At 37.5% G+C, this 72089-nt stretch overlaps 1 long non-coding RNA gene across 1 annotated transcript; it reads left to right on the top strand.

Annotated features, from left to right (window-relative positions):
* The first annotated feature begins 25854 nt into the window (after window positions 1–25854).
* LOC308065099 lies at window positions 25855–61857 on the top strand. The gene is made up of 2 exons (XR_013928660.1): window positions 25855–57490; window positions 57941–61857. It is a non-coding gene; the product is annotated as an uncharacterized lncRNA (long non-coding RNA).
* The last annotated feature ends 10232 nt before the right edge of the window (window positions 61858–72089 follow it).

The following is a 72089-nucleotide window of genomic DNA, read 5'->3' as shown; positions in this document are numbered from 1 at the left end:
CGGGACAGGAAAACCACTTCCTACGCCGTTCTATTTCTGCTTCCAAAATTCTGTTTGGTGGTAGTTTCAGTGAACTCATTCTTCCTTTGTGTGCCATATGATCCACAGTTGTTTTCTAAATCACCAAAAGCCATTGACAGGCTGTGTGGTTTTGATTTAGGACAAAGATGTTCCTTTTAAAAAATCATTAACTCGAAATATAGCAGAAAAACAAAAATCTGTGTTTACCTTATTCTTCGCCTTCCAAAAATTTTATGAGAGCAAAAAGCACTTATATCTGTACTATTTATAGATGTAAAAGAAGATTAAACAGAATTGTGTTTATCTCAAATTAGATAGCCGGCATTGAACTGAAATGAGATGCAAAATATACATATATATTCACGTACACATAGTATCGTCTGAACCAAGTAGAAACATTTCAATACCTTTCACAGATAAACAGATCTGCAGGTATGTGAGGAGAACAAATATATATAGAAGTACATACAATTTTAAAATTAAAATTATTTATTTTCAAATGTTCTATAAAAAGAACAGACAACTACACATTTGTAGTTTGTATTAATTTTGAACTTTCCAAGTTTTGATTACTTTTTCAATATTTATCTATTTCCCCCCAGATGTTAGGTTACATTTTTCCAAGGACACAGGATGCTGTATTGCTAAAATACCCACAAATTTACAGGGCCAAACAAGGAGGAAGATTAAATGGTACAAGCACTTATTGCAAGAATAGTATTTTCCCCTGGGCCAAATGATATCGTCCAATAATATGAGGCATGCAAAAATACAGAACAACTTTTCAAACTGAACTCTGTTTTCTTCTGATGCAATAAAGCAATTTTGCAGTTGGCTCAAATGATGACTGGAATTTAGAAAACCTCAGGATGCTGTGTGTTTGCTGACTTGAAAGCCCATTCATAAATATCACAGTATGAATTCCTGGATAATGAAATGCCAGTAGTAGCTAATGGGGAGTTGACCATCCGTCGCTGCCTCTTTAGGCAATAACTTGGGGACAGGTAAAAAAGACCTCAATAAAGTTCATCAGGAAAACAAGAGGAAGGAGGAAATTCAGCAGCACATGGCCCTAGAGACCCTGCTGTGCTCTGGTCATCTGTTGGCAATGGTTTCTGCGGCATTAGCAGCAGCTTCTGGCCACATATACTTGGAGGAAAGTTTGGTTACCAGTATATTAATCATTGTACCTTACTATAGCTTGGACCCTCCTAGCCTAGAAAATTTTGATTATTGCTGCCTTTTCAATTAATGTAATAGGAAAATAGATTAGGAAAAGATATGGGAGGATAACCTACTCCATCCTGATGCCTCAAACACTGTCAACTATTTATCCTGACAGACATTTATTCAAATTTTTCTTAAAAACACCAGTGAAGTAAGCATTGCAACTCCCTCAGGGCTTTAATGTTCATGTGGTTCACACTGGCACAGGGAATAGTTAAAATCTTTCCTCTTTGCATCTAGTTTTTATGTTTCTGTGTATCTAGCCTATGTATTTGAAGACTTGCAGTAAATTTCTCCTCGTCTTCTCTGTTTTCTGAATTAAACTACTCTGCCTCCACCATGACCAGTTCCTTACAGACACTGACCTTTCCTGTTCCTCCTGACATTTTCACCAACTGGTCCTTAGATTCCTTAAAATGAAGACCCTTAGGGTGGATGGGATGTAAATAGCCAAAGAAGCAGAATCAGTAGGAGCAGAAAATTTGTGGCTTGCACATGACAGTCTCTGTACCCATTAATATGATGCTTGCCTTTTTCTCAACATCACAGCATTGGTGACTTGGGTTTGGCTGGTTATCTGGTACAACCACAAGGTGCTTTTCAACAGAACTGTTGCATAGTCTGTCATTCCTCAGTCTGTTCATGCAGTTGATTATTCCTGCATAAATGAAAAAGTTTACATTTGAGTGCATCTGTTTTGTTGGCGTTTTTTTCCCCAAACCGTTTCCTTAGTCTTTTCATTTTGAATTTTAATCCTGTCTTTCTGTGTAACTCACCCCATATGCAACTGTAATAAGCATGTTTCTATTTTATCATCCACAACATTGGCCAATATACCTTCAAAACATCCTTCCAGTCTGATAGTAAAACACTGATAAACAAAATTCTAATACCATTTTTATATCCACTCAATGAATCTGTAGTGCAGTTCATGTTTCCAAAGCCTGGTCACATGTAATCACTGAGGATAAATGAGTTGTTAAGGGAGTGAAAGTGCGGTGAGGATGTAGGTGATAGTGGTAGGTTTATCCATGCATTCCTATTTTAACTAAATCAAACTGGTATGATGATGAGGTTTGGTTCTAAACCAGAAGATTTTAGTAACCTCTCTCATTTTGCTGTAAAACTAGTGTGTGTTTCTAAGCCCTTTTTGGACTGATACACCAGGTTTTATTGGACTCTTCCTTCTCTCACATACTCTGGCAGAAGAAGGTTGTGTGGGAATTGCCGGTCTGAAATTGAGACGGTTCTTAGGTGAGGCCTCTCCTTTGATGATAGCTTCTACTTAGATGATAGCTCTTTCAAACCACTTAAAATATTACATGAACGTATTATTATCTGAATGCTTAAAGCACTGAGTTCAAAGTTTATGTCTTCACCTTTAAGAACAAAAAGTCAAAAACTATCTGCCAGATTTTTATTCAGAGCTACTAAAATGGAACTATTCCTGGTTTATGAGGTTTCAGACAGACAGATCTTTGATTCTGTGAAGTTGTGTGTGACTTCATGAGAGACCCTTTCATAACTCATTCAATCCAGCAGTTCTGCTCATCCTTGAACTTTTATTTTGGTAACTGAAGTGATCAGAAAATGTACAGGCCATGGGAACAGTTTAAAGCAGAGTCAGCTTAAATTAAGTGTGGAATATAACTACACACACAGACCGGTTGTTTTCCCCATAGATACACATATACAAAAAGATGTGATATAATTCTGCATTCCTCACCATATGATAGTCAGTTATTTTGAAGTAAGAAATGGATAGAAGGATAGACAATTTCCCTCCATACATGTGGAAAAGAATCCAGACTGTCCAGGAAGACATTATTTCTTGGTAAAATACTCTGTGTGGTTTGGTAACGTATTGAAAAGAACTTCAAAAAGCCAGATGGTTCTCCCTGTTATTTTAATGTTATTGTTTAATGAGTGGCCCAAGAAATGCATTTAAGTAAGCGAATAAAATCCAGTTGTTTCATCATTGTGTTATCTTAAGCAAAAACAAATAAATAAAAGCATACCAGTAATGAAAAGTTTTTGCTGTAAGAACTTGGTAGAGTAGTAGTGCCAAATTCTGCAGTGATGTAAACTGGATGGATGCAAAGCAGATGTAACTTCATCTGCTGATTGCAACTGAAAGCTTTTAAAATTTGCTTGGAACATATTTATGCCTTGAGATGCATGAAGAAATGAAATTCAGCTGAAGTTTAAGGAGTATTACCATTTCCCTCGACCAAATCTTTTTGTGTCACTGATCTCCTCAGACAAAGGTAGGGGTTTGGCGTCAGGTTTCCTTAAAGCTCAGTTCTCTTCTTCAGACATACAGTCCTCTATATGCAGTATAACAGCTATTTAGTGTCTTTACCGATCAGTAAATCACTCAGAATACCTCACAGTACTTATAACCTGGCAAAGGAGTGTTTACCTGCTCACTCACCTGTTATTAATGACTCACACCTGATAAATATCCTGTAGCTCAATTGCTGTCAGCTAACAAAAATTTTTTTGAGCCAAGTTGAAAACAAATCTAAACTAATTATAGTGCCTATTAATGACATGTCTATCTTGGGTGATGAACTTTAGTATTCTTGACAACATGAAATACGAATTCAGTATACATAGTTAAGCCTATTAAGAGGTTTAGACACTAAAGAGGGAGTTGGTGAGAAATTGAACACTGTAGTTGAAGGTTGTGATGCTCCAGCTCCACTAATTCTCTTCAACTCCAGGAAGACTGTGGTGAGTCACTTTTCGTTAGAGAAGTTTCCATGTATCTAGAAATTTTCTTCTGCACATGTTCCAAACTACTGCCATTGGGGGACAGAGCAGCTCCCTGCCTAGAGATACCTGAGACAGCTAATGCTGTCTCATTTATTTATATTTATATATATAAAGTGCCTATTACCACATTGATAAACATTCTTTGGAACCACCCTTGATGGCAGAGGTAAGATCAGGAGTCAGTCTGTTAGTACCTCAGCACTTCTGTTTCCAATCAATTAAAAAAAAAAAAAAAAGCCACAAGGCTGCTGCCAGCCTGCCTGGCTGGTATTTAATACTGGTTTAATGACATATGTAAACTAAAGCATCCCTTCACCCTCATCCCTCTCCACCTTCTTCTTAATCTGGTTTAATCAATGTTCTTAAACCATACTAATCCAAAACATTGAAATAAGTGCAAAACATGGCAACTATCTTCACTTTCACTCATCACTGGAACAGGTGGCATTGAGACTACGCTCTTACGAAACAGCATTTCCTCTGAAATAAGACTCCTCAGTTCTGTTCTCTGATCAGGTTCAAATCTTTGTCTTCCAGTAACATGATGGATCTTAATCACAGAGCAGGAAGGGCTGGTCTTCATCTCTGCCGTTGAAACTACCATCTAAGCTTTCTCATTTCACAGCACCAGAAAAAAGAGGTACAAGCACTCACATTCTCCAGCACTCACTCAGGGGAAAGTCCCAGTAGCAAAATACAGGATAACTGGGCAGTAGGGAATGTTGCTTTGCACCAACTCAGGGTGAGGAGGGACTAAAACTCTTAGTTTCTATTTCCTGAGTGAGTGCTGTAGCCACTGGGCAACAGTATGAAGAGAGTAACATCAACATCATCCCCTTCTGTGTCCAAAAAGACCTAGCCAATCTGTTCTCTAAATGGCAGGTGAAGATGCCTAACACAAGGAGAGGTTCCCAACTGTGAATTTGCTTCCTTGAGCAGACTCAGCTTTTGAGAAGGACAGTATTCCCGATGCCTGCCTTTTGCCTGTAATGATGTGCATTTGTTTCACTCATCAGTACTTTGTTACACATTCCATTCAAAACTCTCTCTTTCCATAGGCACTTATCATCAGCCTATAGATTTTTACTAATGAACAAGTGATAAACATTGGATGTAGTGAAAATCTGCACTGTAGTGCCAAAGTCCTGGAAAATGTATCCAAAACCCTGCAGGTGGATGTACTCCAATGAATCTCACACAAACGTAGAACTGTAGCATTGATTGATGTTGGTTTCTGATGCAGAGATGCAGTTTGGAGCATCCCTTTGCAGGATATAGTTCCTGCTCAGATAGGCACAAACAAAAGACACATAAGACTAAATATCCTAAATCACAGATAATCCATAATTACAGTCAATCTCCTTAAGTCCCAGGTCATGTAAATGAGCTTGCTCTTGTAACCATGTCAAGTTGCCTTGGAACTTGTAACTCTGTCTGGTTTTCACATACAGACCTGGTGCCCCTGTGAATGACCAGTGGTACCTAGTATTGTCAAGAAAAGTATCCTCCCATCTTTATCACTTGATAATGAGAAGTAAAGTTATTTTTAAATTTGTTTATAAAACAGCTCCGCTCTAAATTTTCTCAGGTTATGTTTATACACGTTTCTCACAGCTTTATTTTTTTTTCCAGTAAATTTTCTATAGAATATACATGTTTAATATTCTATTGTTATTTAATATGTCTCACGTGTATACGAGTACAAAAACTATATGCAATTAGTGTGCGCAATTAATTTTAATGTCTGCTGAGGGACATGCGTCAAGAAGATCCTCAAGGTGGCAGCGCTCTCTAAGTTTTTAAGCTCATACCCCACGCTCAAGCTACCAAAAAATAAAAGTACCTGAAAACAATGCATTGCTAAGGTGCACCTTCTTTTAAACTGTTTTCTACCCACTGGTGTACAAACGCCTTATTAACCAACATATTTGTCTTTCCTTTGGGCCTGAAAAATGTCAGCTTGAAATCATAGGTGTCTTCAGGCATCCTTAAACGCTAAAAAATAGGATGATCTAACTAAAATACTACTGGTGTTTGTTCTACCCAGACATGGGAAAAATAGATTTTCTGGACTTTTTATAATATCTGGGCACATGCACCTAAGCTTATCTTTCAAGTCCTCCTAAATATGGCTCTCGTTACTTAATCCTGTACTCTTGCAGTTGTGTTCATGGTTGCTGCTACTTCTCATACCTCAGACAAATGCTTTGGTTGGCAGTATGCAAAGGAAACACTATTGCATTCGACACAAAACCTCACCACAGTCTATGTTATTTTGTAAACTCATCTTATGCACTAGCTTTTTGCTAATCTAAATTGTTTGGTACAGTTAATACTGTTTAAATATAATCCTAGCTAATTCAGTTTTAGCTATAATGAACACAGGGACTGAAAGTGCGCTGTATTCTGCACTCTGTTGTATAGAACTAATCCTACAAATTGCTTTGAGTGTTGCAAGAGAGCATTTTCTCATAAATAGTTTTTATTACTACTAATATGACAACATTTATAAATAAGAAAAACTACCTACAGTATCTGCAGACACCAACAATTATTAAAACAGCTGGAAGTTTCTATTCTTTTATCAATTTATCCTTTGATACTCAAGCCATCCAAAGTTCTACCTAAATAGTTTTAAAGTTAATCTTACATATTACAAATTTAGAATTGATGCATATTCTAAAAATAATGTTATGATTTATACGCTGCTGGATGCCCTACTTTTACTAAAAAGAACCAAACTGCACATTTGTTACCTTTATGCTAATATCAAAGATCATTATTAAGCAAACTGGTTTGTTTAAAACACTGAACAGAAATAAAATTTAAAAGATATTAAGTTTTTCAGTACTACATGTGAATAGTCCAGTCTGAGAATTTGCTTGGTCCAATTGTTTTTAGGAAAACATCATCCGTATTTCTTATCTCCGTATGTTTTTAAGAAAATGAGGATTGAAATCCATGCATTGACTTTCAAATTTATCTTTTTATAAGATGATTCAATTTCAAAAGGGCTTGAAAGTAGCAGATAATATTTTCTACTAAAGGTTCAGGTGGAAAACCTGCAGTTTGGTGTGATAGCAGTCAATTTTTTACATTTTCCAGTCTTGATATTTGTGAGAGTTATCTTGGGCAAAGTAGCTACAAATGCAAATTCAGAACCAGACTCCTTCCCTACCTTAGAAGTTGTGAGTATTTTAACAAAGCACATCTCTAGAAACTATCTTAAAGATGGACAACAGCTGGAAGACACAGCTTGATTAAAGATGGGAAGCATAAAATCAGGCAAGAGATCTTATGTTTGAAGACATTACTAACATGATAGATAAGGAGAAATCAGTAGATGTTAATATACAGTTTGGTTTCTGAGACACATTTGGCAACCTCTCACATGATTAAAATAAAGGCCAGTTTAAGGGGAAAAAAAAAGAAAAAAATAAATGCTAAATAAAATAGTATTAAACCTACCTGCAAACAATATGAAAGACTCATTTGGACAACTTGCTTGGACAACAGCTTCGTTATTTATCTATGTTTTTTTCCCACTAAAGTTCTAAACACATGGTAATATGTAGAAAATTAAATGTTAAAACATGATGAACAACCTGTTATACCATCATATAAACCCAAAAATAAATGAGGGGATATAATCTGTGGCAATCCTTAGGTACAAACAACCTCTTAACAAATATCATTCCTTATTTTTCTACTCTACAGGTTTCTCCACTATATTTTTCCCTTTACAGAAAGAATGAATGACATGGGAGGCACCAAGCTCTCCATGTTCCAAGCTGTTAGCTCTGTTTCATAAGTTGAACCCTAATAGTCCTCAAATGCTGGAAAGGTAACAACCACAGAAACCCATACCTGGACATCAGAATACCAGAGTATTTGCTTTCTTTTGTAGAGTACATAGGCACGTTGTAACGTCTTAATACTGCACCATGCTTATACTTCATTCCTTCTTCTTGTATTGATGAATAAGAACAACTCTGAGGCAAGGAGGCGATCTGAAAAGGTACAAATGGTAGTTACCTCACCGCTCTAGCAGGTCATTTAGACACAGGTTCTGTTTTGCAAAGTCTATGTGACTTAGTTACCTAAATCTCCTATAGTCTGCAAACATTTTTGAAAACAGACTCATCACTTGTTTTCACCAAGAAAAAGATGTGAAGTGTTTCTCTTATACTTGTTACTCTCAGAATAACATGATATTCTATTGGAGAAGTTGCAGGTTTCTGCAAATTCTTACTATCCAATGGCCTTACTATGCAAAGTCATACTATCCTTGTTTTGTGCAAACAAGGGCAACAGCACTGCAGGCTTTTTGTTTTAGGCACCTCTACAATTGTTTATGCTAGAGAAAATTATTTTTTTTGCTAGTTCATTATGGGTGTGATTTTTAAATTTCTCTTTCTTGCTCCCAGATTACTGAAGGGTGCTCTGAAAATCTCACTAAATGCCTTCTGTATTTCCTATTACCTGAGGTCATATTTTTGCTTTAAGAAAAGGATGCATAATTTTTCCTGCACTAATGTAAGGCACAGGTAATGCTAATGCAGTTACAGATTTTCTTAACATTAGCTATTTCACTTTGAAGAGATGTGGAGCACAGTCTATTAGTTTTAGCACCACACAGTATTATTACAGCTTTTGGGGTGCAAGAGGGGCTTGTACCTGGGGGATAGAAGCAGTGGAAGACAGATAAAGAAATAAGACTACCAGGTAGCTACTGAAGTATTAACAAGTACAAACAGGTGAAGTTAGCATAAACAGAGTGTCAAATCCATTCTAACCTAGTGCTCCTTGCTGACTCTATGCACTGTGCCTGTAACCAGTCCCAAACTTTGATTTGGTATAAGCTGGTCTGCAGGAACCAAGAGTACAAGATCTCACACTGAAGGAAGAGAAAGAGTACTCATAAGTGCAGAACATCAGATCTAGGTGAGTCAAGGACCAAAGAGGAAGCAGACGTAGATTTGTGCCACCCTGGCTCTGAGCACTCAGAGAGGCCCAAAGCAGTTGCCTCAGAGCTGCTGTAACTTTTTGTTGACTATTTTAGCTGTCAAGGATGACCATGGCATAGATGTATCTCAGAAACACATCTTTGCTTGGAAATTCCCTTCACACAACACAGCCTGCCCACCCACTATTTTTAGCATACTCACGACTGATCAAAAAATATTTGGGAATGTATTAGTCTGTCTGGAAACACTAGTTCATTCAAACTATAAACCTAACAGTTTTTTGGAGAAAAAAAATTTAATCATATTTGTAAAACAGAATAACACACACTTGAACATAGGTTCCTCATATCTCAGACAAGTGACCTACTGCTGAACTAGTAGATTTTCTTTTATCATTTCATTCTGATAAAAAATCAAATCAAATTCCAATACCTAGAACTTTTAATGAACTATTTTTTTTCACATGGAAAATGGCAACACTTTTTAACCTCATGCAATTTGACTGAAAATTCCCAAATCCTACTGTGATGTGCATTAGAACGATACTGCAAGTGCTGCTCTTCCCACATGTGACTGAGGCTGCTTGTCTCGTTGCGCACTCTGCTCTCCTGTCTTGCCGAGATACTCTATAAATCTTCCCTGGGCATGGCTTCCATGCTTCTCCTCAAACATGGCACCCTATCAGAAGAGACAAAATAATCCATGTACAGCACAAATACGGGGCTTTCAGAATCCTGTAAATAATGTTCAGTGCATCAATGTACAATATTTTAAAAAATAAACAATCAATTTATCTAACAATAAGGATAACTTTTATTCAGGAAGATAACGGAGATTTGCCCAGGCTCTGCTGAAATTTCATCCTGCTTATTCCCTCAGCAGGATTTTCCTGTAACACTTCTTAAAGTAGAAATAATTATGGATTTCTCCTACTTGTTCTGCAGTGACATTTTTATTTTTCATTTCTCAATTTTGCCTCCTGTGCAGCAGGCGCTTCACCTTCAACTCTGGAGGATTGCCTAAAGGCTTTTTCATTTAACTGCTGCTACATGCCAGTGCACAAATTGCCTGGCAGGGATGATGTGGATTGATAAGGCCTATATCTTACAGCAGGAGATTTAGCAGCTATCCAGCTTTTTAGAGCACATACAGCCCGGCTCCACACTGAATATGGGTCCCGTTTTTGTACCATGATGTACTGCTTCAGAGCAGTGGAATTAGCTCAAGATGTTAATGACTAGAAATTAGTGATGGCAAAAATAAAGTGAAGTGGCACTGTCTGCTATTTCTGTTTCCAAGATCTGTACCCTCACATCTCCAAAATTGTAAGAAACACCCCAAAACTATTCAGATGCTGCTTAGTTTTTACAGAGAGTTTTGAAATACCTCTTTGGCACGTCAATCACAACACAGGGAGAATTCAAAGGTGTGAAATCAGTCAAAGTAGTGTCACAAATCCTACCTGGAATCTTGATGTCCTACATTTCCCCCAAAGCTTTCTGTGACTGTAGAAACTGTGCTACCATGAATGCCCAGAAAATATTTCAGTTGCATTCCCTGTAAAGCTGTTCCTAACTTGCAGACAAAACTTCTTTACTGCCCGATATGTACCCTGAAAGCTTTTTGTTCAGCTCAGACCATAGGCAGGTGTGTGCTGTATGGTGCTGTGCTTGACACCGTTTTGGCTATAGCATACCTTCCAGAAAGTATCCAGGCTTCAAGGGTAGGGGAGACCTTATAGCTTCACAGTTTACCCTCATAATTAAGAAAGCAATTGCTAAAAGCACTGCCACTCTGTCTGAACTTGCCTGATTTCAGCTTCACCCACTGCATGCATTTTGTTACATTCTTTTCCCTGGCCTAGAAAGGTTTAGCATTCATGGGTTTTTTCCTTTTTCCAAGAAAGTATTTTTGCATTGTCATCAAGTCACTCTTCAACTTTCTTTTTAGCATAGCTAATGGACTATGTTTTACAGCCAGTAGAAACTGTAGCTGCTCCTTCACCAGGGAATATAGGTCATCGCTCTTCTACATAAGTTTTCCATTATCCCTTAAAACTGGAATTCTATACCAGCTTTCTATAGCATGTCAAACATGACAGTGGCATGTGACACTTTTAATCAAATTCATCTCTGGCTTTGCTTTTTTAAAAGATGGCCTGACAGGGAAGGGGATCTGTGCTGGTCCCACCTCCAGGTAGCAGCCTTAAACACTCCACCTGCAACGTTTAACTCCTTTAGAAAGGGGAGGAGGCCTGGGTTCTGGTGGACGTTGTCCTATAACAGCTTGATTTAAAATAATAAACCCCAACAACAACAGAGAATAATTTAGGGACCAGTGTTTGGAAGCCCTTATTCAACAGAAGTATAATCACTATGCTACAGAGTAAAGGCATTTAATTACTTTCCTCCACCTCTGGCATTCATTTTAGAGTGCTAATATGCTCCAGTGGAGGAGAGTCTTTTCTCGTGCACTGAGAAGTAATGGCAACATCCTACAGAAAGGAGTTTTCGGAGCCGAATAACCTAAATGATACCTGCCTAGATCAAATCACCTACTTGCTAGTCAAGTGTCTCTGTTACATGTGTTAAAGACACTGGACACTGTTTAAGACATTATGTTCATTTTTGAATGGATAGAAATGTCTAATAAATAACAAAGAAACAGTTCTGGGAACTCAAGGGAAAAACAGGAGTTCAGTCATTCCTCTTATCCTCAGGCATTCCCCATTAGCCTAATAGAGGCAGTTGTCTGCATGGTGTGTCAGCTTTCCAAAAGTTTGTTTAATGATACCTAATTCTTCCCCACTGATAGACCGGGAGACTACTTCTTTGAGACTTTCTTTTCTTTGAGTCACCTTCCAATGGAAATGTATCTTTTGCATATCTTGAAATGATGTTTCATGCCTTCTTGTATCTTACTTTTAGTTCCTGAACAGATTATGAACAGGACTAAGTGAGCTGTGCAATTCAGTTTCAGAAAATGACAATTGTATGAAATTCCCTTTAATCAGTCAGAACCCCTCCCCCACCACCACCATTTTTCTGACCTCTGGGAGTAATACCAGTCACTACAAAGCTTATTCATTTTATGTTCTTTTCCATCTTGTGCTCAGTTTTTTCGCCACATGCTGAGTTAGACTCAGGACTGCATTTACCCTTTTATAATAGTTAGGCTGATGCTGTCATGGCTGCTTCTGATCATTTTCCAGTATGATTGACTAACATTGTGATCAGATGCAACAATTTATACTGGTTACCACATACTCTTCCCCTGGACTGTGATCCAGCAGTCCTTGATTGCAATCACTTTCAATGTTCATGTTTGTCTGTTTTTTCCTCTCTGTTGTGTGGAGTACTCATGCAAATCATTAGTATCTTTATTTCTTGCTCGAAACTCTTCCAAAAGTCCTACAGTCACCTTTATCCTGGCAGTTCCTAGTGAATGCATTCCTAGGGAATGCCCTTTGGTATCAGTGTATACTGTCACCTGTATTGATTGACAGACAACTTCATAACCCCTTCTAGTCTTGCAGTTGGTGTTCATATTTCCATTCCATTAGATAACCTGCTATCTGGTTACCCTGATTTGCACTGCTGATTTCTTGGCCCACTTGTTATGCTGATACAAATTTTTGTAAACAATTTAAAAAAAAATAAATTTACAATGTTAAAAATGTTTTAGGTCATCCCAAAGTTGTCTACAAAGTAAAGTCAAATTTGTTAAATAATTTAGTGAAAAGGAAGAATATAGATCAAGTCAAAATATGATTGCCAAAAGTGCAGGAAGGGAGACTTCATTCATCTCATTGATCTCTGCCCCAGTTGTAAGCACTGTAAGCATTTAATTTCCCTTTTTCCTGAAGGGAATAGAATTCACATGATGATGCCAAGCATCATCATGCTGTTTAGCATTTTGTACAAAGGCTCCAACAAGTGGGTTTCAGAATATCGTACAGCCTGTAGTGGTTATGGCACTCAGCTGGGTGGAGAAACAGCAGTCCAGATCTCCCTCACAAGCATGTGAATGACAGTGTCTGACCTCCCAGCTGTGTGCTCTAACTGGAGAGAATTGCAGGATGGATTCCTGTCACACAAGCTTGTGGGAGCTGTTCATTTCTCATTATAAAGCATTTCTAAACTCATATTAGAGTTCTGAACTGCTTCGGTTAGACGACTTCCAGGTCTTTTCCATTATGTATGTTTTGTTTGCTTGAAGTTGTCCCTTCCAAAGATAAAAAAGATAATAATTTATCCCTTATTTTAAAATATTTTACACAGAGGAAATGTTTCACAGGGTGGAATATGTAGTATTTTGCCCTCTTTCAGACTTGTACTGATTTTGTCTTATTAATGGGTAGATAATCTACATCAGAAATGCTGCTGAAAGTTTCTTGCCACCTGCAGTGAAGCTGTTTGAGTTTTTCTCTCTCCTTGGTCCATTGAATCTGTAATTATTAGACCCTTGTTCCCCACAAGCATCTAAAATATTTTTACAGGACTTACTGACTGTCTCTCAAAGTCTTTGAAGTGCTTTCCAGAGACTGAGTTGCTGATTGCCACCTTGGGCTTAGTCAGGACAATACAGAGTTCCTACTGCAAGAACAAAACCTTCATCAACCCCACGTTCATTTTTTTAGTAATACAGAGAGAGAACAGTTATAGGGAAGTCTGACAGTAGCTTACTCACATAATATACCCCTTACTAGATGTTGATTTACATATTTTCATTCCTTCTCATTTTTCTATGGAACTTGGTTGGGTTCATTGCAGCAGAGGAAAGCACAAGAAAAGAAAAATTGCTTTACCCTGGCAAGTACACGCTACCGACAGGTACACAGCAGCTGTTCAATCTTAGCATCAAGATTGTGGACACACAAATCGCAAGAAGGAATACTTATTTCAATGCTGGTCACAATGCTCTGACAACAATTTGTTATAAATCCTTTCACAGTCAGCCCAGATAAGATGAAGGCATTTTTGTTGGTGGTTTCAAAAGATCATTCATTTTTCCTCTGAAAAAGGAGGTAGAAAACTAAGCTATCTAGGTTATTAAAATCCTTATGCTTAAGCAATTATACAAAATTTAAAAAAAAAACCACCAAATTTTTCCTGTCACTAGAATATACAACAAGTCATGACAATTATAGCAATGTATGTAACCTTCATGTACAACTTCTACATTTCAATGTATTAGGCAAATACAAAGCGATTCAACAATATCACTGTGACAAATAGCTTGAAGACCAACAAAATTAGTGAAGCCTGTTTTCCTGTGCCTTTCAGTCTTGTCACTGGCTTTAGTATCTAAGCCATGCAAACACCAAGTTAAGCATTTCCCTGCCTGGGCTAGTTACAGGGGTTTTCCCCCACATGAGCTGTCCCAGCCTTCAATAACACTGGAATTCACCCACCAGCCCATCCCTCCATCTTCACTTCCACTCCAGTCCCCCAATCTAAAAGACCTGTTTCCATCAGAAACAAGGCCATATTTTGGTATTATTTACCCATGAGCATATTTAAAACTTAAACCTACACTTAGCAAAACCTTGGTGGTCGTGAACATTGTGATAGATTGCTTGTTAACTTGGGATCAAACCAGAATCAAACTGGCCATGGCAGTTGGGAGCTACAGCCAATATATCATAGGTCCTGTCAAGGCATTTTCTCAAAAAGCCTTCTGGTCTATATTCATAGAAAAATCTGTGAACTCTTAATTCGTCAACACTGTCCTACCCAGAGGTGTAATTTAGGGTCCTCAGCCAAGTTCCTCACTCAGTAGTGGGAGAAAATCTGCCCCCCAAAGAGAGACAAGGGCCAATAAAACTAGGAAGTAAGCTGCCTACAAATATATCCAGATAAAATTCTGAATAAAAAAGTGCATGAAGACACTGCCAAGGACTAAATCCTTGTCCTTCAAACACCTTCACGTGCTTTCCTTCAGACCTAATATATTGGGATTTGTAGGGAAAGTTGAGGCTTTCTGTCTTGAATCTTGTTTTGGAGTCAGGCACAAAAATCAGGTCACCCTTTCACAAAAAATCTTTCACAAACCCCAAGAAACGAATGAAAAAGAAGCTCTAAGGCATGAAGTACTCTTAGGGAAAGCCCACTAGTTTGGTGATTAGAGCACTCAGCTCAAGAACTGCTGATCTGTCTTCAAACACACACCCACTTGATTTGAATCAAGATCACTCATGTCTCAGGAGAGTGCCTTCACCACCAGATTATTGATTATATAGGTGTACACCCAAAAGATGCAGCCCAATGATGCAAATTTAATTATTACTTATAAATAAACAAACAATGCTCAGAGCTTGGAGCCTGTCTCATATATCAGCACACTAACTACCAGCTTTGAACATTAAGCTTTTATTTTTAGTTCTTTGATGAAGTCAGCATTTATTACAGGACATTTGCCTGGGATTACAGGACATTTGCCTGGGATATTACAGGCTTTTCCCTGGGATCTGCTTTTCAACATGTGGTGCTTAGTGTGTTCATACATGGGCCAAGAAAGAGGGCAAGCACTGCAGTAACATCAGTGTGTGGCAGTGAAAGCTAAGCGAATTGATGGTAATTACTGAGTGAGTAGGTGATGAAATAGCAGATTAAATTCAATGTCAGTGCATGCAGAATAACACACTAATGGAAAAATAACTGTAAGCATTCAGCCAAAGAACCAGACAATGGAATATAAATTAGATACTTTCACTCATGAAAGGGATCTTGGAGTCACTGTAGATAGTTTTCTGATTTTATCAATTCAGTACTCCTCAGTGGTCAAAAAGCAAGCAGAGTGCTAAGACTTATTGTTATGAAGAAGGAATAGACAACTGAGTAAAAAAAGTCTTTAACACTTCTTGGAGTTATAGTTGCAACATATCAAACAGGATACAGTTAAAACAGTACAGAGAAAGATGAAAGGGATTACAAGAAGATAAGAAATTAAATAGACGAGAACAGTTCAGTCTGGAAATGACTCAACTGAGCAGGCAATAGATATGAAAGAAGAATATAATATCCTGAATGCCAGAGAGAAGATGAGCGGGAAACAATTATTCGATGTTTCACATAGCTCAGGATGTGGAAGACACTAAATGAGACGATCAGATAACATGTACAAAGGAAACCAAAGGAAATTCTTTTTCCTAAGTAAAAATCACATGCAGAAAGTATAAATGAGATCAAAAAGATCAAGAAAATTTAAGAATAAAACTGTCAAGGGTTATTAAATGCCATGATCCTGATACCACTTGTGGCTCCAGATATCTTGCAGGTTGAGAACTAGGAGAGACCATCAGGGAAAAGTTGCTTTGTACTTCCACTGTTCCCTGGTGTGTCGTTTGCTTGTCACTGGCACAAAGCTGGGTGGACTTCTGCCCTTAACCATCATGTTCTTTCTTATGTTCTTATATATTGTGATAAATGCTTGGGTTTAAGCAACAGAGCAGCTTTCTGCAGGTAGAGAGCCAGTGAAGTATTTACAAGTCCAATGCCTGACTCGATCTCCTGTGATATGGGAAACATTTTTCAGACCCAGGTCTGCCAGGTAGAAGAGGGATTCGGGCATTGATATCTCCCAGCCAAGGCAGGTACATTTTGGGTATTGCAGTGTCTTCTACAGATTGCTTTATGCAGCAACAGGTCACAGACATTTCAGCTACGTAATGAAGGAAAATTTTAACAAGTTCTGTCTCACAGTTTGCTGGAAACAAAAAAAACCACGTTTGACTTAAACCATAATATTTTGCATTTTAAACTTTGTTGGAAAAATTGCAGTATATCTAAGTTATTTTATATGTCTGTTAAAAGCAAATAGAATGAGTAAAAATATAAAACCCAGCTGATATTTGTATGCATTCCAAATTAAAACTCAGTAACTTTTCAGATATTTTTTTCTTCGGACACAAGAAGAATCAATGTTTTCAAGTTAAAATAGAGAAGAAATTGTAGAAATAATAATCTTATTCACCTGATAAGCTTTGAAAGTTTATTTATGTTATATTTATGTTTATTTATGATTATAAACTCAAGGAAAAAAATATTGGTATTATGCTTCTGACCTCAATTAATTTGATTACTGTTATTTCCTAGTTGAGCTAGTGGTGTGTGGTTCTTTTGTGTCTCATCATTGCTGGGCTGAAATGCTCCAAATCATAAAGCTCATTTTTTTCACAAATATTTCATTCAACTAAGAATTCATCCCAGAAATATATTGGAATATTTGATATTTTTTTAAAGTTTCTTAATAAACAAATAGCTATTAGATGAAGAATAAAATTTAAAAATATATGTAGAAAAAAAAATGTGTTGGAAGTGATCAGTCACATAAGACTTGTAAGGAATTTAGCACTGAGGAAACAAATTGCAAAATTCTGCAACTATTGACATAAAATATTTTGGCAAATACTTAAGGAAAAAAATTGTTTCCAGAGAGCATGGCTGGTATGGAAATTATTTGCTAGCCAAATGTTGCTAAGCAAATAATTCAATCAGTCTCAATTCTTCAGTTAATGACATCCTTTGAAAATTTTGACAGTCAAATACTGTTTGTAAAGAGTATATTGAATTAAAAGTCAGAATGATATTTTTCCATAAGAGAAAATATTAGTAATAAATTGAGCACCCATCTAATTGTTTTTGTTTTACCCTAGACTTATTGTCCATAATTCTTACAATTTCCCTTCTATAGCTGTGAAAACAATCCATCCAAGTTGAAACATGATATGAAGTATGTGTCATGTTGTTTCACAATGTGGGTGAAAACTTCTTTCTAAAGCACACTGAAAAATGTGTGGGTTTTGTTGTTAATTTTGTTAGTGCCAATAATACTTTCCAGTAATGGACAAAAACCTATAAAAAAGAGTCTAATTTAATTATACTTAAATAACTAGGGTGCTTTTAAGAGTTAAACAAATACTCTTCTGTGACATTGCCTTTACCACAGTATTTCCTAAATTTAGAATGTATGTGTACCACAGGGCTGTATTTATACCAAGTCATGGTAAATGTTTGCTTTTTGATATGGTATGTTCACTATGTGTTTATAAAAATGAACGGAAGAGGAAACATTGAAAATGGATAAAAAATATAAGGAAAAACTGAAATATGAGAAGAAAATCAAGATTTACATAGAGAACAAAAAATGAAACATGACTCTTACTCACATTTTTTAGATGTTATGAGGTGCAAAAAGAGAGTAGTGCGATGTGAATAGCACCATGAACAAATTATACCAGGGTGCAAGGTAGCACAGAGGCTTGCTCTGCTAAACAAGGTAAGATCCTGCAGAAGGCATTCAGATTATCAGTGGATTTAGGTGAGGCAGGAGGTGCCAAGCAGAGAAACTAGAGCAACTTTAGCCTATTTTAAGCATGTACATTTAGCAGGTGTCAAAATATCTCTATTGAGTTCTGGAGTCCTGCATGTTAGAAGCAAGCTCTCAGCTGGTGGAAAATGTATCATGAAGTCAGCCAGCTGTAGCATAAGGACTAATTTAAACTTTAAGAACTGAAAAGAGAACAGTTTTTCATCCTCAAACCATACCCGTCAGAGTGTAACAGCCACCTTAACAGCTTGGAATTCTTCTATTCCATGATATGTTTTGGAACTAGCTCTCAGGGGGCCTGATCAAAAGCCAGAAATTGTATTCGGTAGAAGATTCTAGAAAAAAGAAAATATTTTTTCTAGAAATTTCTAGGAAAAAATAAAGAAAATATATTTTCTATGGAGAGAAAAAGCCAAATGTGTTTAATACTTACACAATCAAAATACTTTGTTCTGAAAATTTCATCTCACAGTTTCCAGCTCTTCTAGAACAAAGAGGACTTGGCTTTACAGGGTGGGAACCAAGATGCTCAGGTGACAGCTTTGTGACAGGGAGCCAGAAATCCCAGACGTCTCAGCTAATCCTTACTCAGGTAAACTGGATGGACTTCAGGCTCAGCTTGACAGGGATCCTGCTGCTGTTCTTTTGCAAATTTGTGAAAACCTTTTGCCTTTTCACAAATAGTTTCCATTTTGAGAAACTGTCACTTTCTAATGAAAACACTCCCTCTAAAAGTCCCATTCCATTCTAGAGATAAGGACAATAATATTTATTTTTTTTATTGACTCCTCCTGGAATAAATTACTGGGTGAAAACCTAATTATTTCTGGGGTTTTTTTAAAGAATTTTACTTGGGCTATGAATTGTGGGTCCCATTCCCATTCTTTTTAGTTAATAAAATCCTGCTCTTTCAGGAAAATATAGAGACAACATGTCTTAAGTTTGCCGTTACTGATTCTACTTCTTCACATAATTTCCTCAGATGATGGTATTTACCATGTTTAACCTGTCTGCATTTCTGCTTCTTCTGTAAAAAAGAAAAAAAAAAGAAAAAAAAGAAAGAAAAAGAAAGGAAAAAAAATAAAAAAAGAAAAAGAAAAAAAAGTGGGCAGTCTATGGCAAGGCAACTGTTTTAGTAAGTATAAGGCTTTATATTTCCTTTTGACGTTCTTTAGCTCTTTAAAACTCTTGATAGTCAAACTTCATCAGAGTCAAATTTTGGCTTATTCCTAGATTTTATCCATCCCACATCCTGAATAATTTTAGAATATTCGAAACACAGTCATGCTACTCATTCTGATTTATAGTACTGAAAACCAGACAATAACCATGAAAATATCATTTTACTGATTTTCCTTTAAATGAACTCCCTGTGTTGGCCATCCAGAGATCTAAAGCCATGATATGCTCAAGGAAAAGTAGGTGAACCCATCTGAAGTTAAGTGGGAAGTCTAAATTCTGAACTTTTTCCTGAAGGTTGTCACTCTTTTGGTAACAAAAAGGAGAGTCAGGCCCTACTTCATATGATGTAAGATTCTCTTTGTGTTATTTCCACATAACGGTAAGAAGAGAAAGAATTTAATTGTATTTGCTTCATAGGTTTTTAAAGTTGCTAGGATTTGGACGCACAGCAGAGGCTGTCGTTCTCCAGAGGGTTGTGCGAAAATTCTTCCGATGCTGAGAAACCAACATAATCTAGGACAAACAGCCTGTAGTCATACTCCCTTGTTTCCAGAAAAAATAATTATGAGAGACATTGAACTGGGTAATAAACAGTATCTGTGCAAGTCTAAACGTTACATCCGTATGGCAGGACCTGAGGAGTCTTTATTTCATGACTGTGTGGTACGACATGAAAACAAAGTACTCGGGCAGCAAAAATTGGTGGAGTCCCACTGAAGTCCTGGGAGCCACTCTCTGTCACACTAGTAGACCACGCTGCCTGCTCTTTCTTTGTCCTTTTCAAGAGGAAGATATTCAAATGGTGTTTCCCAAGGGCTGCAAGTGGGAAAGGAAAGCTGGCTGGTGGGCACGTGTCTGTGCCCAGACAGGACAGCAGCTGAGCTAGCAAGGGCGGGTGTTTGGCTTTATGTGGCCCTATTGCCATTGGCTTGAGTGATAGCCTGCCATCACCTTGGCTGGCCAAGGTAGCAGGTGCCACTGCACTGCTTTTGTTGCCTGTTGTGGCAGCAGTTATTTTTGTTGGCTGTGAGGACTGCAGCTGCTCAGCTTGCTGGAGCGGAGGTAGGGGCATAGCTTTGTAGCTTGTCTGGGATAGCTGACATGGCACACAAATCACTACTGTTAGTAATACAGCACTGCCTTTTGCCTTCATAGCACCATTACTAGATAAAAGGACCCAAAGACAAAAGTCAGGATAGATTTTTTGCATAGATTGATCACATCAAATACAAAACTAAGCTGAATGTTTAAATGCCCCTGGCTATCATTTTTGTTCATTTATTCCTCTGTTTACATGGACTAATGGGCTAATGTTCTCTCTTAGTTAGCAAATGGTGTAAATTATATAATATTTGATCTTGATTTATTTTCTCAATCTGGAGTCCTTCTTTTATACACAGATTATCCCAAGAGGCCATTTACAACCATGATTCTATGGGCTATAATCACAGCTCTAGGAATGCTAACATGAACTCTTCTCTGCTTTACACTGAATATTCACCAGCATCTGCTATGGGATTAATATAAAAAGATTTTGCCACACATGGCAGCCAATTAACAAACAATATGTTGGTATTGTTTGGAGCTATCCCTTCATCTTCCATGCAGAATCTGTTGTGGATATCTCCAGGGGTTTAAATCGCAGTTCTCAGCTTCTCAATTTACATTTGGCCTTTCATTGACTCTTTCTGTCTCAATAGTATACTTTTTTCTTTGTATACAAATATTATATGGATGTTAACCAGGATTTCCTCTTGTGTTCTTTGGCTGTTTAAGTCTACAAGGATGACCTTTTATTTCTTCCATCTGGATCTCTTTTCATTGAAATTGTTCTGTTGGTAAGGTAGGGTATAGAGGCATCAGCACTGTTTTCTTGGTTCTGAGTTGATATTTTTTCTTCTTCATTTATAGTAGAAATACTTTTATGTTTTATCTAAACATTTGTGTTTTGAAGCTCAGTAATACTGCTGCTTATTTATATTCCATTTCATTCATATGAAATACCATTATCTTCCACTTCTAAATTAGTTTGCCTGAAATGCAGTTTTTACTATGCCAGTTTTAATGTTTATTTTTAAATTCCCTTTTCTATGCTGCCTATAAAAGTAGATTGTTACACCGATGTATTTTTAAACATTGATGGTATGATTTTCCATTGACTCCTACGACAACATTAATTGTATCCTTTGTTCCAGTTTTCAAGATTTTTAACACAACAGTGGCTTGCTGCCACTCTCCTTCCTACACAAGTGGCCTTTTGACTTGTGCAAAACTACAAACATGCCAAGAGGTAGGCATATATTTGTGCACACCCAAGATATAAGTTCTCTCACTGGTTTCATTGGGAGTTAAAAGTGCCAAGAGCTAAGAGTATCAGACCATTATTAGAAAAAAAAAAAATCCAGCTAACTTGAGTCATTTAAGTATAATCTGCACTCACTGTAGTTGTGGGCAAGAACTGCAGGGTTGGGATTGTTTCCTTTGCCTTTACCCATTTAAAGTTTAGGCATTGGATATAATATAATGTTGTCACCTGTGCTCCTTTTACAGTTAGTAGAGGAAAAGAGGCATGTGGAGATGCCAGTTCACTGCACCATGATATAGGTGTCTGTAATAGGTGAGATTAATTGTTTTTCATGTTGTTCTACTGCTCCCTATGGTCTCTACGCTTGTCATACCTTCTGATTTACTCTAATCTACTTTTTTACCAGATATTTTTTAAAAAATGTTTCCTTCTTTTTCCCATACCAAAGTAAATTGGATTTATTATTTTTTTAAGAATTTAAACTCATCATGCTGTGACTAAAATAAAAATCTAAAGTGAGTATCGCATAGGCATATTTTAGCACAATAATAATTTTTTATGGATGATACAATTCTATACCCCTAATTAACATACAAATTAAACTTGGGTGAAAGTTTTCCAGCATAAATGAGTAATTGAATATAATAATTCATCTGGGTTCAATTTAGACATTTTAAAATTTGATATACAGAAAGAATTCAGACTTGAAATTCCAATATATGTCCAAAGCAAAAATTTGAGAGGCTTTGCTGGAAAGAATTTGAAAAAATTTATTACCTGAAAGGCTCTGCTGATGTGTGCTCTTTTCCCATTGAAAATGATAGGCAGGAGTAACAAGGGAGGAAGAAAATGTAAAATAAATGGAAGGAGTTAAAAACAAAAGCTAGCATAAGAAAAAAAGTAAGAGGTCACCAAAGGGAAAGACTCACAGAGCCTGTGATCTGGATCCAGTTATCAACCTCTAAAGAAAATAATGAGGTGTTATTATTTTTATTATATTGGAATGAATAAAATGAACATCTTTAACACTGTTTATTTATCTCAAAGCGAGGTCTAAGGGGAAATTCTCTGTGAAAACAGAGAACTGGAGTCATCCAAAAGCAAAATGTAAAAGCACTCATTGTATGCGTCTCTGTTTATATGGACATGGGCTTCGTTAGATCAGTCTCTACACTAAGGAGAATTTAGGAAGACGCATGAAATGGAAATCTAGTCTCTAAATATTAACCTCTGAAGGGTTCAGGGGAACTTTTATTTTGAAATAAACCAAAAGTAGAAGTAAAGCTATGTTGCCCTTGGACAGTTTTGTTCTCCTTTTAGCTATTCAGTTTTCCTCATAAACTTTTTTCCTTGCAAGTTTTGAAAATGAGGAATAACCAAAAAGTGGTTCCAACATGGCTTGATCATTTACTCAGGAGTCATCTGGAGCCTACTCAGATCCATCTCTGACCCGCGTCCGCTTGATTCAGGCTGAAGCTCCCTTGCTCTTGTACTGGGAGGCCACAACATTAAGCATTTCCGCTGAGTTAGGGCCAACATAAAGTGAAATTATACGTGTGTTTCATTCATTAAGACTATGTAAACCCATAATTTTCCTGTCTCATGAAACAACACAGAAAATACAGCTCAGCTGTAACTTGTAATGAAATATGACAGCAGATAATGAGTGAAATTGTACTCCGAGTCTCAGAGAAGGCTGTTAAGAATGGGTAAAAAAAAAGCCCTCATATAGTCTGTTCAAGACTCTTGAGAATAAACTACACATGGTTATCAGCACTGTCTCATAACAGTGAGGAATACGGAGAATAGCCTACCTGAGAAAGAAGCAGCTGAGTAGAAGCCGCTACCATTTTATTGTTAACTTCTTCAGGTTTAAGAACTGAGAAATATCAGGGAAGTTTATATGTATCTGTTGCCTATCATTTTTATTCCGCTCAGTAATACTGAGATTACTGTGATGGGATTTCCATTTGACTGTGTGCAGGGAGTTTAACTGTAACTTCAGTTATAATTCAACATGTCAGATCAATGATGTCAATGAATGCTGATTTGTCCCAGTAGCATTTGTTGCTATTACTGCAATAATGAAGACAGGTGGAATCACTTGATGATGTCTATGGGGAGAGCCTCTACCAGAGTTGAGCCAACTTAGAACAAGATGGTGCACTCAGTTACTTTTCTGCTAGTGTCACAGAAGTTTACAAAACACTCTGTAATTATTTACATCTTTTAAAAATACATTAAAATACTGAGCCAAAGACTGCCAATGTTGATAAGCCACCTTTACTTATGTTAGTAACAGAGATATTACACTGTTGTGACCTGTAAAAACATAAAGATGGAAGAAATTAAAAATTATAATTTGTTTTACCTTTGCCAATGTCTCTTAGCATTAATATTTTGTATCTGACTGCATATTGCTCAGTTGAAACATTTGATTGAAGACTCATTTCAGCAACCATCACCTTTTTTCTCAGTTAACTTTGAATCAGCCCAATATTTAATTTATTTTCATGTCCTTTGTTCAAAGGTTCAGTGAAGTTGCACAAAATAAAAAAAAATATGGAAATCTAACATACACTAATTTAATATATCAATTCATCATACACTGATAAACATTTTCTAATTTATATTGTTATCCCTCATTTTTAAAATGCCTTTCTGTCCTAACTCTTGTAAGCATTTGAAAAATAACTTCCAAGTAAGGACAACCTATTTAATAACCCAATTTTATTTTAATTTAATTTTAATTATTAAATTTTACTTTTGAATCTGTACACTTCAGCACATTTGAAAATAAATCAGACCTTTTATGTCATATCATACTGCAATATGTATAACATTTATGTTTCAAGATTTAAAGTCTGTCCTGTGGTAAAAAGGAAAGGTGGTGTACTTTTTTTCAATCCTTTTCCTTTTCTCTTTTTTTTTTCCCATAAATAACTTTCCTTCATTTGATGCCTTCCATGATACCTTGTCACAGAGGTGACAAGGATCCCAAAATCCCAAAGGATTTCAAAGATTTTCTGAAACCTAAGAATACATGGGAAGATGTGAGCTGTCATAGGAAGAGCCTTGAGGGGTTTAAGTAATAACCAAGAAATGGAAAATAAGGAAAGTTATAGGATCACTAAATACAAAGTGAAGGATGTGGTTGTAGACCCCTAGAATTAAAGAATTACAGGTAAAGCAAATGTGTATTTGGAGCTAAACACTACAGCAAGCTGATGACTTGAAACCAGGAGAGTTTTTTTCACACCTGTTTTATCACAGCATTCGCCTCTTCTATGTTCAAGCTGCTATGGAGGGTGCTTTTTCCTTCACATCTTACCTTTCCCATGTCAATTTGATGCTGAAAGAATCCAGGCTTTTAAATAAATGATGAATTGTTTTCTCAGCCACAGAATAAACATTAAAGACCAGTTGTGGTTTACATTAAAATAGTATGTTTATGTAGGGAAATTTACACTTGTGGGTTGTTCCTATGTCAATACTTACACGTGCAATTGTTCAAAACTTAAGTACTCTCGGTTACTTGGAATAGTTCAGATGTTTTTCCACCTGACTGGATGAGCCCCCCTAGAGCTTCCTGCAAAAACTACTTCTGTATGTGAATTTAAAGGTTTGTTTCTGTCTGCAGTTACACATATCTTTTTGAAACTGATTTTATATTTGTGACATTCAAATCTCATTTCTCCAACGTGTGCAGAAAATCAGCACACACACAAAGCACAATCATGGCTGAATACAGTAATGAAAATTTTTAACCAATTTTTTTTTTTAAATGGAAAGGTTTTGTCTTGTTCATCAAGCTTTCCTTAGTTTTATTCTTACAGAAATGCCTTTTCATTTTATTCAGGTTTCTTTGCACTAGAAATTAAATTCCTGAATGTGTAACTGATAATCAGTCCTTTACAAAGTCAACTTTACCTTTCAGCTTTTCACACTTTGAGGCAGAGCATATCTGAGTAGGAAATCAGAACTAATTCCAAATTAAGGATCCTTCTACAAGAAAACTATGGTTAGAAAAAAAAAGAAAGCCTATTAATCAGAGAGCTGTAGATTTTAATGTAATTTTTATTCCAAAATGAAGACTGTGAGCCAAGAAGCTATAGGTAGTTATCTGGAGAGTTGACTGCAATACCCCAAACCCCCTAGAACTTGATGAGATACATCATTGAAAGTACTGATGCAAATCTATAGATAGCAAAGTGTGTACAGACGTTGAAGATGGAGGCATATATCTCCAAATCAAATAGATCTGAGCTTAGGGCAGCTCTTGTTCTAACAGCAGTTCCTTCTACATGGTCAGCGTCAACCAATTGTATGATCTCAAGCTTAACACTGTTCATTCCTACCCACAGGCCTGTCAAACACTGGATACTCTCTAGGTCCTACCACTGTCCTACCCACAAGCGCTAGCTACAGCCAAGGGCAGAGGGGTGTGTAAGGCCACTCTGGTAAGATCCTAGCATTCCATATGCTGTATTGATTCTAGCAGAGTTGCTTGGATCAAGCTGAGGTGGGAGCTGTGGCTTTAAAACATGAGTTCTCATATTAGCTGGGAGTAGCTGTAACTTGCTCCACCCTAAACAATCTATATGTGGTCTTCCTGCTTGCAGCAAATAACCAGCATAGTTCCCAGCTGGAAAAAATATGTGGATGTCTCTACCCAAGGCAATCATGAAAGTGTTGCCTTCTAGGTAAAGTTGCAGCCACAGTTAATTGCAATAAGAAAAGCAGGGCATGCAGCTGAAGGACACCTCACATGCTCCCTACAGCTATATGTATATATGGTTACATACTTCAATGTAATTTTATCTGGATGAAATGATTTGTGTTGGGGCAGCATAACAGGCTGCCAGTGTGTAAACAGTCTCTTAACATTTTGCAGCCCATTATATTTTGCTGCCCGAGGCAACCTCCTGCTCTGTGTGGTTCTACAGCCCTGTTTTTATTTTCTGTTGTTGTCAGATATGAGCCTATATATCACTCCCTTCGGGAGAGGCTGGACTCAGCATTGCCGTATGTAACTTAACATCGGCAGCTGCCATGGCAGGCAGCTACTTAAGGATCCTGCTGGCCAGTATAAAGTTACTGGATGAAAAACAAAAGGAAAATAACACTAATAAACAGACAAAACAAGTGAATAATATGCTTTACTAACTACTTTCATTTCTATAAATAGGACACGTGGGTAATAAAAGTCTGTTTCCCATGCCCCATGCCTGAAGTGCCATTTGCAAAGGACCAGCCCAGAGTTGGCAGCGCTTCCAAATATGTTGTTTTCATGTCAGCAAGTCCATTTTGGGGATTAAAATGACCTTCCCAGATGGGGAAGCATTTGGTACTTCCCAAACCTGCAGTCAAAAGGATTCTGAATGCAAACATGAAATTCAAAGAACGGGCCAGCATGGTTTGGACAGTAAAATAAGAAGATTAGCCAAATGACACAGAAATATTGAAGCCTTTACAGGGAAGCTGCTACTAAAATGAATCATCTGCTAATTGTTAACACATGCTGAACACCACTGCTATCTACTGTTATAAATGTGACAAAAACATGGTATCTTAAGAGGTATGGGCTGGTATTTCATCCTTTTTTATGTTGAGCCATACGTCAAAAGTATCAGAGCATCCTGTCTGTAATGTGTTGACATGTAAGAAAAAGCAACAGAGAGACTGAGAAATAAATATTTTTATGGAGAAATGTTTCATTGTGCATTGGGGGAGAAGTCTAATACGTGTAAATAGGAAGTTGAGTGGGACACATTATCATCATGAGATGTTAATATTCATTAGCTTATGTATTTTTCTATTCATTATATTTTTATATTCATTAGCTTAAGTATTTTTAGTTAGGCATTTAGCTAAAACTCAGGACCCTGCAGGGTGTATGTTAGGAGGAAAGATTGAGTCAATAGTGTCTTAGATGTCATCCTGTTTGTTTCCAAAGGAACCCAGTCCTATTTCCCTCAGGACAGCAGGAATCAAGCAGCAGAAGACAGTTTCCTAATTTGCAGTTGTGGGCTCTTTCCAAGCCAGCACTTAGCACTCCGCGCCACACAGGCTTTGCTTTGGTAACCAAGTCTCAGCTGCTCTTACTTCTTCCACATCAGTTCATCTGCTTCTCTCTCACATGCACAAAGACATCTGTTCCAGTGTGATCAGTTCCCAGCGTAGGGGTGAAATGACACAGGGCTGCACCACCGGAGGAGGTGCTGTGGGCATCAGTCCTGGCTTTTAAGCTCTGTATTCCATACAGAAACTCCATGGATAAAGGAACTTCTTCCACCTAATTTAAGATGTTAAGAGCTAACAATCCTGTTAACTTCGACTCAAAACCCTCTTTTACCAATTTTTTCCTAATGAAGTTGTGATTTTTAACTGCCTCTGCTTTCAAGTGCCCGAATTGTTACACTTTGAGGTCTACAGCATGGCTGGTGCATATTGTCCCACAAAAATCATGTCCTCATCAGACGTTAACATACGCAGGAACTTCAGTGCCAAAAACCATTTCTTGGTTTTGAAAGTATTTGGGTTTGTTTTCAAAACTGCTGGATTTACACCAAGAGCAAGCAGAAATATTTCTTCCAAGGCTGGAAATATTTTTGAGTTACAAGTCTCTACAGATTCATTTAATTTGAGACTTTTAACATTTGTCTAATGTTTCTGGTTTAAGAACTACATGTCAGCCACCTCAACCCTTCCAGATAGTAAAATGCCCTTGATTATTTTTTATTTGAGGAAAGGATTTCTAAATTATTGTTTATTAATTACATTCCTACAGATACTTCCAAATCAACTTCTGATTTTGCTGGTTTCAAAATGCATTTTTTTGCCACTGTCTTCAGTGTGAACAGGACTTAATTGTCTCCTGTAAACTACTTGTAGCTCTGAGGAGAAAATGACAGAGACAGACGGACAGAGAAGGGAAAGAAGGGAGGAAGGAAGGAAGGAAGGAAAAGAACAAGAAAGAAAATGAACAAGAAAGGAAAAGGTAGAAAGGAGGCAAGAAAAGAGGGATGGTATGAAGAACTCTTTTATGTGAACACATCCAGTCTCTCACTGAACCCATGCAAATAATAGATGTCAGAACATACGCTTTTAAGTTATTTTGTTGGTAATCCTCCCCTCTACCACCTCTCAGTTTTTCAGTAAGTTGCCACAGAAGAGTTAGCAGCATTTCAGCCAAATTCTCAAATGTATTCAGACACCTAACACTTTCAAAATACATTATTTAAAATTCCTAAAGACTTTTAAGTTCTCTTTTCAAATTGACACCTGGTAAGTTCATGTCAATGGCATGCAACTCAGGATAGAAATGTACATTCCCTGAATTTTCTGGGGCTGTATCCTTAAAACATTTACTTTGAATAAAATCTTCATACCTCCAATACAGTGTGTGCATGTGCATCTGAGTGTGCATGTCTTAAGTCTTATTTCTTTTCTCCTACTCATGGCATGAAGAGTCAAGGGAGCTTGTGTAAATATAGTCCTACTTGCCATAGTGGCTCAGGAACAAACACTGTCCTGCAGACTTCTGACCAAAGCACTGGGTTTAGCTTTAATTATTATAGCAACAGGAGTCTAACTATTCAGAAAATAGCTGGTAGTGCCTCAGAAAGGACACTAAAAATCTTTTGAACAAATAAAAAAGATAAAGAACAGTTGTCTCCAAGCAGTAGTGGCAGACTCCCTGAAAGACTGCTACAGGTGGCTGAAAATTTCAAACTTTTTTTAAAGGGAACACAGATGTTGATGATTATTTTTTTAAAATGCATGTTCTCTCTGAAAGATAAAAAAAGGTGTGTTTTTACAAAAGTCTTCTCCAGCCCCTCGTGGGAGTTCACTGTTGGGTGCCAAAAGCCTCTTTCCTCTTCTGTAGACAGGATTCTCCATTCTGAATTAATCATGGCAGGTATTTTTAAAACATACGTGGTGACCTATGGATTTTGTAACACATGATGGTCAACAAGCTGACATAGCAAAACATCGACAATGCAGCTGCAGTGCAATTTACATGGAATTCTTCAATATTTCTAAATCCAAGTCTGCAGACTTTTCAAGATTAAACTTAAGGACTATGACAAAAATCTTCAAATATGGCACAAAAAAGATCTACTTTTGATGTTATAGTAAAAATCTAAATTTCACCTGGGAAGTGCTTGCCAAGAGAGAATACACCATTCTCTGTTGACTTATGCAGATTCCCATTTTAGTATGTCCATTTTGAAGATTGACTGCAGCAATCCAGCCACTGCACTCAAAGCCTTAGAAAAAATTTTGTACAGGTCCCCACCTCCTAAAGAAGCTGAGATGTGATAAATGCACCAAAATTGAGAACTGGACTCTTCATAAATAAGCCTTTTGTATTTATAACTAAGGCTGAAGTTGCATCTCTTTTGCTTCTTTTACCAGAAGCATTGGTAGAAACTCTACCGAGCTGGTAGAAGAATTACTTTCTTCTATTCACAGTTCATTTCCATCCCTGAGCTGTCATTTCCTGACTCTCACTCTGTAATTGTGCTGGTGGGTGTGCAGAAGAAGGTTTAAAAAGCAAGTGTGTCAGCATAGTTGGTGGCAAGCTGCAGTACAGACTTGGAAACAAACAGGGACACTGAGAGAGAAGTTATACGTTCAGACACTTTTGCTGCAGAGGTATTGTGAAACTACACGGTGAAGCACCTCCACCTTGGCCTGAGACTCCATTCCATGGAGAAGACTGTGTTGTGGGCAACATTATCTGAAACAAGACTTTTCTGAAACCACTATATTTTCAGTTTGCTGGTTCTAGCGGTCATCTAATTAAGACATTTGAACTGTTCTGTCTGTTCTTTTTAAATCTCCATGATAATTCTCTTGCTATCCCCATATATTTTCTGCACTCCTTGGAACTAAAGCAGAGGCGGGAGATGCAAATCAAGGCATGGCTGAGATCTAAGGCTGATGTATTAGTGACCTGCTGGACAGATTCTGCAGAACTTTTTCCCATACATATGTGCTTACACACAAGCAAGTGAGCTCTTCGGTGAACACTGTGAAAACCAGTTTATCCACATTCACATTTTTCATTTTCAGCAAGTTTCAACCTTCAAGACAATATGACACAGAGAAGACATACATTGATCATGGGGAAAAAAAAAGTTTATTTACTATTAAATAGTAAATTGAACGGTTGCCACTTAGTGATTTTCTGTAATGTTGAAGCTGAAGTTAAAGCATACTGCTTCATTAGCAGCCATGTGAGGCTAGGCTTTATTACAAAATTAAGAACTGAAGGCACGGTCACCTAATCTAAAGCCTTTGATGAAGCTAAGAATGATACCCCCAAGTCCTGAAACAGACAGTTGCTATAGACATCCAAAATGAATCCCTTGCTAAACTGTTCACATCATTTCACAACAATACAGATGAGTAAAATGAAGAGGAGAAAAAATGTGTCCCTCAGACTAGCCCCAAAATTTTGTTCCATGTATACATTGCCCTTCATTAGAGCTGCCTATATCTTAAATAAGCCAGGGGCCACTGGTACCTTTGTACTTTGCTACTAGAGGTAAATACACTCTGGCAAATTCAAAACATATGGGAGGAAAGTGCTTTTTTTATTCTTTGGTCAGTCCCCGTTTTAGAGATGTGTCTAGCATGAATTTTATTACACTCGTATCTCTCATTTTTATTATGCTTAGAAACAGCCAGGCCACAAAGCAAAAGAATGGTTCTCTGATGTGCTTTTCCATCACTTCCTCACTGCCCTTTGTTCGTATAACATTCTTTTCCTATGACAGTGCCCCTCATCTCTATCATTTCCACACTCCAGATTCCACATCTCCTCCACACTGCACCTTTTTAATTCCCATAATAAAACATTTGCCTTATAGGAATGTTATGCTGGAGTTTTTATTGCTTATTAACACTATAGGCAATCATTCAATTCTACATTTATAGGATTTGAACTTAAGTCTTCAACAGGGTACTTAGGAAATCAAATGAGAAATGTTAGAAAGGGCAGCATGGTTACAAAAAAATAATTAATCAATGCACAGAATATTTACATAGACATAACAGGAAAAAACGTTGGATGTGCCATGCTATCTCCAACATCAAACTCCTGTTTAGAGAATAACATTCAGCATTTACGTATGCTGAATACTCAATAGTTTGTCTCTGCTTGTCTTCCTTACCCCAGTGCACGGCTGCCTCTTGGGCCACCTCACTGCTGTATCCAGCCTGAATGGACAATGTGTAATAAATTATAATCTCTAACACATTTAGAGCTATATTCCATCCTTCCCTATGAAGGAAAAACAGCCATTTTTTTTCTTTGATCTACCAGAATAAGGAGCAAGCTATCCTAGAACTCACTGTATACCTGAATTCAGCTTGAAGGAAATTAACACATCAATATTATATGTGGATATTCTTTTCTATTTACTCCCTTTTTGGTCAGTAAAATGCTGCTAAAATTAAGGCTTCTATTTTTATGGCTTTACCCTACTGGAGAGAGGGTAAGGAACCCTCAAAAGCAATTCAGCTTGCCTAAGATCTGGTCTGTCCTTGATGTTCTTCCTTGGTGCCTATAGACCAGATTCCTAATCAGGTAAAAGTCCGGACAGAGATGGAATGAAGCTGGTTTCTGGCTTTGGAGGAATCCAAAAGAGGAATTTGAAGGTGTTGTTGCTAATGTTTTCTGTTCTGGCTAATATTATAAATTTTGTGAAATTATTCTGTTGTGGGGACTTTCAAAATTCTAGTTGCAATTTTGTCTTTCACTTTGTTTTTCTTGTTTCACAGATTTACCAGGTAAGGACTTATTTTGGTTAAATACCTATACAACTCAGTTTTCAGTACTTTGTTCAATATGAAAAATATGTTATATGTTGGTTGTATTACTGACCAACATTAAACTAGGTATCTGACCCTTAGGGAAGTTACATCATGCAGGTACCTCAAGTCCACTGATGGATGTGTAAATATTATTAACAGTTTGCCTTGTGTAACGTTTTTTCAGTGCCACAAAAGGCACTTCAGTTTAATGGCTAAATGAATGGATTAGAAGAAAAGAGAGGAATGCCTATAGAGTATATAACAAATGTTGGAGTCTTATCTTTTCCACTAAATGTAGTCTTGAGGACAGCTCTCCTATGAAGGGATTTCACATCTTTTCTTTGTTCAAGTGTCAGTGATAGAAATGGGTAAGTGGCTTAAAATATATTGTGCAAAAATATTTTCAAATATCTAAATACCTGCTCAGGTAGATTTTTAGACTTCTTAGAAAATTCTTAGAAATCCTACACCTAACATAAGAGCTAACTTAAATCATACCAATTCATTGTAGTTAGCTCTCAGATCTCACACCATTTGGAGCTGAACCTTTCTCCATTGACTTGCATAAATTATGAGGTTTACTAACTAACAGAATGTTTCAATTTTTTCCACTCATCTGCCATATTTTCTATGAATATAATAATGAATTAACTGTAGTGGCAGGAATATTCTCAAGAAAACACAGTTTTTTGGTGAGCTTCCTGCTGCATTACAGTAATACTGAGAATCTCCCACTGCTGCTGGAACCCTAATGCAGGACAGAAGCTGTAGGGCTTAGAAATAAAATATTTTGAAGAAACCAGGGAAAAGTGAAACCTAAAGTTATATTAATGAGCATACTGATCAGAATACAACCTTCATATATTTGCGCATCACTTTAACTTTTCATCACTAAATCTTTTCAGATTTCAGGTACCAAAAAAATACTGTGATATTTCTACTGGTTGTTTGGCAAGTTATGGATTATCTCCAAAAATAATTAATACCCTTGTCAAAGGACATGTGAAAGTAAAGATCTTGTTCAAATAATGTGGGAGAAAAAAGCTACAGTTATTTCATTTCATTATTAATTGATTCACTATTCATCATTTGATCTCTCCACTCTTTTCTGTTCAAGTTTTGCTACCTTCAGAAAGAGAAACTCCTATTAGATGTCATGTCACACCACAGATACAGATACCTTGGCTGTAGATGTGTATTTAGCACAGTCTCTGCCAAAGCCAGTAGGAGCTTTACCTTTACTGTTTCTGATATTATTATTCCACACAGTTTTGAGGGAAGCAGAGTGGAGCTTTGGCACACCCCACATGAGTGTGCATCATAGCACACAAGGACTGTTGGCTGGTATAGACTTGCCACAGTAGAGCATCCTTGATGCTGTCTGACTATGGATGAAAGAGAGGGAGGAAGTGTATCTTTTCTTCCTGAAAACTCTCCAGGATGCCATGTACACTACAGCTCATTACTTATTAAGTGTGTTACTGTATGTTTCAAATCAGTGGATTGGGGAAAAAAAAGTTTTGTGATAAAAGACATTTTCTGCAGACACCTCTCTGCTTCACTTCTGTACTGAGCAACCAGTTCCAAAAAAGGGTGCGCTTTTATTGCCTTTGGCCTGTCCATTTTATTATTTAGCGTGGTGTCCTGCTTTCAGCTGGGATAGAGTTAATTTTCTTCATAGCAGCTGGGATAGTGCTGTGGTTTGGATTTGGTGTGAAAACAACGGTGACAGCACACTGATGGGTTTGGTTGTTGCTGGGTGATGTTCATACTAAGTCAAGGACTTCAGTTTCTCAGGCCCTGACAGTGAGAGGGCTGGAGGGGCATGGGAAACTGGGAGGGGGCACAGCCAGGACAGCTGACCTGAACTAGCCAAAGGGATATCCCATACCATGGGACATCATGCTGACTGTATAAGCTGGGGGAAGAAGAAGGAAGGTGGGGATATTCAGCATTATGGCATTTGTCTTCCCAAATAACTGTTACTTGTGATGGAGCCCGGCTTTCCTGGAGATGGCTGAACACCTGCCTGCTGATGGGAAGTGGTGAATTAATTCCTTGTTTTGCTTTACTTGTGTGCACGGCTTTTACTTTACCTATTAAACTGTCTTTATCTCAACCCACACGTTTTCTCACCTTTACTCTTCTAATCCTCTCCCCCATACCACTGTGGAGGGAGTGAGCAAGCAGCTGCATGGTGCTTAGTGGCTGGTGGGGGTTAAACCATGACACATGGATTGTCATAAATGGTGTGATATCTGTGGCAGACAAGGATCATTAGGAATAGCAAGGAGATCACAAAGATGTCCAGATAGCCTTCTTATTCAGTAATATATCTGTACACTACTATATCTCTCTATGTACCTGTATTGGTATATCATGCTGTGAAATACCTGAGAAATCTTGTACCCTTGGTTGAATGAGTAGTCCATGTTCTAGTGTGACTTTTCCAAATATCCATACATAACAATCAAGACTTGTAAAAAAATATATAAACAGATATTAAGGCATCATATTGAAACCATTATAAACATGCTGGTTCATAAAATAAACTATGAACAGTATGGTTGGAATACTTTTTTGGCATTTGAATACATATTTCTAATTACTCTGTTGAATTAATCTATACTTGTTATATTCCACTGGAGAAACCCAAAGTATTATCCATATTCAGTGCAAATGCATTTTTACCTAGGGATCTAGAAATAGAGCTGAATTAGTTCACATCAGCAAACTTAAGCTCCAGCCATACAGGTCAATCATTTTCTGTTTTAAAGTGAAAGCTTAAAATCTGTAAAAGGCAACATAGTCACTAGAGAAATGCAGGCACATGGTCCCCATGGGACTAACTGAATACAAACTCTAAAGAAAATAAATAGATCTTTATGACAACAGTGAAATTCAACAAGTCATCACTACTCTTAAAGAGCTTTATTTTTCTTTATTAAAAATATACATTGGATAACAGTGAAGAATATGTCAATAATCACATTTTGGTGACAAGGGTTTAAACAGAAATGTAAAAAATCTTTTTTAAACTAAAAAAGCTGAGATAAGGAAGAAAGACTGCTTCAATAAAAATCAGTTCCCAAGCAAAATCCCTGTAGTAACTGTACTGCAGGAACTTTTAAGCAAAGTACAGGAAAAAATAAATCAAGTGGTAGGTTATGTGCACTAATAAACAGTCATCACAATAGCTCACACTCCCTAAAATAGCATGAAAGGACAGCTGAATGAAAAATCATAAGCTATTTCAGAAATGAAGAATGGATAGCTTTCTGTAATCCTCCTAACTTTCTAATGCACTGAAAGGCTGAAAAATATAGGTCTTTTTGTGAACTTTAGGTAGCCGTTAGCCATTAATAAACAAATTGTCTTGTATCCCTTGCACTTAGTGACAGAAATATATAAATATATATAGTGAGATAAAAACTAATCAAAGTACACCTGGTTATTATTTGTAAAGACTTAACTGTAAGTTTTTAATGATTAATTTATCTGGCATCTAATACCTTAATAGATCATGAGAAACATCAAGGGAGGAATGTGGTACTGCATTTTTAAAGTCTCTTTCACTCTCACTGAATGATAATAGGCATGGAAGCTATCATTAGTCTTGTTAGATGATGGTTCCTTTAGGAATCTCTTATGTGTTACCTTTTAGAGGGAAGGTCAGAGAAAATCCCCCTGGGAGTCCCCTTGCAGGCTACAGCTAACACAAGCGTAAACTGTATGGAAATGGCTAAATTATCTTTAGAGAGACCTTGGTCTTTCACATCAATCAGACCTTTCTGAACTAGTAAAACAGATAAGCATCCTGCTTGTAAGACTATGCTATCCACATGTTTATCATGACTGCCACAACAAATTTTGAATAAAAAGACCATTGTCTTACTTTTCTAGTCTGTTGGTAAATGCTAAAGGTAGGTGCAATTGATTTTAGTAAGAGCTACATGAACTGTTAGTATAAAAATGTAACATTTAAGGTTGTAGTTAAAATCCAGAGAGTCAGAAAACATAAAAGTTAATGGTACAAGAGCAACTTCAGTGTTACCATTGCGCATATCTTGTATATTTTATGGTATAGATTTTACAGCATAATCAATAATCTATTAAGCTTCACATTTAGCAAGGAAAAAGGATCAAAAATGGTGTATTTATAGAATACGAGCAGTAATTGTTGAAGATTTTGTGGATTTCTTGACTTTTCTTGACTTTGGTTATATAACCTTGATGTTCTGTATTTAAATCCATTTTAGTTTTGAAGATTTTTGTAAAGATACCCTGCTCCCAATGTTTTCTTCATTGTTTTTTTCTTGTCAAATATAATTTTTATCCTCCTATGCCATTAAAGAAAAGGCATGGGAAAGAGGGAAAGAAAGGTTCATGTTCATCTGCTCTTTTTGCCCTATTAGAACAGCTATTTGAGCTAGAAAACATAGTGATAACTCATTTGTATTTTCTCTACAGTGACCATAAGCCAGCTTTGGTAAAGGAATTTTAAATAATAATTTAGAATTTTCACTGTCATAGGATCTAGATGAAATTTTGGACAGAATCTACATAATTATTGGAAATGCAATGATAGGTCTTGTTTCCAAAGCCATACATCAGAACTGATAGAATGAATATTTTTCCAATAGAAATCACAGTTTTGACAAAGAGCAAATTTTCCCCAGGGACATTCTGATTTTGCCCTAAGCTTTTATTTTCAATTTAAGCTTTAAATTTCTGCATAATAGCAGTTTCAAACAGCAATTTCAAATTTCACTTGTCTTTACACTCAGCATGTGAGATATTACCAATCAACATGATTTGGACATCCAGGCATTGCAGATAATAATAATAATATCAATAATTAATACCAAGAATTAATATAAATGATTAATTTATGATTATGATGATCATCATCATCATTATTGCTATTATTTCATTACCAAATACTTTAGGGCTGTACTCAAATGCTGTTATGGCACCCAAAGGGAACCTAGTCATATACAATCAAGGCGATGAATAATTTAAACGAATAAATATCCAGGGCTCCCCATTGCCTTCTAGGAAATAATGAGGAATGCTGGAAAAGTTGCACAGGCTTGTATGAGGAACTCTGCATATGAGGCATAAAGGGCTGTTCTTATGAAGTCTTGACTATTAGCCCCTCTCCTTTAAAAGAGTAACTTTCATTTACGGAATAAATTAACTTTTAAATGAAGCCATCCTTTCTGAAGTTAATTGTGAACCTATTTTACAGTGTACCCCTACCTTCTCTCTGTTGACTTTATTGAGTCAACCTCAATTGTCTCCAACAAAAAAGTCACAACAACCCTGTGAATTTATTGAGTACATTCATATTTATTGGATATTAAGGTTATGTTGGCAAGATTGACAACATAAGGGTGCGCCTGGCACTACTCCAAAGTAAGGTAATTGCCAATTATTGTACCACGCTATGCTGGGATACATCAGAGAACTCTTAATCTGAGAATCCCACAAGCATTTAAACATGAATGTCCCTGACAGCTCTTGTTATAGCTCAGGACATCTTTGTCTCCAGCTACCCTTTGCTGTTATACTTTTGTCCATGGTCTTTGGCAATAAATGAGGTGTTTCTGTAAAAAGTTGGTGTTTTCCAGTAAAGATGACGTTTTAGGGATCTGATTTATTTCTCACCTAAAGTAGTATTAAAATTCTAAAAATCCCTTTTCTGAGATTCCGCATTTAAAATTATACCTGTGGATGGGTTAATAATAAGCTTCTCCAAATCCACTGAACTCAATCCATCTTACATGTCTGAGATTCATTTTAGATTCCCTGATTAATTTCTCACCGTATCCTGGCATATTCTTTTTCCCTTTTTCTCATTCAATATTTTTAAAGGGTATCTTTTCTCTACCACTCCATGAAATGATGGCTTTACAAGGGTTTTTTCAACGGACTAGCAAGGCTCACAACAGTGACTAAAAAAATCTGTCACTGGATCCTATGAGAGATGTTATAAACAAGCTAACATTTAAGTCCAAAAGTAAACATAAGTCCAGCTCAGAGTTATACTAAAACTAAAATTAACTTACTGATTAATGTCTGCTTCTCAACAGGTCTCTGGGATGGTGTCCTGATTTCAGCTGGGATGGAGTTATTTTCCTCCTAGTAGCTGGTAGAGTGCTGTGTTTTGGATTTAGTGTGAGAATAACATGGATGATAACACACTGATGGTTTTGGTTGTTGCTAGGTAATGTTTATACTAAGTCAAGGACTTTTCAGCTTCTCGTGCCCTGCCAGTGAGAGTGCTGGGAGCGCACAAGAAGTTAGGAGGGGACACAGCCAGAACAGCTGACCCAAATTGGCCAAAGAGATATCCCATACCATATGTCACCATGCTCAGTGTACAAACTGGGTGAAAGCTGTTGGGGACCGCTACCTGGGAACTGGCTGGGCATCAGTGGGTGAGTGGTGGGCAGTTGCATTGTGCATCACTTATTTTGTATATTCTAATTCCTTTATCATTATTATTATTCTCTTCCTTCTGTGCCCCATTAAACTGTCTTTATGTCAGCCCACAAGTTTTTTCACTTTTGCTCTTCTGATTCTTTCCCCCGTCCTGCTGGGCGCTCTGTGTGCGTGTGTGAGAGTGAGGGGCTGTGTGGTGCTAGTTGCCAGCTAGGGTTAAACCACAACAGATGGATATTTATCCAGTTGTGGATATGGAAATGAGGATGATAATCTCTCTTTTCCTAAAACGTCAATTCCATTCTATGAATCTTGCGTCAGGAAATCTTGTGTGAGACATTACCTGTTTCTAAGGGAAGAATATATCCACAGACATTTCCCCAAGAAAGATCTCACAGGACTAGGGGTTTGATGCTTTCTATCCTATTTGTATGGCTATTCAGGCACAAATATGTTGCTCCCAGCAGATCTTTCCAGTGCAGTCTTTCCAGTGGTTTTCCAGACTTGCACTCACAGGATGGATACACAAGTGCCTGTGTGCTCAAAACACAGACGTTCCTGTCTCAGCAGGCAGGCGCCAGCATGATCCTATTTACTTCCCTTTCCCATTTTTTGTCCCTTTTACCTCAATTTTTCTCCTTCATTTAAGCTTCTCTGTGATTGTCTCTGTATGTTAAATAGCCTTCCTTGAAATTAATTTCTCCTGAGCTCTAACTTAACTCCTTCTTGTATATTTTGTAATTCCTTGGTTCTTTTTTACAGTCCTGTGATTTTTTGGTAGAGTTTTCATTGAAAAAATAATTCCTGGGAGTTTCAAATTTTACCTTTTAATTTTCCAACCTTTAGAAACTTTTTTTTTTTTTACTTTTCCTTTAACTAGCAGCTTTCTGCTGTTAGGCCTTTCTTCTTCAAGCTGTGTGTGAACTGTGAGTGAATTATTTATTTTCAAGGTCTTGGCTATCAGCTATTTTGCCTGGTTTTCTGCCCAATTAATATAAGGGTATAGCTTAAAAATTAGGAGCAGAGAAGACCACGAAAAGACACGTTTTTCCTCATTTCCATCACAGTTCTAATTCTCTTAGACAAATGTGAATTTGGACAGTCTCTTCCAGTCAAAAGGAAAATAAGGCTCCTTTGAATTAGGAGTTCATCTCTGGGTCACAGGAGTGAACTTAACACAGACTAGTAGGTATTGCACCAACCTGGCACAAACATGGATAACGCTTTTGGAATCAGCAGCTTTAGACAACTTTAGTGCCATGGGTGAAGTCCCAGTACCAAGTCTAGCTCTCCCTCAATCTATGACTCTGTGGCCAACTCTACTTTTCTTTTTTTCTTCGAAGGAACTTACTGTTTCACTGGAATCTCTATCTCTTTAATTTTTTAGGCATTTGTATGACATACTGGATATTAACAGCCCACAAAGGACAGTTCTCCACTTCTAACAAGAAGACTTGCTTACCCCTCTGTGTGGCAAACTGTCAAAAGGACTGTTCTGCCAGAGAAGGCTGCCAATGATGTGGCAATGAAGGGTAGAAAAAAGGAGAAAAGCAAAGGGAAAAAACAGGAAAAATGAAGGAAAACTAAAGGAAAAGGAAAAGGAAAAAAAAAAAAAGAGAAAAGAGAAAAGAGAGTGAGAGAGGGGAAAAGGAAGGAAAAAAATAATTTGCCATTAAGATCCTAAGAAAAGGTTATTTTAAAAGGACTCAAATACAAAAATCTTCACTGCCCTGTAACTCTGCTCATCAGTCAGTGAACTCACATGAAAATATTTCTCCATGTCTTCCACTTCAGCTTAAAAGAACATGAACCTGAGATCCAAATAGAATCTAAGATAGTAACAGGGTATCCTTGACCTAGAATATTGCTATTAGTGGGATATCCCCCAGATTAAATTTCTTTTTCATGGACACCAACAGGAAGTGATTTTTTGAGCTCTAGGACCAGTCTGTTCCTGGCAATGATGCCTTTTCCACTGATACTTTTTCTTGAGGTTCCCTATGAACCAGCAAGACTGAATGAGATAATTTCAGTTCAGGCATAGATGCCCAGACTGTGCCTCAAGTCAGAATTTGCTACCATCGGGTCTTCATTTATCCAAATACATTCCAAGACCAAGAACAGCTGAAAATTATAATTAAATAAGGTAAACTAATATCTCTTAATTCAAAAAGAGTGTAATCAATAAATAAAATGAAGAGCTAAACTAAATATTACTCTGTGTGAAGAGACAAAGTCTCCAAGTTTTCCTGGTAATGTCATATTGTTGCACAAATTTAGCTGTTTTATTTATAATAACAGAAAATGTTTTCCTAAATTATGAATGAATTAAAAAAATAAAATGCCATTATTATCTGCTTTGCCATCTTAGAATGGGGCTGTGTCTTAATACAAGAAAAAAAAGCATTATGTTTTAGTGATGGCAGCTTCTACGTTACATCTATGTTGTTTTCACTAAGATTCTGTGTTAAAAGGTTTTTTGGTTTTTTCAATGACAATATTTAATATTAAGCAATAGCTTTCTTACCCATCATGTAGAAGGCCAGGTATGTTTTAATTTCTGATTGTGACACAATTCTTTGAATTAGAATTGTACCAACATATAACAACAATGTGAAATAATCAAAACAGTCAAATAACCTTACTTCCAAAGCTCCATTTTTAGTAAACAAAAATAGGTAGTGCAAAACCTTTCATATATTTGCAAATAAAACATAAAAGCACTTCTTCCTCTAATATTTGTAATGTCTCTTATATGTACTGCTATCGTTTCCCTAAAATTATGTTTAAATGAAGGTGTGAAATGCAACCAGAATCTGCAATTTAGCTTCAAGTAAATCAGAATATTCAGTGTAAAGATTTAAGGTGCAGCTGTTTCTGCCATTCATTTGGGTAATCACTGTACATAAATTTATACACCATGAAAAGCTTTATTCATGTTCATATGGTGTGAAAATTGAAAGAAAAACTCTAAATTAATTACCTTTTTAAACAAAGGAATTTAGATTTATCACATGCAGCAAGGGAATTTGTTCACATATTACAAAGCTTCTGTGAAATACAGAAATGAAATATGAGTTAGGAAAAAGGGTTTACGCTCTGCAGAGACTTTAAGATGTGAAAAACAAATTAGCTGCCCCTGACTTCAATCAACATGTTCTTATGAGTTTGGGTAAAGCCTACCTGCAGCAGCAGCCTGGTGCCCTGCGGAAGGTCCAGAGGAACATGGAGCGGCACAAGCCTTTGTCTAGAACCACCTGAGACATTTCCACCCCCTCCAGCAACTCTTAGAATATGGATTTCAGCTGCTGAGGTAATGCATTATTAGTTTTCCTTCACACTTTACTAATAAATGTCAGTCTAAATCCATTATATAGCAATATGTCTTTCTGAATACAATAAAAAGAACTTGCTCTCTTCTGCTAGGAAGTGTTATTTTCTCCCACATGAAGTAAGTTGGTGGGTTATGTAGAAATGCATTGCTGTGTTGATTTCTGTGAATGTTTCCATTATTTCTCATTATGAACTTCAGGTTCCTTACTGCATATGCTTGATTATGTCCCTGTATACTACCAGTTATTTATTCAGGTGGTGTTTGCCAGCATGCATCCACCTTTAATTTACACTTAGAAAAAGAAACATAGGTTGATGAAATAATTTGCAGACTGAAATTGATCTCCATGAAAAAAAAAAAACTCCATGTCTTCTGCCATAAGAAAGCTATGCCATAAGAAGACAGTCACCCAAATACAGAGGGTGAAAAGGTTGGGTTTGGTTTTTTTTCATTTCTTTCAAACACAGCCATGCAAAATTGTTTGCTTCACAAAGAATAAAAATGACCAGAGGATACAATTCAGGGGAGGAACATATTTTAAGACAATTCTTCAACACTGTTGTTTCAGCATGCTAACAAAATCAATGCTAACAAAAATCACCTTCTTTTAATCTGTTATTCTTCTGTTCCATTGAAGTACCTCGAGATCAATATGTATTGATTTGCTCCCTAATTATATTAATTTTACTTTAGAAATTAGGGAGGCCATAATGAGAATGTGAAGTTACTTGAAGACAGTACATTATAGGTAGTCTAATTTGGCAGGAGTCTGTGCATGAGATTAATTCATTAAAAGCAGACAATTACCATACAAACAGAGGAGATAAATATGATTTTTCTCCTTTAATTTACATTTTATATATTCCTTTATAATTTTTAAAAACTTAAATGAATTTAAAGCTTAACTATACTTTTAATGTATATCCATTCTATTCCTAGGGAATATAATTGCATTTAATTTTAACCTTTAGCTTTGTCTTTTACACAGAGCATTTTAGAAAATGATATTGTGGCATCTAGATATGAGACATTTTATGTGGCATTTTAATTAAGAGAAATAATGAAATTCTAATACTTTAAACATTCTAACTATTCTTGCCACTAAACCTTTCTCCACTTACAGATAGTAAGATGCTCAGCTGATAGATAATGATACAGGAAATGAAGGTTGACCTGTCTTGGCTGAGGACCTGGTTCATAAATTTAGATCAGACACAAATGACTATCTAAAAAGATAGTAGAAATCATTATTTTAATTGCATAGCCACATATTTTATCAATGCAAATGAATGCTTGATTATATGATTTCTTTGAAGAACTTTGTGGTTTCATGAGGTTAAAATGGTCTGCCTTATTGTTAGGATGATTCTGTCCTTGTCCTTTTTGCACTATACCCCAGCATAATCTGGAGAATTTGAAGTCTACATGAGATACTTGATTCTTTGTTGCTTTACAGCTGTAGGATTTGGAGTATCTCCAGTGAAATATCACAAAAGTAATCACACTTGTGTAATTTAGTGTCTGTAAAGAGAGAATCAGACCCAAGAGATCTTTAAAAGAAAACTTACTGTGATTTTAAGCCATTTGTAATTCTCTTTACAGCTTAACAAGAAATTCTTTAGCTAACTGAAGACTACCTTTTTCCAGAGAAGACAGATGTTGTAATTAACGTTTTGGGAAGTTAGAAATCTGACAAACATTTTTTTTTAAAAAAAGGAAAAAAGAAAACAAAGCACTATGAAACTAGAAAAAATAATTGAAAATGTGTACTGCTTCTTGACATCCATAAATTATTGTGTATGTAATGCTGTGTGTTGATAATGGTTCTTGCCATAGATAATACACTCATGAAAAAGGTTCAGTCCAGTTGATTTCCTTCCTTAATTACCTTCGTAACTCTTTTTAAATATAATAAAATTATGTTTGATGGTTTCTCTGTTCAAGAGCATTCAGGTAATTAGTTGCAGCTACCTAATGTGGACCTTAGGATAAACCCATGAAAAATACAAGTCTTGGACAAGTGGAAGCAGTCTCTTAAGTAGGAAACTCTGAAGCTGATGTCCAGTTTCAAATATGTATATTCTCAAACAGCTGATACTGAAAGCCATACTTGTTGTCAAACCCTGGCCCTCTGCTGCCAAAACTCAGTGCAAAATATTTTGCTAAAAGGAAAGACATTTGGCTCTCAAGTAAACTTTGGTGGTTCTTTACCTCAAGCTGAGCTATCCTTCGGTATGGGTCCCAGTCATGGTTGCTCTCAACAAGGTAGATATTAGCTGCCATGAACCTGGACTAGATTTACTGGCTTCCTTGGGTGTCCACAGCACAGACATTGGTGCTAAAGCATAACAGAAACAGCTCAAGAGATTAGGCTACCAGTTCTGGTGAAGCAGTACTTTGCTGCAATTTCTCTGCATGCTGCAAGCTCCAGGAAGCAACAAAGATGAGTTTAAAAGCAGTTTTAGCAACATCTGGTGCCTTCTTAAATCCAAGCTGCCTTTCTCTGCCAGCAATAATTATCTGCTTCATGGAAAAACATAACCAATATGAAGAATCGTCATTCATATTGCAAGCAGATTGCAAGACAGATAACACATCATGATAATGATGATGATGATAATGATATATAAACGTTATACATACTGCATTCCTATTACATTGCTGCACTGAATACAGCACTGCAGAGCATAAAGGAGCCTCCTTACAGAAGTGTTCAGCAAACACCAAGGGTGAGATTTTTCAAAAGCGATCAACATCTATTTGTCATAGGCTTTTCTACTGTTGCCCATGACTGTAACCACCGAACACGTGCTGCAGCAGTGGAATGCTTCCACTGTATCTGGGTGCAATTTGAGAACAATGGGAACTGTCATCCCATTAAGCTTTTACTCCTTTTTTTCTTCCTCCCCAGTCTCACTAAGAGACTGAGGGTATATCTTAGCTTGATAGGCTGCAGTAGTAACATGAGGATTGCTGTTAAATAGGAAACAGGGTAAGTTAGCTTGTGCAAACACTTGGGCTGCGGTGCCAGGAGGATGCAGGTTAGTTAATGTAGAGCTGATCTAGGTGTGCCTGCAGTCTCCAAGCCTGAACTGCAGCATTATTTTGTGTTCCCTGTCAGGGCTCATCCTTATCATAGCTATTTTGTACAAAACTCTTCTGTTCCTATGTGCTTACTCCTAGGGTACTCAGAGTGCAAGTGCTATGAGCAGTGTGTTTTCTACTGTCTGGACTATTCACCCAGATCTGCAGTCAGAACGTAGGATTTTTCAAACACTGAGTGACCTCTGGTCCCTTCTGCTTAGTGCTACCCCTACAAACCAATGACGACTGGTAAAATCTCCCTTCATTCGAAAGATAAGAGGCAGACCCTGCTAACGTCCCTCAGATTTGCTCCCAGGAATAGCTTCTCCTAAAAGTACAGTTCCAGTAACGTGACTGTGACTTGCTCACACTCAAACTAAGCTAAATTGAATGATATTTACATTAATAACTATGTAGTTACTTACAAAGCACTGAGAAAAGTATGTGCAGAAGGGCTATTGTTCTGATTTTGTATCTACTGTATTTACCCATTACCTTCTGAAACATAAACTAATTCAGGTTGGGAAGGACCTCCAGATGTCACCTGGTCCAACCTCCTGCACCAGTGTACCTTGTTATGTTTTCTGTTTTCTCATTATGAACCTCAAGTTCCTTACTGCGTATGCTTGATTATGTCCCTGTATATTACCAGTTATTCATTCAAGTGGTGTTTGCCAGCATGCATCCACCTTTAATTTACACTTAGAAAAAGAAACATAGGTTGATGAAATAATTTTCAAACTGAAATTGATGTTGGTTTTTTTTTTACATGTCGTTACATGACATTTCATGTCAAACATCAAGCAGTGTGAAGAAAGTGGGTCAGTCTGGATGGCAATTCTGAGTAGGAAAACTTCGGGTCTCTGTTTCTTTCAGCCATCTACATGATTGGGAAACCATTTCAAAAGAAAAAAGAGGGAACTCATTACAATGCCCTGCATATTTTTTTCCGATAAAACCAAACTAGTTTCAAATAAGGTAAGCCAAGTTTTATGAGGATTTGTTCCTCATTTCTAATTTATGGTGTCTAGTTAGTCAGTTGGAGTCGATAAATCAGAGCTAGCTGCCAGTATTTGCTAGTCATATCATACAAGCTATGTGTTTAGTAACTTCTCGAAGGATATTAAGTATAATGTAACTGGAAATGAGTTAAATACTGGCTTACCTTCAATTTCAGAAGCCTAGAATAGCTAGATTTTTACTACACATTTCATAATTTTTGTGTGGGAAGGAATGAGCAAAAAAAAAGTTCAGCGAACACATGAAATTTTCAAAACTTCACCTGGGGCATCTCAAAATAGCAACATGATATATCTTTCGTGATTATGGTTTGGCTGCCACAAGGATATTACCTATACTGTAACAATAGTCTAAAAAGTAATTGGCATTTGATATTTGGAATTACACCTCAGTTCTGAAAGAAGCCGGTCACTCTATCTGTGTTGAAAGCAGCCATAGATTTGGAGTTTCAGGGGTGACTGTTCCTTATAAGCACCCACATCTGCATTCTACACATTCCCTCACAGTAAGCATCAGCATGTTTTCAAGCCATTTTTTTACAAGATAAGGTGTGAAAGTTGTTTGACATGTTTGTCAATATTACATCTCCTGAAAAACATACTGAAACAGGGGACAAAAGTAATAAACACAGGAATGTCTGGAAAAGCCACCTGCAGCTGAGTGTGAAGAAGCCAAGTAGACAATGGCACAATATAAAAACAGCTGAAAGCACTTCATTAATTAGCTTGTGACAATTAAAGCAGTCATGTGAGCAGCTTCATATTCTTTCTTTTCTAGCAGGACTAGGTCTTGCTCAAATACACTGTCAAAAAAATACATAAGCCCTTTTGCTTGAGATAAGACTTTAAGAACGCTGTATCTTCCCCAACAGTCAAGTTTTTTAATGGCAGAACACTGCAACTCTGGGACTTCAGAAGGTCATGGATGATTTGCTCCCTGAATGAGGCACATTTTCAGTACTTAATACAGCTGGTTTCATTTGCTGATTTGATCACTTAAGTCCAACATATGCTAACATATCAGAGAGGTCTTTTTGCAGTATGAAGCACAAAGCCATCTGGAGTTTGAATTTATAGCTGGCAGTGTAACATATACGTTACACTGGATTGTGAGGTTCAATCCTCAGACTCTGTTTTAAGACTGCTATCGAGATGTACTACTGAGAGGTGTTAGTGATGTGGGTTTGGAGACCCAGGTCTCTATGGGACAAAAAGTTTCTAAGCTATCTGCTAATCTCATGTATGAAACTAAACAGTTACCTCTCCAGAACACTTTGCCTGGACACTTCTGGTCTACTTGAGTGCCAGTCTGGAGACCTGTTGGACTCTTCACCAAGGGCCTGATTCGATATTGCCTGCCAATTTGTTTAATCTCCACCCATGCAGTGTAAGCAATTTCTGAAACAAAGAGGTTTCTGAAATAAAAATCGGGCTTTCACAGTCTGACAACAGTTAGAAAGGCTGCTTTTAATTTTTAACATGCAGATAGCATGCACATTTCTTGGAAGCAGATCTATTGAGAGAAATCATGCTCTTTCACCTCCAAACTAATAGTTCATTCCCTTACATTTATCCACAACCATCAGAGCACATTTTTCTCTTGGTATAAAAAATGTCATTCTGTTTTTGAGAGTTCGTAACTAGCAAAATTCTGGCTCTGAGTCCCTATCCCTCCATGTACTGCCCTGAGCGAGACAAAGCTGAGGTATTTCAGTTGCTCTTTGTGCTCCTCTCTGTACAAACTAATGCCACTGGAAGATCCCTGATTATGGAGCTTGTCCAGGTGAAAACTAAAACAAAATAAAATTTAACTCCCACTTCCTCAGTTCCTGGGGCAACAGTACATAAAACTGTCTAAGATAAAATACACAAACTGTTCAGGAAATAGGAACATAAACCCAGTCTAACACCTCATAGCTGTAACAAATAGGCTACAGACACATAGACTCACTTGTTCCATCCTCTTCTTCCCACCTGAAGGCCCTTGCACTCTTGTCTCTGCTGATGCTCAGCTTTAAGAGTAATGGTGAAGCACCCCCCAGTCCACACGACTCTGAATCCTGACAGGTAAAGCATTTGAGATGTGGCTTTAAAGCTGTTTAAACTGGGGCTGGAGCGGTTAACACAGATATCACTCCTGCATGAATCCTGTCAGTAAGCTGTCATGCAAAAGGCAGGCACTAACTTCTCTTTCCACTGCCTTTCCAATACAACAGCATGCAAGTCATTTATAAGGCTTGTGCTTCTGTCCAAGGTGTACTCAGGGTTGCCAGCAAACCTTCATGGATTTGTACGTAGGCTCTCCCCCCACCAGCACAGACATAGCGGGCTTCCTAACCCCGTGCCTCCTGTGCACAGCATGCAATCACGTGTAGCTGTGTCTGGGTGCAGAGCAAGAAATGAGAAGTGAAGAGTTTTTAAAGACATACAGCTTCCTCCATCGCTGGACTCTGTGAGTGCTCCTAGGCAATCCCATCACAAAAAATGAAACCAGAATAGCCAAAATCTCTGCTGGGAGTTGTCTGAAATAACCAAAATAACCTGCTTGACTTTGCTGCGACACATGCTGGATGAGTTCCTCAGGCAGCTACAGCTGACAGGCAATTAGGAAATTGTTCCTTGCCATTTCACAAGCTGTCAGTTAATGGCTCCCAGCTGAAGCACAGACAGCGCCTAGGGGAGTGCTAACCCGGTTTCACCGAAGACTGCTGAAGGAGCAAAGCTGAAGACAGGAGCTCACTCAGAGACAGGCAGGAAAGCAGTAAAGTTACTGTTAAGAAACAGTGGCTCCCTGCTCTGATACCTAAGACATCTGATTGGGCTTGTGTCCGCTGCCAGCAGCGGTTTGCAGGGGGACAGGCTGGGGGAGATGCACGAATGCAGTTAGTTCAGCTGGAAGCCATTAGTGTACAGCTGAGAGGCAGCAAGGAGCAGCTTCCTAAACTGCTTCCCAGCAATACCTCTATGAGCATTTCCTTTTCAAGGCAGAGTCAAGCTGATAACATAAGACTAAAACTCAAATTGAACTTGCCTCATGCCAAAATCAAATAAGCAGGTTGGAAGTGCTCATATGTTTGGGAATAAGTAAGAAGTAGTTTATGGACCTGTTTTCTATCATCCCTCTGCTGTTTGGTCCTGTCTCCCACCTAAGACCATGTAACTGATTTTGAGGATGCATGCGGTCCCTTTGGAAGCAAAATCAAACAGATGAAGACTGAAAGCCACGACTCAGTGATTTAAATTTACATCTAACTTTGCTCTGAAACGGAGCAGAACAGCTCTCTCAGAAACCAGTAATATAAAACTGAGAAATAATAAAGACCAACCTGTCATATGTTAGTCTCAAAACCAACACAAAAGTCCCCTCCATCTGCACATTACAGTTAAAGTGGTTAAGCCTGGTTTCAGAGCTTGAGCACTTGCATGTTTCCTCTAGACTGCCTTCTGCACTGTGGTCCAGAAGCATTTTTGTTTTGGGTGATGACGATGGCATACTGAAAGAATAAGCTTAATGATTTACTGATGTGGTCAATTAGACCAAACAGACTGCCAGGCAACTGTCCTTCAAGATTTCTTGCAGGGATTCTTGGTGTAGGTGGTTTTGTTTCTGAGCATGCTCCCTGCTGTGATACTCATCTTCCAGCCTTAAGTTTTTCTGTTTGCTATGTAAGGATGGAAGGCACTTACTGCAGCCTTGTGGGATCTACTCCTAATAGCAAAAGTTATGTGATGATGCTGAGTGGCTTTTGAGACTTGGGCAGAAATTACTCTGCTAACTTCTCAAAACATGTATTTTGTCTGAATGACAGCTGACATGTTCAACACCACCTCGTAGATTGTTTCAACTTTTTTTTTCTTTTAAGAGTACTGTAAATCAAACACTATGAGTTTGAGTCCTGTAACATGTTCACAAATGTAAGAAATATAAAATCCTTTTTAGGTTCTATATTGGTCTTCTTGACAGATAGGTGTTTAGGACAATTTTAATATATTAAACTCAAACATATTAGAAAACTGCTTCTCCTATTTGCTTGATTGGAATTATTATTTCAGTGATGTTCACTTTTACTATATGAATATATATAATACTTTGATCAAACGTTCCTAAATTATAAGACAAAAAGCTCATTTATTTTAGGGAGGATTTTAGGACAGTTCGTCAGTCACAGCACATTTCAGTTATAGCACAAGTATACTTTCAAATGAACTGCACAATAACAAAATTGTTATTTCTTGCTTTTATGGTATCAGTTGCATGCCTAGAACATTGCAGATGAATATCAAGTTGGCGTACCAGTGTTTAATTAATTAATTAGTTTACTTGGTCAACAACTGGATTTTCAGTCCTGTTTCTGAATCCTGTAATAACAGTATAAAAATATGAGTACAACCTTTATCTACTTCACTAGCAAATTTAAGGCTCGTGAATCTTAACACTGAATTAACATGAATCAAACATAATTATTTTCCTCTGGGATTTTTTTCTTTCCCTGAAATGTTGTGTGAACTACTAAAAAGATTTATACAATAAAACTTATTCCAAACTGGCCTTTGATCTGAAATGCCAGCTTCAAGACCTAAGTTTAAGTTCCTTTATTAGAAGCTAATAGATGTTCAGTATTCCTGTTATGAAAAAAAGAAGAAAATTCAGCTATAGGTTTTTTGCTTACTGTGATTCCTTAGAAACTATGTGCATTATTCTATTTATTTAAGCATCTCATATGAACCTAAAATATTTTTTGTTTCAAAAAGAATTTTACCAAGCTCAATATCTTTTCAGTTTAGTTAGCATTTTACATTTTTCTGTTAATGTTTCTGTCAGTACTTCTTGAGGCAGTTGTTCTACTTCAGGAAACTTTTCTTTATAGTATATTGAAATGTCTCCTAGTGGCTGGTTCTACAGTATTCTTCTTTCAGCCAGATGCATATATGTTATTACATATTTTGGTAAAAAAAAATTGGTTAAAATTATTTGGTTAAAATTAGGAAGGTAGTTATGCCTAACAGCTGTTATAAAATGTATAAAGATTAATGAAAGACCCCATTCATTCTTGGTGTATCTACCCTGATTATATTCTCATACATAAAACTATGCTACAGTTTTAGAAATATAAATCTAATTTTACCAAATTCTACATCTGTATAAATACACTGAATTTTGGCATGAACAATTTAATATCTGTTTGGTATTTTTCACACTTAGATGAAAAAGTAGTTTTAGTAAATTCAAACGTATTGGGGAATTTAATTTAAGTCATGTCTTACAAATAGTTTTAATCAAAAAGGAACAATTAGAAGCATCAAGTATTTTTAAACTCTTTTGGAATTGGTATTAAGGCTCAAATTTGGCAATTTAAAGACTGACAGAGGAAGAGGCAGTTGCTCCACATATGCAGATGAGGTAGCCCGGTGATGGGTACACACATGCAAAGGACTGAAGATCAATCCCTCCTTTCTTTTTTTAGATTATGAATTTAAGCCCAGGACATCCAGGCTGCAAGGCTTTTTCATTATAAACATGTAGTATTGGAATTATTTTTATTCATTATTCAGATCTTTAAATAAAATTTTAATACTGGAAAACTTGCTTCAGAACTCCTTTTAAGGATATTTATATAAATTTTTCAATCTTCAAAGACTAGCAGTAAAAATTAAGTTCAGAGGGTTTTGTTTTTCTTTCTCATTTACATGCAACGACAAATTCAGAAGAAGCAGTAAACTTATTGCGACTTCCTTTTCTATATCTGGAATGTTTCTAGGTCATAAGAAATCAGCTCATAACCTCTGGCTTCCATTTTGTGAAAACAAATAACAGGATTGGAAATAACCTCAGAGCGCTATGAATCTTCTGAGGTAGAATATCAATAGCAGTACTCAATCAATATTTCAATTATCATCAGAATTTTCTCAGTATTTCTAAGCCATTTTTCAATCAAATATTGTGAAAATAAATAGAGTAGCTCAGGGATTATGGTATATTGTGAGATGCAGGTGGAAATGAACACTCTGGTCCTGCAGCTCCACTGTATGAAATCACATGTGCCTTCACCATCACTTGATTCAGTGCCCGAGCTGAAGCACAGCCTGAGCAGTGCAAATCCCAGTTCCAGATTGTCATCTCCTGGTGACACCAACCAAGGTACCAGCTGGCACCGCTGGATGGCCTGGGATTTCTTTGGTGAGCTAGAACATCACCAAGACATACAGAAGCCAGGCTGGAAAGCAGAAGCTAAAAGCTGAGAGAAAGATGGGCTTTTTTAATAATCCCATCAGCTTAATTGACCTGGGGGGGAAGGGGAACACCGAAGCAAACAAGGAGCCCTCAGAAAGATGCAGTTGAAGGAAAGCTGAAGAAAAAAATGCTTTGTTGTTTTCAGCAGGTAGTTTCTGTTCTCCTCTCCACTCCATGAGATGAGCTGTTTAAGCACAATTGTGTCAAGGACACCGGACACTCAGGCTCAGGTGGTACCTCACCCAGCCAGGAAGCCATCACTCAGGTGTTGGTACATGCAGCGATTTGGTGGATTTCTTGCATGCAGAGCTTTAGTAATTCTGAAAAGGACTTAAGAAACCTATGCAAAGTTGGGAATAGACTACAGTGTCATTCTTACTAAGTGCATCAAGAGCAGAAATTTCTCATTGATGCAACAGAGGGACAATGTGATCCTGTCTGGGGTAGATAGCAAAATGATCAAGAATTAAACACTTTCAGATCTCCCCAAATGTTAATTAAAACAAGGACATGAAGGTCTTGTTTTCAAAACTATACACAAAGAAGTAATAAACAGACTGAAAAGTATGAAAACAACACATCCCTGCATGACAGAGTTGTTAAATCAAACTCTGCAGGGGAAAGGGTTTGCCCTTTGAGTACTGTGTAGATATTAGGCAGCAGTGGGGACACAGAAGATGTATTTTATTTAACAGTACTGATAAATGAAACCAAATGCAGCTTGTTACCACTGACGCTGGGATGAATCATTCTGAAATACAATATCTTAACAACTCCAAGTCAAACCTTTAGCAATCCAACAATGCTGTTAAACAATGGTCTGTTTATATACCCATTCAGCTCTTCTGTTCTTACTCATGGACAGCATGGTACATGAAGTCTGGATAGAGTCCTATGAATACATCATACTCTTACTGTAAAGGAAATAAAAGAATCTCTAGATTTGCAAGGTCATCTCTGTCAATACAATGATTCCCTCAAACGGTTCTGTGCTAGAACCTGTTATCTGTAAAGGCAAAAATTACTGTTACTGAAGTCAAGTGCTTGTGTTTGAATATGTTGTTGAAGGAAGAATATAATCATGCACTGAAGTCATGCATAATGGCCAACGTGTTACGTAACCCCTCTTCTCCACTCTTATTAAAAAAAAAATTAAAGAAAAAAAAGAAAATGGGACAATGTAGAAATCTTTTCCCCTAATAAAATGGACAAAGTATGATTCTTTCAAATGAAAACAAGATGAGTTTGCAAAAAAAAAAGAGGTTATTTGTTGCTTGTAGATTGTTCCAAATTAATATCTTCCTCATCCTGTATAGCTTTGAGTTTTGCCATTGTGTGAACACCACCAATCACGTGGGTTGGATTATTCCTTCCAGAGTAATGCTGAAACTTTGCCAAAATTGCCTCTGCATTCTTGTGAAGCTGGCAAGATTTGGTTTGTGTTTATTCATACAAACTCTATTCACTGAGGTCCGATCCACTAATGGCAGCTATGATACTGGTTGTGCTTCAAGGAATAACAGCTCTTCCTTAGAGATAATATACCTCCGTTTCTGGACTGCCATCAGCAATTTCTTTTAGTCAATAACAAGTTGTTAGGAAAACAGAAATACAAAAATAAAATAAATTTTTCATTGGGTAAATGATTTAGATGTCCATAATAAAACCCCCATAGAGCTCTCTACAAGTACAAACCAATACAGTTTTGTCAGTCTTTCACCTGGCAATTTTAAAGGGAATGAAGAGAGTGACAAACCTACAGGTTCCAAGGATTTTGCTAATTCTTGCTGATAAATTTTATGTTTTCCTTGGTTAAAACTACTGTTTATTAATAAAACAGATTAATTATATCATCTTGGTAAAAAAAAAAAAAAAACAGCAGCTTTGGTGTCAAAATTACAACAGTAAGAGAGAATGTTGAGTTTGCTGTATGCACTATTAAATTGAGTACTCATTATAGAGAAGAAGCACATATTCCTGCTGGGTCTGGCCAATTATTAAAGACCTAATTTAAAATGTGGAACCTGTTGGTGGCAGAAATTATTTGCAAAAGTTACTTTCATTACACAGCAACAGCAAAGGATTGCAGTTGCTGATGTCATATCAGACCTTTCTGTGGAGGGTCCTAGGTGCTTACTTGTATTTATAGTAAAGTATCAGTGGCTAAGCTTTTGCTCTTAGCCTAGGAAAATGTCTTTGCCACATTTACATTTTATGTAACATTTAAAAATACATTTAAGCAGAGATTCTACAATATAATGGAACTAACATTTTTTTTAAAGAGGAGAACATTTAATGAATATACTTGATCTGAAAATGGGCATATTACATGTTGCATTTCACTTTATTTAAAGAAAAAATAAATCTGAAATCTCTCTCTGTTCTTACTCTACAGCCTCCTTAGTCTATTTCAGGTGTTACTTCCTTTGTAGGCAAAGTTAAAAGCATATTTTTTTATCCAAAGGAAAAAATAATTTCTGCATGTCCTGGCTTGCATGCATTTACTGTAGTCCATTATCAAGTTTGCGCCCCACAACATTGTAGACAGTCAACCATCAGATATCACCAACTCTTCAAGCAGAAGAGTCTCAGATACACATGAAGGACCTCTTCTGTGTTCCTCAAGACACTGGTCTCAGTGATGAAAATGACATGCAAGGGAAAGGAGTGGGAATGGAAAGACAGATGCTGATGGGGAGCTTTTGCCACACACTCGGTCATCTTATAATTCTGACCATTCAGTATAAAACAGACAACAGGGATGATTGCTATTGTTTTACTGATTAGCCATTCTCTCCCTTTTTTCCCAAAAGGCACCCTGACCAACTCTACTTAGTAAATATTGACACCTGTAAACCAAGCTGGCTGATGCCTTTGGCTCTTCAGATCTCTTCCCATCTGTTGCCTGGGAATTTTAAGTGAAGTATTTTGGACACTTGCTCTCTTTTCATTGAAAACTGTAAAAAAAAAAAAAAAAAAATCCCGAAAAACAACTCACTATCCAAAAGCTAATCCTAGAGCCACATGGCTCTAGAGAGGCCTGTAGTAACTAAAGGGAAAACACAGCATATGTAAAATGCATATCCCACTGCCCTCTTCTGACTACTCTTCTTTAGTTAACAGCATGCCAGGGTAATCTGCTTAGTTACCAAGTGGAGCTTTCTTCCCTTTTCCCCATGAGATCACCCTGACCACGATCAAAGTCCAAACACATTCTCGGCTAACTCTATTGTTCCCAAGAGTGGGATTAATGACTAATTATGTCAGGTCACTCATCCAGATGGCCTCTCAGATGTTCCTTTGTCATTGCCTGACCTTCCATATGCCCCTTTGACCTTGAGGTTTATTTCCATGGCAACATGAAGCCTCAGTTTCCTTGTTGAGATTGCCAAGAAGTGGCCAAAAGGGGGGATATGGGATAATCTACCCACACTTTGTATTCTGCTTCCATCTCATGCCTTGTTAAATCCAATGAATAGATAAAAAATGCTATCTGATCCCAGCTGAGTGATGACCATGGTCATGATTCTATGTTACATGCTATGTTTTTTAAATTAGCAGACAGCTTTGTACATGGAAACGTGCATTTAATTTGAAGAACATCAATCGCCATAATGTGATCTTTTTATCTCATTAATGTTAAGCAAGGGTAATAGAATGGAATTACAAAATATCACTGTGAAAGGAATACAATTCAGAGAATTATAGATATCCCCTATTAAAGCCCTAGAGATGTTTAGATAAGTCTACTTGTTCAGTTTCATAAATTAAAGATTCTTTTACCTTTCCTGAGGTTTAAATTTAGCCTTGGATGTTGATCTTATTCTGAAGAAGGATTTTAATGTGGTTAATGCAATGAAGAATTTTTCTAAAACAACCAAATAAGTAAATAAAAAAATAAAAGGCTAGTGACCGATGAACTCAATTAAAAAGGTCGAATGGTATTTCCATGAGTAGAACTGTATTTTGTTTTAGCATTTTAAAATTAATTTTGGACAAGATCTGAATTTAGTACCATGTGCTGTCAACTGTAGCAAAACTGGTTAACCCTCTTACTACCTGGCCATAAAATGAAATTATAATCTGCTCCTTTTCCCAAATTTCCTTAGACATTGTTCATTAATTGCTTAAAAAAATTATATGTGCAAAAGTGAACATCAGGTTTACTACTCACTGTCCTAAAACAGCAACTTACGGGAGTGGTATCACTACTTATGACACATCCCTAATTTTAACAACAGATTCTGTTTGTTTTTTTAAAGGAACCACTATGTGAATTAAATAGGACATGGCATATACCAGCTGATTTGAAGGGTCATACCAGCCATATTTTTTCCCAGTTTTGAAGGATGTCAATGCATGCTATTTTATAAACTGCTTTGCAAAAGCATTCCTGAAATGTTACTTGGTCTTAGTGCAAATTCTTGTAAGAACCAGAAACATCTATAAAGCAAAACAGAATATAATGCAGCACTCTCAAACTGCTTATTTGTTCTTCACTCCTAGTCTTTTGCAATGGGCACTGGAAGTATGTCAGTGAAAGTTATCTCTATGTATTGCATAAGATTCTATAAAAACTACACTGAAATAATAGTATGGCTTTTAAAGATAAATGCAGACAGGTTCAGAAATAAATGTGTCATTTTCCTGCTTCTAGCTCTGCCCTCTGCATATACGTGTTATCCGCCAGTCTTCATTCACATTACAATTTCAGTTTTGTGGTGGTATAGCTTCAGCGTAGGGCCACAGCATTTCACTGAACAAGACAGACATTATTTACATAAAACGGTGCACATGATTTCTGTCTCATGCCCTCTTGTTCTGGAAGAAGAGGAATGAAGTGGTAATGCATCACTAAAATTTTTGTTGTTCCATTCAAGAAAACTCTCCTATTTTGTCCCCCTGCACACAAGCAGGCACTGAAGGAGGGAAGCAGAGGGTCTCTGAGCTGTCACATTCTTTCATAGTTTCCCCTGAATCTGTGAGCCAGACAAAAACAGGGACCTGAACAGAGGCTGATACATCATTATAGCGTCAGAACTTTTACCATGATATTTGTGCACAGAAGACAATGTTAAGATTGTGTTCATTACTCCCAGTTTGGTCCTTCCAAATGTTGATTTCTCCAATTTCCAACCTTAGCACTCTTAACAGTTTTAAATTGAGTTTCTATATGTTCCTAAGGAGAAAAAGGAAAATTAAAGGGAATTCCATTATATGTACAATTTTCTAAGGATCAGTAGCATTCCCTGTTCAGAAACAACCAACCTTAGTGAAGCACAGACTGGATGTATGGTTCGTTCAGTAAGCAAGAAGCCCGTTCTCAAAATTCATAATACTAGGAATATCCTTTTACCTCAGGGTAATGTTCCACAAATGCAAATTAGAAATTAAATGCTATTTGATGATCATTATATTTACAAATACACAGACACTCTACTATCACTAAAGTTCAATAACATACTTATGCATAAATAATGCAGGTAGTACAATGGCAATGTACAATACAAAGAACAAGTTAAAATTTTCAGAAATGCAAAGAACATTTTTAAATAATACAACACTACCAAATCAATACACATATTTGCATATGTTGAAAGGCACTGGATAAACAAATAAATAAATACTGACATACACTGTAAAAAGAGTAACATGAAATAACGGGTTACATTTGGAGGCACATCATAGTCCTGCCTAGCTGTTCTCAGAAGCCAAGTTTGGCTTGAGAAGGAAAAAAACCTGTGTTCTCCAAAATGGCCTCTCATGGGTATGAAAGCTATTTTTGCATCTAAATGAGGTTTGATTTGTGCACATTCTATTGATTTTGCACAAAAGTGACAGGGTGCTGAAAGACCCATAAAAATGATTTGTGTATAAAACTTGCATTCATACAAATGTGAGCTCAACCAAAAACCACTGGAAAGTTTTCAGGATGGCTAATATGCTCAGAGTAGATTATTTAATCAATTAATCTACTGGGAATAATGAGAATAGTTCAACAACTTACCATAAGTATTAAGCCAATAAATACTAGTATTCAATTTTTCAAAACAAAAAGTTAACATGAATGAAATGTCTGAAAGATAGCAACTGTTTTTTTAGTGTTCAGAATATTAAATTCTTTAGAAGTGACATGCACACAGAAATGCCTTAGCAAAGAAATGCAGGCATGATACATAGAGAAATCCATATAGCAGATGGGAGGGACAATTCCATCTTTAGAACATAATTACTTAGAAAGCAATGGTAATGGCCAATCATTAATACTTTGAAAGTGTCTAGTTCATCAAAGTTTATTGGTGAGTGTTTTATCATGCTCCAAGAGGTAATTAAATAGAATTAAATATGTCTTTTTAGGTCTAGGAGGATTGTCTCATGCTTAAGGATAGATCTGAATGTTCTTCATTGCTTTTCCGTTTAGCTGAGGAAAGTCTGAACAAATTGCACAGATGTTCAATGTCTGTTTTCCTGCATAAGAGATTGAGCTAATAATAATAATTGCTGACATTATAAACGTGCAGTGAGATTACACTAACTAGCAATAGTAAGGCACAGTGGAAAATAATGGCTCATATTGTGGTGCTCCTATGAAGTAAAGACAGTTTGTGCTGTGCAAAGACAGTAGGACTTTGCTTCCCATTATTAAATAACTACTTCCTTCACAGTCATAACTAATTTGGGGATTATGTATCCTAATGTAGGATACTCCAAACCATGCAGAAACTAAGAAATGGATTTCTGAATTAAAGGCTTATATATGCAGTTGTACATCTAGGTTCATCAAGCAATGCTGACCACAATGGAGGGTAACCATATCATCAGCAAAATAATTTCTGAATGTTAAGTGTGAAAATGTTTGCTACAGATTTGCAAAACTGAACTTTTGCCTTAGCACAATGCAACACCAACAGAAAAAAAAAGAGGAAAGTTGTTTTATCTCAAAAATCTGTATGCAATTTTGAACATTAACTATGCATTAGAATGACCAAAGCATGATTATTCCAGACTGTCAATGCATTATGGCATATTTTCCAGGTATTTGATCAAAGGAATGGAGAATTTTAAGTGAGCTGTTTTGAAGTGTATAGAGTTGGTAAATCTCTGCAATGATTTTTCTGCAGTTAACAACACTGGAAAGTTGTTTGGTATGTTGATATATGTGCAAGGATATTCTGCACATTTTGATGTTTACTAATTCTATTAAATTTATTTTTTAATTAAGTACTAATAAGAGAAAGAAATGCCACTGACTCTCAGAAATAGTCATGCTATAGCACTTTTGCAGATATGCACCCCTTAAACTAGGTATATAGAATCATAGAACTGATTACCTTGCAAAAGACCTTAAAGATCATCCAGTCCAAGCATTAACCTAGTACTGCCAAGTCCACCACTAAACCACATCCCTAAGCACCACATCTACACATCTTTTAAACACCTCCAGGGACGGTAACAACCACTTCCCTGGGCAGCCTGTTCCAATGCTTGACAACATTTTTGGTGAAAAAAATTTTCCTAATATCCAATCTAAACCTCCTCCTGGTGCAACTTCAGGCCATTCCTGCTCATCCTGTCACTCATTACTTGGGAGAAGAGCCCAACACCCACCTCACTACACTACAACTCTCTTTTAGGTAGTTGTAGAGAGCGGTAAGGTCTCCCTTGAGTCTCCCTTTCTCCCAACTAAACAACCCCAGTTCCCTCAGCCACTCTCCATAAGACTTGTGCTCCAGACCCTTCACCAGCCCTGTTGCCCATCTCTGGACACGCTCTAGCACCTCAATGTCTCTCTTGTAGCGAGGGGCCCAAAACTGAACCCAGGATTCAAGGTGTGGCCTCACCAGTGCCCAGTACAGGGGGACAATCACTGCTCTAGTCCTGTTGGTCACACTATTTGTGACACCAGCCAGGATGCTGTTGGCCTCCTTGGCCACCTGGGCACACTGCTGGCTCATGTTCAGCTGGCTGTCAACCAGCACCCCCAGGTCCTTTCCCCCAGGCACTTTCCAGCCACCCTTCCCCAAGCCTGTAGTGCTGTGTGGGGCTGGTGTGACCCAAGTGCAGGACCAGGCACTGAGCCCTGTTGAACCTCATACAACTGGCCTCAGCCCATCGGTCCAGCCTGCCCAGCTCCCTCTGCAGAGCCTCCTGCCCTCCCGCAGATCAGCACCCCCCTCAACTTGCTGTCATCTGCAACCTCACTAAGGGTGCACTCAATCCCCTCATCCAGGTCATTGACAAAGACATTAAACCGAATTGGCCCCGGTACTGAGCCCTGGGGAACACCCTTGTGTCCGGCCACCAACTGCATCTAACTCCATTCACCACCACTCTCTGGGCTCGGCCAGCCAGACGGGATTTTACTCAGAGAACAGCACACCTGCCCAGGCCATGAGCAGCCAGTTTCTCCAGGAGAGTACTTGTTTCTCTGCCTTTGAACATGTGTAGAGTTTTACAAGTATTTTTGGAAGTTGCACACACAATGTTCCAGGTAGTAAAGAAAAGGAATAACACTTGTTCTATGCTAACAGCTCTTTATTTTTCCCTTTTTCATACCCAAAGCATATGCAAAATATTTTTATAGGACTGTTTTTAATATCGTATAGGTACAACTCATTATTTAGACATTATGACAACAGTACAATCATCATCATTGCTTTACAACTCAGAGGTCCTGTAGCATACAGGAAAAGATTGCAAACCATTTCACCTGGAGACACTGAAAAATATCAGAAGGAACTATGCTGTGAGCTGGGACTGAGCAGAACAGTGTTCCAGACCCTGCACTAGCGAAACTGTCTTTTTAATTAGAATGAATGGAGAGAGAACATATTCTGACAACAATAGCACCCAGAGCATTCATCTGAGCCACAGGAGACTCCAATGGTTCATGCCTATGAGCTGGATCACTGGCAGGTTAGAAATCCCTCGGCAAGAACTCTAACCAGAGCTACAGGAAAGGTAATACAATAGAAGACTGTCTTAACAACTCAAGGGACTCACAAGGGGGTCAATCACATGGGGAAGATATAAGATATTTGGGTTTGTTGCCAAAAAGCATTTGGGATTGTTATTAAAAAAAAAAAAAAAAAAAAAAAAAAAAAGCACACAGAGAACTCTGATCTCAGTTGCTGGGATGTCGTCTATAATCCTTGCCTACCTACTCCTTGAATTCACCTGCACCACCTCCTCCTTCCTGATGGATTTCCAAACCACTGGGAGAGTCAGCAAAGGAAGAAAGAAGGGTCACTTACCCTACCATAATGCTGGTGTTGCAGCTGTTCCTGCAAACCTGCCTGTTTGAACCATGCTGTTGAGTAAGGAAGGGTCCCAGGTAGAGCACACCTCTCAGAACAGCAGAGTTACCATGCTGACAGATGATCAAACAGCCTTGTCTTCAGAGAATCGCATATTGCTTTCACGTGGGAAAAAAAGCGTGTAGAAACATTGACTCCATCCTCTCCCCTTTTCAGGAAGCGGAGTTATCAACCACATGAGCAAGCTATCACCATGTGTAAATGAACTAGCCATTCTTGCTCAGTCACAGTATTACTGATTCTTAGTATGGACAGTTAACTTCCCTAAGTGTAAATCAACACGTAATGTGAATGAAACGCTGAAATGGTCTCATCAAAGAACCAGGATGAAATGGCCATAAAATGGGCTTAGGGATAGGCCTGATTAAAGCACAGGCACTTTATGCCTAGCCTACAGTCTAAATTCCTGGCTTCATATGATTATGTCTCAATCTCAGTTTTCATTTCAAAAGAAATTTCATCTCTTCACTCCCCACAATTTTTAGGGAAAGGTTGAAATTCGAACCAACTGTAACCAGCACAGGGATGCCTGTCTGGTTTTTGAAGCAATCCTAGAAACACGCTCAATGAGAAAAAAGCTCTCTTCTGCATCTCAATAGGACTGTACTCTCCAGACCACTTTCTGTAGCCCAGAAAGTAATACTATTGCAGTGAGGAATTATATGGTGTCAGGTGGAGACAGGAAGAAGGCTCTGAACGTTATCATTTAAGTTGTTGAGATAAGTATGATATGAATCCTTTCCTTTCCCATCAGAAGAGGACACAACTGCTTCCACAGTTTCCCAGGGCATGGTGACTGTTTCTGCTTTTAGAAGGAAGAAGTGTCCATCTTGAGACACACAGTTATCACTCTAGTTACAGACCAAGGCAATGATGCTAGAGCTGGGTTATGGATTTGAAAAGTATGTGCTTGGAACTTCACTGTTTTATCTAGCCATTGGTCTGAAGCATAATAGATCATGCTTCAAAGGCTGTCAGTGTGTAAGCAAATGTATAAACCAGTCAGAAGGTTCCAGTTCAATCTCTCTTTTAACTTATCCATTTAGCGGCATCACTGAAATGGCCTGGCAGTATATTATTCATTTTCCCAGCTTCTCATACAGTATTTCCAGCCTGGCCTACAGTTTAGAAGCTATCAAATTAATTTTTTTTCTCTCTCTCTGTCTTTCTCTTGTACAGTTGCCCACTATTCTGCCTCGCTGCTCAGACTCACCAAGCAGCCATTGCAAGACAAGGAGTAGAGGCAGTACTTTTTGACTAAGGTTTCATCAGATGGCCTTCATCGAAGAAGGTGAGGTTCTTCTAGGAATAAAGATCTCTAGCAGTTATTCCTAAAAATATAATTAACGACATATTGTGTGCAATGGAGAGCAGTATTAATTTACAGCTTCACATGAAGAGCTAATAGCTTTGGAACCTTGCTAAGGCATAAGATTTTCTTTAACTGCTCATTTTAAGCATTTGATAAACCTGTAGATGAGTTATGGAAGCTTAAGAATTAAATGGGATTTTGTTGTTTAGTAAAGAAGCATTATTCTCCACTGAAGATGTAATGATTAACTCTACTGTGTGGCTTTGTTTTATATTGCAGGTTGTGACATAACAACATTGGTCTACAGTTGGCAATGATTTATAAATTGCATTTAAAAATGGTCTCGATCCAATCTTGACAAACCTTAACTTAGTCAGGAGCTAGTTTTCCTTATCACTGTTATTATTGGAAGGGAACCTGTTGCCTGTGAAGACTGGAAGACAGGATTTTCCAGAGGGAGAGAAGTTAATATTTATTTTAAGCTGCTAGGATATGTTCAAGCTGTATAAAGTGAACAGCATTCCCAACTATCAGACTTCTTAGTCTGTAATAACCTGTGGAAAACTCCAAGTCTGACAAGTAATTGATGTTATCAAGTGTAGTAATCAGAATGATTTTGAGAGAACACACAAAAATATAGTAATTTAAAGAGCATATAGCTATTTCCTAACAAAAACATTCCCAAGGAGTTTTAGAGTATAAGTTTAGGATGCATAGGGACTAGCTAAACTACAAGCTAAGTGTGACCCCTTCCTTTCCCTCATACTGCAGGTGATAGGACTGTGTATATCTTTTTGATCTGTGGGAGATAACCAATTAAAGTAAAATTGATAGCTGGGTTCAGCATCTGAACACTGTTTTGAAGTTGTGGCCATTCCTTTAACTTCTCTGCTACCCTCAGCTTCAAATTGAGGCCCAAAATGGCAAAGCAGGATTTTGGATATACTTCATTAGGGGAGTGAATGGCAGAATATTCCTTAGAGTAATTTCCTCACGGAGGTATAATGTATAATGTGTGTGCTAAAATTATGCTAAGTGACCTGATAACTCAAAGACCCATTGATTGTGCTGTTCTGTCACAGACAATTAATTTTGTTATATTGTCTGGAGCCTATAACTTTTTAAGGTAAATAAGTAAGACCTGTAGCTAAAATAAGAAGATATAAATAATTTTTAATTCCTCAAAACCTGCTTTAAAATAATGACTGCAGATTTTTTTTCAAGTCCTAACATGTGGCTTTGGAAAGGAAATGGATTACTTTGAAGTCATTTGTAAAGGTGTTGGTTGCTGTGAAAACATTCACTTTTAGACGGTCACTTTGGAATTCTAAAATGGGAAAGAAAAGAATTCAAATGAATCACACATGGTTCAAAGCCATCATCATCAGAGCGCCTCATTTCATCATCTGACATCTGTGAGAAGCTCCCTCTGTAAAATAAGATTAAAAAAAAATGAAAAGACACGGAGTGAAGTAAAATGGGCAGACAAGCTCCTTTCACCTGTGTGCACACACGGAGAACCAGCCCCCACTGACGTTGCAGGTAACTTGCCTGGCCATAGCCACTTGCCTCAAAAGTCGGAAAGAACTGACAAGCACCCATCAACAACCGAAGCTGCTCCATCAGCGATCATGTTTCCCGTTGTACGTGTATGTGCATTGATTGACAGCGCTTCCTCTTCCGCCCAGAGGGACCCCAAGGGCAGCAGCCTGGCAGCTTGTTTTATCAGCTGCAGTCAACCACCGCCGGCCTGGCCGGGGACCCTGCACACCACAGGGAGCCCCACAGCCAGGGCACCACTCAGCCCCTGTGCCACAGCAGAGCCCCCCGCCTGCCCCCAGATAACATCTCACTGCCATCATTTCAGCCTCCCCTCAGAAGGGAGGAAACACAGAGGCAAGGGCGACAGCAAAGCCTTGGAAATCTGAATTTGCAGCCAAGCTGTCTGTCCAGATGAATATGAAATCTGGGACTTCACAACTGCTTATTTTTTCTAACACTTGTGTGCTTACCTGGCTTGTTCCTGCTGTATGTCAGGGATCATGTCTGTAAAAAACAGAAATTAAACCAGTTGGTGTTTTGCACTATAAAATAGAAAGAGGAGAATTAACTAGAAAATGAACAGAAATGTTTGTGCTTTTTATAATAATTTTTCCTAATGTTCCATTTAACTCTAAGGACCAAATTCAGAAGACAAGCTTGTCCCCTCCTCTCAAGTCCCACAGTGATCTTGCTTTTAAACATTCTTACCCGCTCTTTACAGAAACCTAACAGATATAGTTCACGTGCTAAGAATCCAGGCAAAGTAACTTCAAGTAAAAGATACCTTATTCTGGTCTCCCAGTAGACAAATGAAATCAATGCAGACTCTTCAAAAAGTGGGAGATTTCTGTTTTTACAATACTTTATGTATTACTTCTAAACTTCATACAGAATTTTCAGATTTAAATTTAAGTATTTGCACAGCCCTAACTGCAAGCTTGGATGCCTTTAAACAATTCCTCCAGCTGCATGGCAGTCTTGCCACTCAGTCCCTGGTGCCGCTTCATAATGCTCCCTTGCCCCCCAGGAGCCACCTCCTTCACCACTCTCCTCTCCAATTATTTCCCAGCTCTTGTGGAAGTGTTGCCACCTTTAATTACCCACTGAAATACTGCCACTTGTTCTCCTCCTTCCGTCTCAGTAGCAGCGCTAAAACTGGTCTGAAAATTTTGGAAGAATGCAAAATGCCTGTGCCTATTTTAATCACATGATTGAATGCTAGCTAATTGAGGGAAGGATTTTGTTTCTGAAATAAAGCAGCATTGCTCAAAGTACTTTTAGGCCTTTTGACTGTATAAATAACCTTTTGCACTTCAAGGGTCATTAGATCATGATAGTTTGTAATACAATTATAGTCAGCACTCTGCTCTTATGGGCTGACTGGTAATTTGCTTGTTAATATATTAGCACAAAGCATTGATCAAGTAGCTAATCCAATCACACGCTTGTTATTGATCTCTTATTGAGCATCCCGCCAGTGATCACTTTTCGCTCAGGCCTGGTCAATAGCAAATGCCAAATAGGCTCTCCCACACCTAATGAGCTTACAAAATAAACCAAACATTTTCCTTTGCCCTCAAGGCTAGGATCAATTGAGAGCTTTTAGAGCAGAAGTCAGATGATTTTTTCATCAGCTTTTCCCCTTTCTTTCTGCAAGCATGCAGGTTTGCATTAAGACCTCTATCTAAGGCTTTCATTCTAATTTGAGGACATCTGAAAAGCAGCTGCCATGTCTGAAATACTCGAACAGCTGTAAACAATAAATCACGCGGGTGAGGAATTCTGGGCTGTACGTTGGCATGTGGTCTGTCAGGCCAAAAAAATAGAGACATACAGAAGATCAAGAGGTCAGGGGTACCTGAAGTCTACAAAAAAATGAACTTGTCCCATATTTCACTCCAGAAAGCCATATTCTGGAGGAAGGTCTACACAGCATTCTTTTACAGGAGGATCATACCTTCATGCATTGGGGTGGGGGGAGGCTTAGGGGTGCTGCAATGAATTAGACATGAGCCTTTTCATACTGCTGCTATTGCATTAAGGCAATTCCAGTATCAGCTAATGGAATTTCACACTATAGACACAAATTCTTGCTGATGAAAAGCACACCCAAATTATGCAGGAAGAAACAGTATTTTAGTCACATGCATAAGTGCCAAATGCTAGTTCTTTAACTTGTAACAGTTCCCAGTTGCTTACCATGCAGTATACGAATGTGACCGTAATGGATTTACAGTTACTGAGGAAAGAAAAGGGTGAGAGAGAGGAGAGGAGAGCGATTTTTTAGAAGAAGTAACTTTTACTTATTGCAAGAATTTTGTAACTTTTATCAGATGTCTTTTCAGCTAAAACAGCTTATTAAGTCTCTGAGAAGAGTTCCTTGGAAAGAACATTTTTCCATTTAGTCAGAGGCCTTATAATAAAACAATAGTGCTGTAATAGTAGCTTCTATTAGATCATAAAAAAAGAATGCAAGATCCTTAGATCTTAAATATCCTTGCTTCAGCTATTACTATTAGCACTATTTTTATATAGCTAGGTTGCATTTTCACTTTAATCACTTTTATTCCATGATCTTGTTTTGATTATTGTGCATACTATTTTCCTCATTACCATACCAGATTTAAATTACAGAGAGACACAATGTGAATATAAACCAGGTACAGATTCAAAACCTTTAAAAGCATTTGTAACATGTAAGCATGCAATTTAAAACCATTACCAAAATCTGATTACTTGCCTGAGGAAAAGCAGTTCAGCTAGAAACATTGGTGATATCTTTTTCAGAATTTTTCTTTTTAATTACTCACAGTTATGCATTACAAAAATATTTGTTTGGCAGACTATTTTGATGTCAAATGAAAATGAGTGCATCTTGTGACTCTGTATTTTGCAAGTTTCTGCTATCTATTTCTGTGCAATCCTCTTAATAACTAGCTGTACTGTACAAATCTTTACTGCTGAGCCTGGAGCTTAGGTAAGAGGACTTTAATTTACATGACAAGTCCTTGCTTTTGCCATTAGTAAGTCTTAAGGGGTCAGTCCCCACTGACAAATACTTTAGCTCAGTGGTTCACTTTTATATTTCATCCTCTTATTGTCCTACTGTCTACGCTTATTCTCAGGCTTTCTTTTGGAGTGATACAGACAATTCCTCCGATCATGATACACATGCATCCCAGGGTAGTTTAACACTGACATCATCCCTGAAAAGACTGCGAAGGGACTGAGCTGAGTATGGGCAGCATCCACCTTGACCTTGGACAAGGCTCACCTTCTCAAACATGTACACGTGAATTCATGATGCAAACAGCACTGGGCTGGTACCTGTGTCACTACTCATCCTGTTTAAGGCATTTTTGTTGAATGTTCTGGGCTCCCTAGTTCAAGAGAGACAGGGAACTGCTGGAGAGGGTCCAGTGGAGGGCTACAAAAATGTCTAGGGGACTGGAGCATCTCCTTTATGAGGAAAAGCTGTAAGAGCTGGGGCTGTTTAGCCTGGAGAAGACTGAGAGGGGATCTGATCAATGTCTACAAATATCTTAAGGGTGAGTATCAAGAGAATGGGGCCAGGCTCTTTTCCATGGTGCACAGTGACAGGACAAGTAGCAACGGGCACAAACTGTAACACAGGCAGTTCCACATGAATATGAGGGAGAACTTCTTTACCTTGAGGGTGACAGAGCCCTGGAACAGGCTGCCCAGAGAGGCTGTGGAGTCTCCTTCTCCAGAGACATTCAAAACCCACCTGGACATGACTCTGTGCAACCCGCTGTAGGTGAACCTGCTTTAGCAGGAGGTTGGAGTGGATGATCTCCAGAGGTCATTTCCAACCTGACCATTCTGTGATTCAGCCAATGCACTCCTTTAATGCCTGTCTGGGAGAGGATTTTCTTGGCTTCCTGGCAAGTACCTGGCACTACCTTCATCAAAGTACCAAAAGCTTTTTGTTGAAAATGGGAGCCATTCGAAAATAGCCAGAAATAGATTTTAGCATAGTAAGTTTAGTCATATATTTTATCATGACTTGAATTTGTGCTGTTCTTAGTTATTTCTTCAGTGTTGATGCAAACTATTCTGAAGTTCTATAGGGGCAACAAAGTAACTTATCTCTATGAATACAAAGGCTAATTGGCTACACATTGCAAGGTGAAGTGTTGTGAAAATATTCAAAAAAATATTCAAAGAAAATCAGTATGTTAACATTTTCGTGGTGGAATGACAGCAATAATGACACGGGAATTATAAATTTAATTAAATAATATCAATATTATGTTAGAAGCATAAGCATAAGTGGAAATATTTATTTTGCACATTCACCTGTGAAAACTGACAACAGTGTTAAGGCTTGGTCAAATACAACAAGGCATGCATATGTAGCAAGAAACTACGAAAATGCCCTTTTTCCCCAAATCATTTAGATAAGTGTTTTTCTAAAGCAGTGGATAAGAAAGCAATTCTCTGCTCTGATCTGAGTAGCCACCAACATTTGGTATATAACGCTGCATGTGATCATTATCTACTTCTTTATAGTGTTTCAAGAATTAAAAGAAATCACAAAGTCATGCTCAGCTCAGTTCCCTTGTGAAAAAAAGGCATTAGACAGACTATCAGAGACATACTCCAGGGAAAGGCTGATGTCTCTAGAATGTCAAGGAGGTTCAGAGAAATGATGATTCCAAACACAAATCTGATAGAGGTAAAAATTAAAGATGCAAAAATGTTAATATGAAACACTTTAATGTTGTTTTACATGTGCTGCTTTTGAAACGTATATTTGAAAACACTTTGTTTAAGAAAGAACTTCCTAAAAACAAATTTGTGCATTAACAGCTAGTAATAGCAATTTAAATAGCTATGAAAATCTCTATCCTTTCAATAACATTATGAAAGAAATCAGTAAAATTTGTAGAATTAGTCCCCACTGTGCTTCTTATCCACAATATTTTAAAAGCATTAATGTCCTTTAAAATATCTTTTAAATATTCTGTTGTAATTATAGATAATAGTCTGTTTTAATACTGTTAATGTTGTTTTAAAACTACCATCCAAACACACTAAATCAGCTACCAGAACTCTATAATTAATAGCTAACAGACTGAAGGGAGTGAGTAGGATACCTTCAGAAAACAGATTAACTAAATGACACTGAAAAATCCAAAATGTCCACATTAGACACTTGATTGAGATTTTAAGGCATTGAAAAAGACAGGCTTCAGACTTGCTAGACTGAGTTAGATGCTACTGTAGTGTCTAGTTCAAGAAATACAGCTCAAGAAAACTTGAAGGCATACAAAAAAATTTCATCACCTTCTTAAATAGCTATAACACAGAAGACATCTTTAAAAACTTCTCATGTGCCTTCCTTCACCTTTGCTTCTGGACCCATGCAGAGGTACACTGCTCTCAAAACCTAGACCTGTATTTGCTATATGGAACTAATTTGAACTTAAGTGCAACTTATATTTTAATCAGTTACTCCCTACAGAAATAGTGTTTGGAGCCAGGACTGACATCTTTTGGCTAGTCTGAATATCCTAGCCGTTATGCCACCAATAGTTACAATTCTTGTCCCTCCTGCGGGCTTGTTCTTCTTCTGCCTCAATGTTGGCCACTGTCAATTGGATGAGAGGAAGATGTCTCTGAAGTACTGTCTGGATTGAGTGCAGCACATATTTGTCAAGTGGAGGATGTAAGAAATTTTTATGTTCTCAGGTTATGTAAGGAACTGACCCTCAGTTTCTGCCTTCCTAAGCAGTTGCTCAAACCACTAGGTCATCATAATAAAACAGATTCACAGTTTAACCCTCTCCTTTTCCCCTTCAGCAGTGTTCCCCTTGCTGTTAGTTTTTTGTAACCAACAGGATTTTGGCTTTCTGTGCTAGACTCAGTGTTACTAGTGTAAAGTCTAGCATTTCTGAGAACTAAGGTATTCCTATGATTTTCTACTTTCCAGCTGGATCATGATGAAATTGAGGGGGAATCTGGTCACCCAGTTGCTCAAGTCAAAGCCTTTATGAATATGTCCAAGATGTGAACTGAAGACATCTAGCAAAATTTCAGGACCACTGGCAAGATATCTAGAAAGCTGTAGGTGCCTCTAGAGGTATATAGTGCTAGGGATAATCTCTCTAAATCACTTCAATGGTTTAGGTGCCAACATTATACAAAAAACCCCAATCTAAGCTGATTTTGCAAGTTTTATCTCACCTTTAAATGTGTTTAAAGCCTAATCTGCAGGTTATTTTGGATTAGAAGCTATAATCTTTTTTTCATGTTGAAATATAATTTCTTCTATTGCTAATTCTGTTCTCATCAGTGGAGTAAGCCTTGAAGGAAGCTGACACCTGACATCCATTAAAGGGATGAATGGCTGGCTCTATCCAAAGGGTTTTGTTCACTCTTAATCGAGCAAACTCCCACAAAAGTCAATGGGAGCAACCAAGCCAAAACTTTAGAATTCATTCTGTACTGAACTTTAATGTCTGGGGTTTCTTTTTATTTTATTTAAAAAATAAGAAAAGAAGAAAACAAGCACAACTTTTTAATGTGGTCTCAAACTTCCCTGTAAACTCTTAAAAAAATTCTCTTATTTCTACTCATAGAGTCAACTGATGTAAGAACCATTAGATTATTGCAACAGCAAAGGCTCAGTACATTTCATGTTGTTGCTTCTCTTTAAGTGAAATATATAAATATATGTCTCTTCTTGAAAACTTTTTGCTCCGGCTTGAAAGATGTCAGACTTAAATTGTAGCAAAACATTAAAATGCTCTCTGAAAAATTAATTTCAGAATTATAAGTCTGCATGTTCCTTGTCCCTAATATAGATCTACTATATAGTATTTTTTAAGTGCGTGTTTTCTAAATTAAAACTATTTGTGATTACATACACTAGGGAAATTGTAATGACACACTAATGCACAAATTTATGTCTCTATGTGATTGAGATTAATAACATCTTAAGAATTAGAAGGAACATCAAAAAGACTGTGTCAGTCATTGGCACAGGAGAGCTATTATGCTTCTTTGGATATCTATTTATTATTCTAAAATTAGGATACAGATACAGAAGCTAGCCAACTGGGGTACCAGGAGTCATTTAACTGCAGTACCATACACCTCTTTCTGGATCAAGTTTCACTGCATTCCCCGTGTCCCAATG

The sequence above is a fragment of the Falco punctatus genome, assembly GCF_963210335.1.
Source record: "Falco punctatus genome assembly, chromosome: 5".
NCBI lineage: Eukaryota > Metazoa > Chordata > Aves > Falconiformes > Falconidae > Falco > Falco punctatus.
Note: the sequence above shows the minus strand (reverse complement) of the source record. Positions and strands in the feature narration are given on the sequence as shown.